Source organism: Triticum urartu, chromosome 3A (assembly GCF_056163025.1).
Source record: "Triticum urartu cultivar PI428250 chromosome 3A, HENAU_Tu73, whole genome shotgun sequence".
Taxonomy (NCBI): Eukaryota; Viridiplantae; Streptophyta; class Magnoliopsida; order Poales; family Poaceae; genus Triticum; species Triticum urartu.
This window is the reverse complement of record NC_141875.1, coordinates 633,182,822-633,254,910: the sequence shown is the minus strand read 5'-3', so window position 1 is coordinate 633,254,910 and position 72,089 is coordinate 633,182,822. Positions and strand designations below refer to the sequence as shown.

Genomic DNA, 72,089 nt, shown 5'->3' with positions numbered 1-72,089 from the left:
CACCAGAAAATATCCTTCAAATCCAAATACATCTTGGTATTTCCTGGGTGAATTGAATACGGTGAATCGTGTGCCTCTTGCAAAATCAACTTCCTGATCTCCGGGTCATTGGGCACGTAAACACGGTCTTCAAACCATAGGGTGTCGTGCTCATCCTCACAAAATCCTTTAGCTTTTCCTTTGCTCAGTTTTTGCTTTATAGCGGCAATCTCCTTGTCAGCTTTCTGAGCTTCTCTGATTTTATCCATCAAAGTTGACTGAATCTCCAATGCTGCTACATAGCCTCTCAGAACTATTTCCAAACATAGTTCACGAAGATTTACTGCTAACTCCTTGGGTATTTCTCCTGTCATTAATGTATTGACATGGCTCTTACGGCTTAATGCGTCAGCTACTACATTAGCCTTTCCAGGATGATAGTGCAATTTCATATCATAATCCTTGATAAGCTCCAACCATCTCCTTTGTCTGAGGTTTAATTCCTTCTGTGTGAAAATGTACTTCAAACTCTTATGATCCGTGTACACCTCACAATGATTTCCAATGAGGAAATGTCTCCATGTCTTCAATGCATGCACTACGGCTGCTAACTCCAAATCATGCGTAGCATAATTCAACTCATGAGGCTTCAGTTGTCTTGAGGCATATGAAACAACTCTCCCTTCCTGCATAAGCACTGCTCCAAGTCCTCGACGTGAAGCGTCGCAATACACCTCATAATCCTTGGTCTGGTCTGGAAAAATCAACACTGGTGAGGTAACCAAGCGTTTCTTCAACTCTTGGAAACTAGCCTCACACTCCTCCGTCCATATGAACTTGGTATCCTTCTTTAACAACTCCGTCATAGGCTTCGCAATCTTTGAGAAATTCTCAATAAATCTCCGGTAGTACCCTGCGAGTCCAAGAAAACTCCGGATCTCTCCAACTGTTGTTGGGGCTTCCCACTTGGTCACGGTGTCAACTTTAGCGGGATCTACTGCTATACCTTCTCCAGATATAACGTGTCCGAGGAATCCTACTTCTTTCAACCAAAACTCACATTTGCTGAACTTGGCATATAACTGATGTTCTCTGAGCTTTCCAAGTACCAAACGTAAATGCTCCTTATGTTCCTCTTCATTCTTCGAATAAACCAGGATATCATCAATGAACACTACGACGAACTTATCCAAAAACTCCATAAACACTTTGTTCATCATGTTCATAAAATAGGCAGGTGCGTTAGTCAGACCAAATGACATAACGGTGTAATCATACAGCCCATACCTGGTAGTAAAAGTTGTCTTCGGAATATCCTGTTCTCGAATCTTCAACTGGTGGTATCCTGATCGCAGATCGATCTTGGAAAATACCTTAGCTCCTTGCAATCGATCAAACAGATCGTTGATCATAGGTAGTGGGTACTTGTTCTTGATTGTTACTTCATTCAATCCTCGATAATCAACAACCATCCTTAACGATCCATCTTTCTTCTCCACCAGAAGTACCGGCGATCCCCAAGGTGAAGAACTTGGGCGAATATATCCTTTATCCAGTAACTCCTTAATCTGCTTCTTAATTTCCACCAAATCCTTTGCTGGCATCCTATATGGTCTCTTTGATATTGGCTCTGTGCCTGGCAATAGCTCAATCAAAAACTCAATATCTCTATCCGGTGGCGTGCCTGGCAACTCCTCTGGAAATACATCAGGGAAATCCCTTACCACTGGTACTTCCTCCTGCACAACTCCTGTTAAGCAATTTACTTGAGTCCTCTTTGGTACATGCCGGGATACATACTTGATCCTTCTCCCTTCTGGGGTGGTAAGCAAAATTGACTTACTAGCACATTCAATATTCCCTTCATACTTTGATAACCAATCCATGCCTAATATCACATCCAATCCTTGAGATTTCAATACTATTAGGTCTGAGGGAAAAACATAGTTACCAATCCTTAATGGTAACCGATCACACCATAGACTAGCCACATACTCTGCTCCAGGCGAGGTTACTAACATGGGTGACCTAAGGGCTTGGGTTGGTAGGTTATACTTATCCACAAATCCCCTTGAGATGTATGAATGCGATGCACCAGTATCAAAAAGAACGAGTGCAGTAAATGACTTAACCAAAAACTTACCTATTACTGCATCAGGCTGAGCTTCAACCTCCTCCACGCTAACGTGGTTCACCTGTCCCCTGTTGAAAGGGTTCAGCTTCTTCCCAGAACTTCCATTACCATTTTGGCCTTCAGGACATTCATTGGCATAATGTCCGGTCTTCTGACACTTAAAACAAGTGACTTGGCTTAGGTCCTTCTCGGCTGGGGTTGATGGGTTGGTGCGGTTCTGGCCGTTGCTTCCTCCATTGCTATTACCATTCTTGGTGCCATTGTGATTGTGCGAGCTATCTCCTCCATGGGTATGCTGAAAATGTCCTCCCGGTCTAGGGGTAAAACGTGGCTTCTGCTGAGCTCCTGAATTGTACTTTCCTTGTCCATACTTCCTCTTGCGATTCTCAATTTGTTGCTACTTCCCTTCAATCATAAGAGCACGATCTACCAACTCCTGGTAGTTGTTGAAGGTTGCTACCATCAACTGCATGCTCAACTCATCATTCAGTCCTTCCAGAAACTTCTCCTGCTTAGCTGCATTCATAGCGACGTCATCTGGGGCATAACGTGCTAACTTACTAAATTCCTCCACATACTGGCCAACTGTCCGTCCTCCTTGGCGCAAGTTGTGAAACTCACGCTTCTTCATGGCCATAGCTCCTGCTGAAACATGGGCAGTACGAAAAGCCTGCTGAAACTGGTCCCATGTGACAGTGTCAACTAGGAAAGTGGCTGTGAAATTCTCCCACCATGATGCTGTGGGTCCTTCTAACTGATGTGTGGCAAACTTCACCTTCTCCGCATATGTGCATCCTGTTGTGGTCAACTCCCTAGCTGTCTTGCGGAGCCAATTATCTGCTACTATCGGCTCGGTGCTACTGGAAAACACCGGCGGATTCAGCCTGAGAAAATGGGCTAAGTGGTCAACAGGTGGTGGTGGTGGTGGTGGTGGTGGGTTGTTGTTGTTCCCCTGATTCTGGACTAGCAACTGCATCAATGTGTTTTGCTGCTGGATCAACTGGGTGAGCTCCGGTGGAAAGGTAAATCCGGGGTCACGTCTCGGAGGCATCTGAGGGTTTAGAAAAGATGAGATATAAGAATAGAGGGGGTCTAAAGAGAAAACACTACCCATATGCACATGAGTCAAAACAAACAATTCACTTCAATCAATCAAACAAGGGCATACAATCGATCTATCTATCGCAAAAGTGCTCGGGCTACTATATTTACATGGTGGACTACTACTACTAATGAGGTGGTCTACTAGAAATATTCTTCGGTTGCAGACTCCATGATATCTGCTCCAGCTTCATCAACATAGTCATCATCGCTACTATCTGTTTCCGAGTCGGTGCCGTCGATGATGATGTAGTCTTCCGGGCTAATTTCCTGGGGTTCTTCATCTTCATATACTGGCGTAGGGCCTCCCATAAATATTACAATCTTCTTGATCAAGTCGTCATTCTTCTCCACCAATACTTCAATTTCCTCTTCATAATCTTCACGTGTAGCCTTGAGTTCTTCCTCCAGTTCCTTGATTCTAGTCTTAGCCTTCTTCAGATCTATCATGTCGGCGCACATCTGGTTCTCCTGTCGTCGAATGTGCTGGTTTAACTCCTGGATAAAAGCTGCAATTGATCTATCCTTCCGGGTGCTGATCGTCTCCCAGTGTTCATCTCGGCGCCCACAAATCTGGTAGATAGTATCCTTGAGGTCCTTGCGGTAGACTTCTCCAATGCGTCCCATGGCGATGTGAGCTGCCATGCTCTTTCCTAGACTCCAAGTTGGTGCATCAAAAGAAAACTCTATGGGCTCAGTGACTGGCATGAACATCCTTCCTGGAACTTGAACTTGAATCATCCAGCGCTCTTCTTCAGGTAAAGTGGCGTTGTAGGTTCCTATGAAGCTTGGTACTCCTATATTCAGGTATCTAGTGACTTCCTTCAAGTGTCGTCCAAAGGGTGTATCTTCATCCGGTTGTGTGAACTTGTTCCTTGCATCCACCATCCTAAAGAGTAGAAAAGATGAGAGGTCAGAAGAGAAGAGAATGGATAGTGATCTAGATCTTGTGCTTAGTGGTCATGTCCTACAGTCAGCGTGTGCTCTGATACCATCTCTGTAGCGACCAGACCTCAAACAGACTGATCTCTATGCTCCGGTGTCATCCCTGGATCAGTAATGCTGACATCACATAGTACTCGGAGGATTTATAGCAGAGTAGCAATCACACACTTATTACATCGAGTGTCTCAAACGAGAACTTATTACAATAAATATGGCTTAAGGCCATCTAATAACGATAACAGCGGAATGCTTGGAGGATAAGTGAGTCCATCAACTCCAACGGCATCACTGAGTATAGAACCACGACCTAAAAACTCCTTAATCGTCGTCTGAAAAGTCTGCAATATTAACGTTGCAGCCCGAAATGGGTCAGCACATGGAATATGCTGGCAAGGTAACACATAGAGAGTAATGGAATGAAATAGCTATACTATATGCATATTTGGCTGGTGAAAAGCTCTATGGTTACAGTTTTGCGTAAAGCCAATTTTTCTCTACTTCAAAGGAATAAATTTAATTACTATCATGGTGGTTGTTAAACATTGAGAATGGTTGACAGCATTCTCAATCCCAATTAAGCATCATCATTATACATAACCCAACAAAATTAATTTAGAGTAACATGTTGAGATTCACATGATAATCCAAGTACTAGATACTCAAGATGTCCATAACCGGGGACACGGCTAACCATGATTAGTTTATTACACTCTGCAGAGGTTTGCGCACTTTTCCCCACAAGACTCGATCGCCTCCGTTTGGTTTCTCGCACTACACGGTGCTTGAGAAGACGGATGACCGAGACATAGTCTTTCAGAAGCGCTAGCACCTTACGATCGGGTAGACCGTACCACCTACATCCGCTACATCTGCTAGTCTACCACTGTAAGAGTTCACACAACTTAGTCAACTATGCTAGAGCCCATAATAGCTTGTGGCTGCACACGGAAGTTTCTAGTATGAATAGTCTCATGATCCCTTTGAGCCTGGGTGGCGGTCCAAAAGAAAACAGGCAAGTCCTGGAATACCCAGGTGCCTCAATCCACCCAGATGTGTGTTTAAGTTGTCACCTTAGATAAACCATTAATTAACAATCTCACATCTGTCATGGATATCACTCACCCAATCCACGTCTACTAGCATAGCATGGCATAATAAGCAAACGTAGAAGTAACTCCCAAAGGTTTGATAATAACAGGTAGTAGGTACTACCTCATCTACTTCTCATCCCACAATTTAATTAGATCCTAATCATGCAATGTGTGAGGATTGATCTAATGCGATAAAACTGGGTAGTAGAAAAGGTATGATCAAAGTGTTACTTGCCTTGCTGATGATCCGGGAAACCTAACGATTCGAAGTAACAGGCGGCGCACTCCGGGTACTCTATCGCAAACAAACAAACAAGCATACAATAATTACTCATCTAATGCATAGGTAAAACTCAAATAAGAGATCTAACCAGAAGGTTCAACTTAAGAACTCCGGTTGGCAAAAAGAATCAAATCGAACGAAGCAACGAAAGTCAAACGGCGAAAGAAAACAACTTCGTTCTAGTAATCTGAATCTAGGGAAAATTTTACACTGGCAAAAACTTGTTTAAGTTGGTTATTCGGATAGAGGGTTTCGAGACGAAACTCTAGGCGCTTGAATCGCCTGATTTCGATAAACGAGCGAAAAGTTATACTAAAACGAAAATCGGATTAGGAATCGCGATCAGAAAAATCACGGATTTAATCCGAGAAAAAGAAAAACGACGAACGCCGATTTTTTTTAACGATGGCACGGAAAACGAGGCGGTGGCGAACCTCGGGCAATGTGCGGCGGCGGGCGCTGGGGGCGGCGAGCGGCGCTAGGGTTTGGGCGCGGGTGCCTGGCTTCGGCTGGGCCTCCCCCCCCCCCGGCTTATATAGCCTAGTGGGCCGGGAGTCCGGGTCGGACACGGCCCCTAGGTCGATTTGTACTTTTTTTTATTCCGCTCGGAAGAAAAATAAAAAGAAATACTAAACGGACTCCAAAAATTTCGAAATAAATTTTCACGGGCTTCTAAAATCAAGCCGCACAAGGTGAACATTTATTTGGGACCTAAATGCAATTTTGAAAAACGCACATTTTTCCTAAATTCAAATAAAACTCCGCAATAAAATCTTATTTGATTTTATTATTAAATCCTCAATATTTCTTTATTTTGGGAAAGTCATTTTATTCCCTCTCTCAATTTTTTGTAATAGAAATAATTGATGATAAAATAAATAGAATCAAATGATCCTATTCCCAAAATTTGAGAAAACTCAAATATGAAAATAACGAAATCCCCAACTCTCTCCGTGGGTCATTGAGTTGCGTAGAATTTCTAGGATCAACCAAAATGCAAAATAAAATATGATATGCATTGATGATCTAAAGTATAACATTCCAAATTGAAAATTTGGGATGTTACAGTTACCAACACATTAGGCAGGCGGAACAAACCAAAAACACACAAATAGATAGCATATAAACTAGTTTTAAACAAAATCAAGCAGTTTTCAACATAGAACGACACTTACACCAAGCAGTTTTCAACCAAACTGAAAGTGCTAGTTATCGACTAGAGGAGGGTGAATAGACGATTTTTCTGGAAGTCTTCAAAACAGGCAATATCTTCGAAGACGTAAGCTACCTCTTGAGCACTGCGTTGGTTTTTCCCGAAGAGGAAGGGGTGATGCAGCAAAGTAGCATAAGTATTTCCCTCAGTTTTTGAGAACCAATGTATCAATCCAGTAGGAGGCTACGCGCAAGTCCCTCGTACCTGCACAAAACAAATAAATCCTCGCAACCAACACGAATAGGGGTTGTCAACCCTACACGGCCACTTACGAGAGTGAGATCTGATAGATATGATAAGATAATATTTTTGGTATTTTTGTGATAAAGATGCAAAGTAAAAAAGCAAAGAAAATAACTTAGTAGTAGGAGATTAATATGATAAAGATAGAGCCGGGGGCCATAGGTTTCACTAGTGGCTTCTCTCGAGAGCATAAGTATTCTACGGTGGGTGAACAAATTACTGTTGAGCAATTGACAGAATTGAGCATAGTTACGAGAATATCTAGGTATGATCATGTATATAGGCATCACGTCCGAGACAAGTAGACCGACTCCTGCCTGCATCTACTACTATTACTCCACTCATCGACCGCTATCCAGCATGCATCTAGAGTATTAAGTTAAAAACAGAGTAACGCCTTAAGCAAGATGACATGATGTAGAGGGTTAGACTCATGCAATATGAAGAAAACCCCATCTTGTTATCCTCGATGGCAACAATACAATGCGTGCCTTGCTGCCCCTACTGTCACTGGGAAAGGACACCGCAAGATTGAACCCAAAGCTAAGCACTTCTCCCATTGCAAGAAAGATCAATCTAGTAGGCCAAACCAAACTGATAATTCAAAGAGACTTGCAAAGATAACCAATCATACATAAAAGAATTTAGAGAAGATTCAAATATTATTCATAGATAGACTTGATCATAAACCCACAATTCATCGGTCTCAACAAGCACACCGCAAAAAGAAGATTACATCAAATAGTTCTCCACAAGAGAGGGGGAGAACATTGTATTGAGATCCAAAAAGAGAGAAGAAGCCATCTAGCTACTAACTATGGACTCGTAGGTCTGAGGTAAACTACTCACACTTCATCGGAGAGGCTATGGTGTTGATGTAGAAGCCCTCCGTAATCGATGCCCCCTCCGGCAGAGCTCCGGAACAGGCCCCAAGATGGGATCTCATGGATACAGAAAGTTGCGGTGGTGGAATTAGGTTTTTGGCTCTGTGTCTGATCGTTTGGGGGTACGTAGGTATATATAGGAGGAAGGAGTACGTCGGTGGAGCAACAGGGGGCCCATGAGGGTGGAGGGCGCGCCTGGTGGGGGTGGGCGCGCCCCCTACCTCGTGGCCTCCTCTTTTGTGTCTTGACGTAGGGTCCAAGTCTCCCGGGTTTTGTTTGTTGAGAAAATCACATTCCCAAAGGTTTCATTCCGTTTGGACTCCGTTTGATATTCCTTTTCTTCGAAACCCTAAAACAGGCAAAAAACAGCAATTCTGGGCCGGGCCTCTGGTTAATAGGTTAGTCCCAAAAATAATATAAAAGTGGATAATAAAGCCCAATAATTTCCAAAACAGTAGATAATATAGCATGAAGCAATCAAAAATTATAGATACGTTGGAGACGTATCAAGCATCCCCAAGCTTAATTCCTGCTCATCCTCGAGTAGGTAAATGATAAAAACAGAATTTTTGATGCGGAGTGCTACTTGGCATAATTTTAATGTAATTCTTCTTAATTGTGGTATGAATATTCAGATCCGAAAGATTCAAGACAAAAGTTCATATTGACATAAAAATAATAATACTTCAAGCATACTAACAAAGCAATTATGTCTTCTCAAAATAACATGGCCAAAGAAAGTTATCCCTACAAAATCATATAGTCTGGCTATGCTCTATCTTCACCACACAAAATATTTAAATCATGCACAACCCCGATGACAAGCCAAGCAATTGTTTCATACTTTTGACATTCTCTAACTTTTTCAATTTTCACGCAATACATGAGCGTGAGCCATGGATATAGCACTATATGTGGAATAGAATGGTGGTTGTGGAGAAGACAAAAAGGGAGAAGATAGTCTCACATCAACTAGGCGTATCAACGGGCTATGGAGATGCCCATCAATAGATATCAATGTGAGTGAGTAGGGATTGCCATGCAACGGATGCACTAGAGCTATAAGTATATGAAAGCTCAAAAAGAAACTAAGTGGGTGTGCATCCAACTTGCTTGCTCATGAAGACCTAGGGCATTTTGAGGAAGCCCATCATTGGAATATACAAGCCAAGTTCTATAATGAAAAATTCCCACTAGTATATGAAAGTGATAACATGAGAGACTCTCTACTATGAATATCATGGTGCTATTTTGAAACACAAGTGTGGTAAAAGGATAGTAACATTGTCCCTTCTCTCTTTTTATCTCATTTTTTATTTGGGCATTTTCTCTTTCTTTTTATGGCCTCTTTTCTTTCTCTTTTTTTTCGTCTGTAGTCTCATCCCGACTTGTGGGGGAATCATAGTCTTCATCATCCTTTCCTCACTGGGACAATGCTCTAATAATGATGATCATCACACTTTTATTTTTCTTACAACTCAACAATTACAACTCGATACTTAGAACAAAATATGACTCTATGTGAATGCCTCCGGCGGTGTACCTGGATATGCAATGATGCATGAGTGACATGTATGAAAGAATTATGAATGGTGGCTTTGCCACAAATACGATGTCAACTACATGATCATGCTAAGCAATATGATAATGATGAAATGTGTCATAAACGAAACGGTGGAAAGTTGCATGGCAATATATCTCGGAATGGCTATGGAAATGCCATAATAGGTAGGTACGGTGGCTGTTTTGAGGAAGGTATATGGTGGATGTATGATACCGGCGAAAGGTGCGTGGTATTAGAGAGGCTAGCAAAGGTGGAAGGGTGAGAGTGCGTATAATCCATGGACTCAACATTAGTCATAAAGAACTCATATACTTATTGCAAAAATCTACAAGTTATCAAAGCAAAGTATTACGCGCATGCTCCTAGGGATAGATTGGTAGGAAAAGACCATCGCTCGTCCCCGACCGCCACTCATAAGGAAGACAATCAAAAAATAAATCATGCTCCGACTTCATCACATAACGGTTCACCATACGTGCATGCTACGGGAATCACAAACTTTAACACAAGTATTTCTCAAATTCACAACTACTCAACTAGCACAACTTTAATACCACCATATTTATATCTCAAAACAATTATCAAGTATCAACCTTCTCATAGTATTCAACACACTCATAAGAAAGTTTTATTATTAATCTTGTATACCAAGCATATTAAGACTTTAAGCAAATTACCATGCTATTTAATACTCTCGAAATAATCTAAGTGAAGCATGAGAGATCAATAGTTTCTATAAAACAAATCCACCACCGTGCTCTAAAAGATATAAGTGAAGTACTAGAGCAAAACTACATAACTCAAAAGATATAAGCGAAGCACATAGAGTATTCTAACAAATTATAAATCATGTATGGCTCTCTCAAAAGGTGTGTACAGCAAGGATGATTGTGGTAAACTAACAAATAAAGACTCAAATAATACAAGACGCTCCAAGCAAAACACATATCATGTGGTGAATAAAAATATAACTCCAAGTAAAGTTACCGATAGAAGTAGACGGAAGAGGGGATGCCTTTCGGGGCATCCCCAAGCTTTGGCTTTTAGGTGTCCTTACATTATCTTGGAGGTGCCATGGGCATCCCCAATCTTAGGCTCTTGCCACTCCTTGTTCCATAATCCATCAAATCTTTACCTAAAACTTGAAAATTTCACAACACAAAACTTAAAGTAGAAAATCTCGTGAGCTTCGTTAGCGAAAGAAAATAAAAGACCACTTCAAGGTACTGTAATGAACTCATTATTTATTTATATTGGTGTTATACCTACTTTATTCCAACTTCTCTATGGTTTATAAACTATTTTACTAGCCATAGATTCATCAAAATAAGCAAACAACACACGAAAAACAGAATCTGTCAAAAACAGAACAGTCTGTAGTAATCTGTAGCTAGCGCAAGATCTGGAACCCCAAAAATTCTAAAATAAATTGCTGGACATTAGGAATTTATCTAGTAATAATCTGCCAAAATAATTAACTAAATATCACGCTCCAAATAAAAATTACAGCAGTTCTTGTGAGCGCTAAAGTTTCTGTTTTTTACAGCAAGTGTAACAAGACTTTCCCCAAGTCTTCCCAACGGTTTTACTTGGCACAAACACTAATTAAACACAAAAAACATGAAAAAACAGAGGCTAGATAAATTATTTATTATTAAACAGGATCAAAAAGCAAGGAATAAAAATAAAATTGGGTTGCCTCCCAACAAGCGCTATCGTTTAACGCCCCTAGCTAGGCATAACAAGCAAGAATAGATCTAGGTATTGCCATCTTTGGTAGGCAATCCATAAGTGGCTCTCATAATAGATTCATAAGGTAATTTAATTTTCTTTCTAGGAAAGTGTTCCATGCCTTTCCTTAATGGAAATTGGAATATAATATTTCCTTCCTTCATATCAATAATTGCACCAATCGTTCTAAGGAAAGGTCTACCAAGAATAATAGGACATGAAGGATTGCAATCTATGTCAAGAACAATAAAATCTACGGGCACATAATTACTATTTGCAACAATAAGAACATCATTAATTATTCCCATAGGTTTCTTAATAGTGGAATTTGCAAGGTGCAAGTTTAGAGAGCAATCATCAAAATCACGGAAACCAAACAAATCACACAGAGTCTTTGGAATCATGGAAACACTAGCACCCAAATCACATAAAACATAGCATTCATGATCTTTAATTTTAATTTTAATAGTTGGTTCCCACTCATCATAAAGTTTTCTAGGGATAGAAACTTCCAATTCAAGTTTTTCTTCATAAGATTGCATCTAGGCATCAACGATATGTTTAGTAAACGCTTTATTTTGACTGTAAGCGTGAGGAGAATTTAGCACGGATTGCAACAAGGAAATACAATCAATCAAAGAGAAATTTTCATAGTTAAATTTCTTGAAATCCATAATAGTGGGTTTAGCAACATCTAGGGTTTTAATTTCTTCAATCCCACTTTTATCAATTTTAGCATCAAGATCAACAAATTCTGAATTATTGGGTAAAGGTGGATCATATTCAGTCCCATCATTATCAAGATTCATATTGCAAAACAAAGATTTAATAGGGGACACATCAATAACTTTTAGATCTTCATCTTTATTTTCATAGGAACTAGAAGAACACACTCTTATAAAGGCATCTTTCTTAGCACGCATCCTAGCGGTTCTTTCTTTGCACTCATCAATGGAAATTCTCATGGCTTTGAGAGACTCGTTGATATCATGCTTAGGTGGAATAGATCTAAGTTTCAAAGAATCATTATCCACATCTTTCTTCTTTTGCATACCACACAAATCAATGAAGCTATTAAGATGGGTAGCGGCATCTTCACTAGGAAGGCCGGAAAACGGATCTTTCATGACAAGATTCAGCAAAGCAGTATTAATTTCACAAGATTCAACATCGGTAAGAGGAGCAATCGGAGTGCTAATAAAATCATTGTTGTTGGTATTGGTGAAGTCACACAATTTAGTATTATCTTGAGCCATCATGACAAGCAAGCAAACTAACACACAAGCAAACAAAAAGCAAGCGGGCAAAAAGAGGCAAATAGAGAAAGAGAGGGATGATAGAGAGAGAGGGTGAATAAAACGGCAAGGGTGAAGTGGGGGGAGAGGAAAACGAGAGGCAAACGGCAAATAATGTAATGCGGGAGATAAGGGTATGTGATGGGTACTTGGTATGTTGAGTTTTGCGAAGACCTCCCCGACAACGGCGCCAAAAATCATTCTTGCTACCTCTTGAGCATTGTGTTGGTTTTCCCCGAAGAGGAAGGGATGATGCAGCAAAGTAGCGTAAGTATTTCCCTCAGTTTTTGAGAACCAAGGTATCAATCCAGTAGGAGGCTACGCGCGAGTCCCTCGTACCTGCACAAAACAAATAAATCCTCGCAACCAACGCGAATAGGGGTTGTCAATCCCTACACGACCACTTACGAGAGTGAGATCTGATAGATATGGTAAGATAATATTTTTGGTATTTTTGTGATAAAGATGCAAAGTAAAATAAAGGCAAAGTAAAAAAGCAAACGAAATAACTAAGTAGTAGGAGATTAATATGATAAAGATAGACCCGGGGGCCATAGGTTTCACTAGTGGCTTCTCTCGAGAGCATAAGTATTCTATGGTGGGTGAACAAATTACTGTTGAGCAATTGATAGAATTGAGCATAGTTATGAGAATATCTAGGTATGATCATGTATATAGGCATCATGTCCGAGACAAGTAGACCGACTCCTGCCTGCATCTACTACTATTACTCCACTCATCGACCGCTATCCAGCATGCATCTAGAGTATTAAGTTAAAAACAGAGTAACGCCTTAAGCAAGATGACATGATGTAGAGGGTTAGACTCATGCAATATGAAGAAAACCCCATCTTGTTATCCTCGATGGCAACAATACAATACGTGCCTTGCTGCCCCTACTGTCACTGGGAAAGGACACCGCAAGATTGAACCGAAAGCTAAGCACTTCTCCCATTGCAAGAAAGATCAATCTAGTAGGCCAAACCAAACTGATAATTCGAAGAGACTTGGAAAGATAACCAATCATACATAAAAGAATTTAGAGAAGATTCAAATATTATTCATAGATAGACTTGATCATAAACCCACAATTCATCGGTCTCAACAAACACACCGCAAAAAGAAGATTACATCGAATAGTTCTCCACAAGAGAGGGGGAGAACATTGTATTGAGATCCAAAAAGAGAGAAGAAGCCATCTAGCTACTAACTATGGACCCGTAGGTCTGAGGTAAACTACTCACACTTCATCGGAGAGGCTATGGTGTTGATGTAGAAGCCCTCCGTGATCGATGCCCCCTCTACAGGAGCTCCGGAACATGCCCCAAGATGGGATCTCGTGGATACAGAAAGTTGCGGTGGTGGAATTAGGTTTTTGGCTCCGTGTCTGATCGTTTGGGGGTACGTAGGTATATATAGGAGGAAGGAGTACGTCGGTGGAGCAACAGGGGGCCCACGAGGGTGGAGGGAACACCTGGTGGGGGTGGGCGCGCCCCCCTACCTCGTGGCCTCCTCTTTTGTGTCTTGACATAGGGTCCAAGTCTCCCGGGTCTTGTTTGTTGAGAAAATCACGTTCCCGAAGGTTTCATTCCATTTGGACTCCGTTTGATATTCCTTTTCTTCGAAACTCTAAAACAGGCAAAAACAGCAATTCTGGGCTGGGCCTCCGGTTAATAGGTTAGTCCCAAAAATAATATAAAAGTGGATAATAAAGCCCAATAATGTCCAAAACAGTAGATAATATAGCATGGACCAATCAAAAATTATAGATACGTTGGAGACGTATCAACGTAGAAGCAAAAAGTAACTAAACAAAGTATGGCGGAAGATAAGCTACACTATACATGCTATCAGTGCAACACAAATGAAGTGATAAGTGAATACAGTGAGCAAATTAGGTAGCAATGAACAGTAGTAACGGCTAACGTGAAGACATGGATGGATCAGAAGGAATGTCTTCACACAATGTCTTCGCACAAAGATGAGCAAGCAAAGGCTTCGCGATACAAAACAACAAGTGAAGGAGTGAAGGGATAGGACCAGTTGCTCGAAGAAGACAAGTGATTTGTTTGATTAGTTTCATCTGTTGTGATAGTTGTACGTCTAGTTAGAGAGGCTGAGATTGAACTCAGAAGACTCGGTCTTCACCTTATTCTCCTTGTGCTAAGATCACTTAGACCTTGCCCAGTCACTCAGGTAATTCTTCAAGGTAGACTTTTGTTGGGTAACGTAGTAATTTCAAAAATTTCCTACACACACGCAAGATCATGGTGATGCATAGCAACGAGAGGGGAGAGTGTGTCCACGTACCCTCGTAGACCGAAAGCGGAAGCGTTAGCACAACGCGGTTGATGTAGTCGTACGTCTTCATGATCCGACCGATCAAGTACCGAACGTATGGCACCTCCGAGTTCAGCACACGTTCAGCTCGATGACGTCCCTCGAAGTCCGATGCAGCCGAGCTGTGAGGGAGAGTTCCGTCAGCACGATGATGTGGTGACGATGATGATGTTCTATAGACGCAGGGCTTCGTTTAAGCACCGCTACGATATTATCGAGGTGGACTATGGTGGAGGGGGGCACCGCACACGGTTAAGAGATCCAAGAGATCAATTGTTGTGTCTAGAGGTGCCCCCTGCCCCCGTATACAAAGGAGGGAGGGAGAGGCCGGCCCTAGAGGGGGCGCGCCAAGTGTGGGGAGTCCTACTATGACTCCCAAGTCCTAGTAGGATTCCCCTTTCCTTTCCGGAGTAGGAGAGAAGGAAAAAGAGGTTGCACCCCTTGTCCAATTCAGACCAGAGGGGGGGCGCGCCTCCTTCGTTTTGCCCTCTCTCCTCTATTCCCGTATGGCCCAATAAGGCCTAATACTTCTCCCGGTGAATTCCCGTAACTCCCCGGTACTCCGAAAATACCCGAATCACTCGGAACCTTTCCGATGTCCGAATATAGTCGTCCAATATATCGATATTTACGTCTCAACCATTTCAAGACTCCTCGTCATGCCCCCGATCTCATCCGGGACTCCGAACTACCTTTAGTACATCAAAACACATAAACTCATAATATAACCGTCATCGAACTTTAAGCGTGCGGACCCTACGGGTTCGAGAACTATGTAGACATGACCGAGACACGTCTTCAGTCAAAAACCAATAGCGGAACCTCGTGAAGGAAATATGCCCTAGAGGCAATAATAAAGTTATTATTTATTTCCTTATTTCATGATAAATGTTTATTATTCATGCTACAATTGTATTAACCGGAAACATAATACATGTGTGAATACATAGACAAACAGAGTGTCACTAGTATGCCTCTACTTGACTAGCTCGTTGAATCAAAGATGGTTAAGTTTCCTAGCCATAGACATGAGTTGTTATTTGATTAACGGTGTCACATCATTAGAGAATAATGTGATTGACTTGACCCATTCCGTTAGCATAGCACTTGATCGTTTAGTTTGTTGCTATTGCTTTCTTCATGACTTATACATGTTCCTATGACTATGAGATTATGCAACTCCCGTTTACCAGAGGAACACTTTGTGTGCTACCAAACGTCACGTAACTGGGTGATTATAAAGGTGCTCTACAGGTGTCTCCAAAGGTACTTGTTGGGTTGGCGTATTTCGAGATTAGGATTTGTCTCTCCGATTGTCAGAGAGGTATCTCTGGGCCCTCTTGGTAATGCACATCACTTAAAGCCTTGCAAGCATTGCAACTAATGAGTTAGTTGCGGGATGATGTATTACGGAACGAGTAAAGAGACTTGCCGGTAACGAGATTGAACTAGGTATTGAGATACCGACGATCGAATCTCGGGCAAGTAACATACCGATGAGAAAGGGAACAACGTATGTTGTTATGTGGTCTGACCGATAAAGATCTTCGTAGAAAATGTAGGAGCCAATATGAGCATCCAGGTTCCGCTATTGGTTATTGACCAGAGACATGTCTCGGTCATGTCTACATTGTTCTCGAACCCGCAGGGTCCGCACGCTTAACGTTATGATGACAGTTTCATTATGAGTTTATATATATTGATGTACTGAAGGTTGTTTGGAGTCCCGGATATGATCACGGACATGACGAGGAGTCTCGAAATGGTCGAGACATGAAGATTGATATATTGGAAGCTTATGTTTGGACATCGGAAGTGTTCCGGGTGAAATCGGCATTTTACCGGAGTACCGGGAGGTTACCGGAACCCCCCCCCCCCCCCGGTAACCTAATGGGCCTTAATGGGCCTAGTGGAGGAAGTGGAGAGGAGGCCAAGGGGCAGCCGCGTGCCCCTTTCCCCCCCCCCTCAGTCTGAATTGGACAAGGAGGGGGGTCGGGCGCCCCCCCCCCCCCGTTCCTTTTCCCTCTCTCTCCTTTCCCCCCAAGTCCTAGTCCAACATGGAAAGGGGGGAGTCCTACTCCCAGGAGGAGTAGGACTCCTCCTGGCGCGCCCCTTGCCTGGCCGCACCTCCTCCCCCTTGCTCCTTTATATACAGGAGCAGGGGGGCACCCCAGACACAACAGTTTATCATTGATCTCTTAGCCGTGTGTGGTGCCCCCCTCCACCATAGTCCCCGATAATATTGTAGTGGTGCTTAGGCGAAGCCCTGCGACAGTAGAACATCAAGATCATCACCATGCCTTCGTGCTGACGGAACTCTTCCCCGACATTCTGCTGGATCGGAGTCCGGGGATCGTCATCGAGCTGAACGTGTGCTAGAACTCGGAGGTGCCGTAGTTTCGGTGCTTGATGGTTCGGGCCGTGAAGACGTACGACTACATCAATCACGTTGTGCTAACGCTTCCGCTTTCGGTCTACGAGGGTACGTGGACAACACTCTCCCCTCTCGTTGCTATGCATCACCATGATCTTGCGTGTGCGTAGGAATTTTTTTGAAATTACTATGTTCCCCAACAGTGGCATCCGAGCCAAGTTTTATGCGTAGATGTCATATGCACGAGTAGAACACAAGTGAGTTGTGGGCGATATAAGTCATACTGCTTACCAGCATGTCATACTTTGGTTCGGCGGTATTGTTGGTTGAAGCGGCCCGGACCGACATTGCGTGTACGCTTACGCGAGACTGGTTCTACCGACGTGCTTTGCACACAGGTGGCTGGCGGGTGTCAGTTTCTCCAACTTTATTTGAACCGAGTGTGGCTACGCCCGGTCCTTGCGAAGGTTAAAACAGCACCAACTTGACAAACTATCATTGTGGTTTTGATGCATAGGTAAGAACGGTTCTTGCTAAGCCCAGTAGCAGCCACGTAAAACTTGCAACAACAAAGTAGAGGACGTCTAACTTGTTTTTGCAGGGCATGTTGTGATGTGATATGGTCAAGACATGATGCTAAATTTTATTGTATGAGATGATCATGTTTTGTAACCGAGTTATCGGCAACTGGCAGGAGCCATATGGTTGTCGCTTTATTGTATGCAATGCAATTGCGCTGTAATGCTTTACTTTATCACTAAGTGGTAGCGATAGTCGTGGAAGCATAAGATTGGCGAGACGACAACGATGCTACGATGGTGATCAAGGTGTCACGCCGGTGACGATGGTGATCATGACGGTGCTTCGGAGATGGAGATCACAAGCACAAGATGATGATGGCCATATCATATCACTTATATTGATTGCATGTGATGTTTATCTTTTATGCATCTTATCTTGCTTTGATTGACGGTAGCATTATAAGATGATCTCTCACTAAATTTCAAGATAAAAGTGTTCTCCCTGAGTATGCACCATTGCCAAAGTTCGTCGTGCCCAGACACCACGTGATGATCGGGTGTGATAAGCTCTACGTCCATCTACAACGGGTGCAAGCCAGTTTTGTACACGCAGAATACTCAGGTTAAACTTGACGAGCCTAGCATATGCAGATATGGCCTCGGAACACTGAGAGCGTGAATCATATAGTAGATATGATCAACATAATGATGTTCACCATTGAAAGCTATTCCATTTCACGTGATGATCGGTTATGGTTTAGTTGATTTGGATCACGTGGTCACTTAGATGATTAGAGGGATGTCTATCTAAGTGGGAGTTCTTAAGTAATATGATTAATTGAACTTTAATTTATCATGAACTTAGTCCTGGTAGTATTAGCATATCTATGTTGTAGATCAATAGCTCGCGATGTTGCTCCCCGTTTAATTTTTATATGTTCCTAGAGAAAACTAAGTTGAAAAATGTTAGTAGCAATAATGCGGATTGGATCCGTGATCTGGGGATTATCCTCATTGCTGCACAGAAAAATTATGTCCTTGATGCACCGCTAGGTGACTGACCTATTGCAGGAGCAGATGCAGACATTATGAACGTTTGGCTAGCTCAATATGATGACTACTTGATAGTTTAGTGCACTATGCTTAACAGCTTAGAATCGGGATTTCAAAGACGTTTTGAACGTCATGGACCATATGAGATGTTCCAGGAGTTGAAATTAATATTTCAAGAAAATACCCGAGTTGAGAGATATGAAGTCTCCAACAAGTTCTATAGCTAAAAGATGGAGGAGAATAGCTCAAGCAGTAAGCATGTGCTCAGATTGTCTGGGTACTACAATCGCTTGAATCAAGTGGGAGTTAATCTTCCAGATAAAATAGTGATTGACAGAATTCTCTAGTCACCATCACCAAGTTAGTAGAACTTAGCGATGAACTATAATATGCAGGGATGACAAAAACAATTCCCAAGCTCTTCGCGATGCAAAAATCGGCGAAGGTAGAAATCAAGAAAAACATCAAGTGTTGATGGTTGACAAGACCACTAGTTTCAAGAGAAAGGGCAAAGGGAATGTCGTGGAATTGTCACGGCAGATGTCCTTAGTGTCAGGACTTAGTCGCGAGGCCAACGCATCTATGTGGTAGCTTGAGAGGGGTTGAGTGGGACGAGAGACGCGAGGCTTTTACCCAGGTTCGGCCCCTCACGGTGGAGGTAAAAGCCTACATCCTGCTTCATTGATATTGATGATGATGATCACGGTTACAAGAGTGCTCTATCTTGAGAGCTATTGTCTAAACCTAACTTGTCCAACTTGTGGAACTTGTGAATCTTGCCCCCTTTTGAGGAGCCCTGCCCCTCCTTATATATGTTGAAGGGGCGGCTTACATGTGGAGTCCTATTAGGATTAGGACTCGTCTATCTCTAATACAAACCAGATATAAGTCCAGGTCTTAGCTCCTTGTAAGATAATGTTCCTCATGCCTTTCCTCTTAAACCGGCCCACCGTTAAACGTGAACCGACCTTCTGGGCTTTAGGCCTTGTCATCCGTCGATCCCGCACGCCGGATCACCAGTGAGTCATAATGACCAAGGTGGGTTGCTTGTAAACCGCCAGGTCAGGGCGGGTCGCTAGTAACTCGCCAAGTGTCAGCGGGGTCTTCAGATAAACCGCCAAGTTCGGCCGGGTTAACTTCCGGCCGGTTTACACCGCGGGGTATATCCCCGACATTAGCCCCCAAGTTTAGCTTGGATTTATTCATGGTAAACTTATACTGCAAAATAAACACAAGAACAAATTTGACAGGTTATGCTCCGGGTTAAGAATTTTTGTAAACCGGTACCTGATCATCCTTAAGTCCTTGTTATTTCCTCCTTCTGAGAAATCCGGGTCAACAGACCAGCTTCATAATCAATTTGCCGACCTTGATTTGTCACCGAGAAATATCGTGAAGAATAACTCCTTTGACTCAGCTCCCAAAGCGCCGGTTTAAGAAACATGGGTCTGAAAATACTTATCTGATATTCAACCGGTTTGAAGACTTAAAACTTGCCGGTTTAATATTACCAAAATAGCCGGTTTATAAATATTGATGGCGCCGGGTCATAATTGTTGTCGACACCGGGTCATGTAATTGATCTTTCTGATTTGCTCAAAACTGATAAAATGAAGATGTTCCTCCTTTATATGCATAATACCTGTAGCCCCCAAGTCTTAAGAGGAGAACATAGTGATAACTTAAGACTTGCTCCAGTAAGTGTTTCAACCTTGAAGAAATCCGGTTTGTTCATCTCAATCATATAAACTGAATACTCCATATATGTAGCCCCCAAGTGCCGGGTTGTCATGCTTGCAGCAACCTGGGACTTGTAATTGCTTGAATTGTTGACAGGAGCAATTGGTAGTCCCCAAGGGCCGGCTCATTATAATATGATGAGTCGGGTCTTCAGTAAGACTAAAAATGACTTGGCATTAGCCCCCAAGTGTCATGATGCATGCTTGAAGCGACATGAGACTTGCATGTAATCTCGATTTGAATAATGTAGCCCCCAAGTGCCGGGTTGTAAGCCTGCAGCGACTCGGGACTATTCCTTCCATTGTAGAATAAATCATATCCTTTGATAAAAGAGTAGACATTGCGCTATAGCGACTTTGAAAACCTTAATAATAAAAATCCAGCCATGTTGGCTATTCAAGATAATATAATCCGGTGAAAACCTTATTCATTCAATATCATAATGAAAATTCAGCCAAGTTTGGCTATTTGAATAATATAACCCAATGATTTATAAGCGCATAATTCCAATGGCGCAATCCAAAAATATATATACTGGCGACTTATAGTCCAAAGCCAGGCAGGTTTAACAAACTTGTTTCTGCATACAACAAGTTTAAAGTGTCCTGGAGGTTTACCGCCGGACGGGTCATAATGCCCAACATATAACACGGGTTTATAACCAAGGCTACACTTAAGAATATACCTGTGACATTGAATCACATTGTTGGTTTTACCAACTTTTTGTAGCAAAGGTGATAACCCCAATCTTGAGTACTGATAACTCCTTCCATATTGTGCCGGTTTATGATAAAACCGTGCCGGGTTGTGATAAACACCGTGTTACTCCATAAGAGGATGTTAACAATAAGGATCAAACCGGGCAAATAGTCTCCGGATTGACGTGAAGTGTGTTCCGTCAATTGATTGGTTGAAAACTTTGTTGGTTTTAAAAAAACACAATAAAAAAGAAAAAAGTATCTTGCAAAGAAAAGTGCGAAGCAAAAGCAATGACAAAACCATTTGGAAAAAAGGTTTATTTGAGCTGATCAAATGGCGTTACCATGGCCGAACACGACCAAGCTCCCATTAGGTGTAACTATGGTTCTAGTCAGCCAGGTCCCCAAATGAAACCGTGGCATTTATGCCGACCAAGTGGCATGGCGATGGTTCGGGTTCGACCAAGCCCCCAAGTGATTCTGTGGCCTTAGGCCGATCAAGAGGCATGAGTGGTTCAGACGTGACCAAGTCCCCAAGTGATCTGGTGGCTCTCGCCTATCAAGAGGTATGGTATTGGTTCGGACACGACCAATCCTCCAAGTGATATAACACAATGCTTTTAAAAAGCAAACTCAAGGGGTAAACCGGAGGCCGCTTTAGAACAACTCCATGTAACCACACATGATGTAAAAGAACAGAGACCCCGCTTTATGAAGCAGAAGCCCCCATGTGATCAATAATATGTCAGGCCAGTAAGGCGGGATACCCATGTTTGAACCGTGCATCATGGCAGCAGGTCCTCTTTGGCAATTTTTTAACTTTTTGCAAGAGATAAATTCTTCTTGAACCGGATGTTAAACCGGATATTGAGAGCTTCAAAGCTTTGTGATTTAATTTGTCCTACATTGAAGAACTTGCAAGACAAAGTAATGGCTCCTCTTTTTTAAAAGAAAGCAATATATAATATAAAAATATACCGGATGGATTTCACCTGATTTGTTTGGACGACGGATGATCCGTTTATCGCGATAGAGGTGGCTCAAGCAGACCAGCGACTCAATATAGTTCTGGTGGCTTAGGCTGACCGGCGACTTAATATAACCCTGGCGGCTCAAAGCGGCAAGGGCGGCTCAACGTGGCTCCGGCGGGTTGATGTAGATTAAATTGTACGGGCGGCGGCTTGCGCACACCTATTCCATCAATAAGCGGGCGCAGACGCGAGCGTGATGGTGCTGACGTACACTTCATAGGTACAACATGGCACTACCTTTGCTGTACATAAAAATATACAAACCAAAGTAATTGTTCTTTGATAAAAACAATATGTTTAATAAAATAAATTTGGATGGATATCACCTGGTATTTTTGTCGGTTGAACGCAAATGCAATGTATGAGGAGCAATACCCTCATAATAGCTCCTCCTCCATACTTGAAGCGAGCAATGGTCTTTTTTTAGCCACAATCTGATGGTCAAACCGGACATTTTCCTCCTGAACCGGCGAGGCAGGGGCAACACGACCCGGGCGGGGGTGACTTGGAAGCACCGTGAAGCGGGGCCGGGTCAAGACCGTCGCCGTGCAGACTGAAGATGAGGCGGCGACTCGGCAAAGAGCGATGATGACTTGACGCGGCCATATGTTGACAGCCGTTTTAAACAGGCGGCTCGGCGAGGGCTTAGGCAGCTCGGGGCCTCTGATCCCCGGCCGGTTTGTGAGAGGGGCGCCGGCGACTTGGCAAGGCGGCGACGGCGGTTTTGACATGGAGTTGCAGCCCACAGCAGCGAAGGTGAAGACGGAGACAAGTGGTTCAGCCACACCGGTTTAGTGCAGCTGCAGGTGAGGAGGCCCCCAGTGACTCAGGACGTACGCGGGGGGTGCAGGCGGCTCGAGATACGGCGGTTCAAAACACCAGAGTCACCACAAGCGGAAGACTGCTTAAAGCGATCTGAGGCGACCGAGCGGATCAACGAGGGCGGCCCAACCGGCAACAACAGCAAGGGCACTGCGGAGGCCGTAACTGCGGCGGCGGGTTGGTGGAATAGAAGTCTAGCCGCGGTGAACCGGCGAAGAACGGCCAGTAACAGAGCAGCAGTGGGCGAGGCCAGCAGCCGACGAGTTGAAGGCGCGAACTTGCAACAGCAGAGGCGAATCCAAGGTGCGGCGGCGCGGGTCACTGCCTATGTGGACAGAGCGAGGCGGTGACTCGATGCGAGAACAGTAGCGGTGGAGGCGGCCTGCTCCAGGGCCAGCGACCGCGAAGACCACGGCGACAGCGGAGGCGACCGCTGGTTGACACGAGGCTCGGGGTCCAGTTCAACGAAAGAGTCTAAGCCCGTGGATGACTCGCTCCTGGGTCACGGACTCATGGCTGTTTTTTTTTTCTTTGAAAATTCCCCTGACGATGATACAACAGCCGCTCCTTGAATCTTCTGACTCGGACAGAGGTATTGATCCGGTCTATGAGTACTCTAGTAGGAGTAGTACTAGTCTTGGTCACGTGCTAGTGTAAGTACTAGTTGATTTTTCCGCTTTGACTATTCTTCACATCGGGGAAAAAGAGGGTGGACGATTGGATCCCCACAGCCCGGGACTTGTGAACGTGGAACAATAGTGGAACTCGGCGGATTAAGCTGTAGTCTCGGGTGACTCGCGGCGCATCTCTTTTTTTCTGTAAACCGGAGTTAGCGGATTATCACGGCGCACATGGCAGATGTTGAACATGCAACCCTAACTTTTCTTGATCTGGTTTGTACTGCTCGTGGATGACGTGATTTATTGAACCGACTCCTTTCTCATCCGGAAAATTGCAACCTTTCCGATCCCTAGGACTTGCAGCGGCAGCGGAAATTAATACGGTCTCAATAGATCATCTGGTCGTGTGCGCTGGCTTCAAATTTGATCATGTTCCTGATCAAAAAACAATTTACTTGCCAGCTTTTCCTTATCTGACGGAATCGCGAGCTCCTCGATCCTTAGGAGAGATCCCTTCAAGAACTCAACACCACCGTGCACAGGCCCCACGGTGGGCGCCAACTGTCGTGTAATTGTCACGGCGGATGTCCTTAGTGTCAGGACTTAATCGTGAGGCCAACGCATCTATGTGGTAGCTTGAGAGGGGTTGAGCGGGACGAGAGACGCGAGGCTTTTACCCAGGTTCGACCCCTCACGGTGGAGGTAAAAGCCTACATCCTGCTTCATTGATATTGATGATGATGATCACGGTTACAAGAGTGCTCTATCTTGAGAGCTATTGTCTAAACCTAACTTGTCCAACTTGTGGAACCTGTGAATCTTGCCCCCTTTTGGGGAGCGCTGCCCCTCCTTATATATGTTGAAGGGGCGGCTTACATGTGGAGTCCTATTAGGATTAGGACTCGTCCATCTCTAATACAAACCGGGTATAAGTCCAGGTCTTAGCTCCTTGTAAGATAATGTTCCTCATGCCTTTCCTCTTAAACCGGCCCACCGTTAAACGTGAACCGACCTTCTGGACATTGGGCCTTGTCATCCGTCGATCCCGCACGCCGGATAACCAGTGAGTCATAATGACCAAGGTGGGTTGCTTGTAAACCGTCAGGTCAGGGCGGGTCGCTAGTAACTCGCCAAGTGTCAGCGGGGTCTTCAGATAAACCGCCAAGTTCGGCCGGGTTAACTTCCGGCCGGTTTACACCGCGGGGTATATCCCCGACATTAGCCCCCAAGTTTAGCTTGGATTTATTCATGGTAAACTTATACTGCAAAATAAACACAAGAACAAATTTGACAGGTTATGCTCCGGGTTAAGAATTTTTGTAAACCGGTACCTGATCATCCTTAAGTCCTTGTTATTTCCTCCTTCCGAGAAATCCGGGTCAAACAAGTTGCTGCTCAAGTTGCTGCTCAAGTGAAGAAACCCAAGTCTGGACCTAAGCCTGAAACTAAGTGCTTCTACTGCAAAGGGACTGGTCACTAGAAGCGGAACTACCCCAAGTACTTGGTGGTTAAGAAGGATGGCAAAGTGAACAAATCTATATTTGATATACATGTTATTGATGTGTACTTTACTAGTGTTTATAGCAACCCTTCGATATTTGATACTGGTTCAGTTGCTAAGAGTAGTAACTCAAAATGGGAGTTGCAAAATAAACAGAGACTAGTTAAGGGTGAAGTGAGGATGTGTGTTGGAAGTGGTTCCAAGATTGATATGATCATCATCGCACACTCCCTATACTTTCGGGATTAGTGTTGAACCTAAATAAATGTTATTTGGTGTTTGCGTTGAGCATAAATATGATTGGATCATGTTTATTGCAATACGGTTATTCATGTAAGTTAGAGAATAATTATTGTTCTGTTTACATGAATAAAACCTTCTATGGTCATACACCCAATGAAAATGGTTTGTTGGATCTCGATCGTGGTGATACACATTTTCATAATATTGAAGCCAAAAGATGCAAAGTTAATAATGATAGTGCAACTTATTTGTGGCACTACCGTTTAGGTCATATTGGTGTAAAGCGCATGAAGAAAATCCATGCTGATGGGCTTTTGGAATCACTTGATTATGAATCAGTTGATGATTGCGAACCATGCCTCATGGGCAAGATGACTAAGACCCCATTCTCCGGAACAATGGAGCGAGCAACAGATTTGTTGGAAATCATACATACTGATGTATGTGGTCCGATGAATATTGAGGCTCGCGACAGGTATCATTATTTTCTGATCTTCACAGATGATTTGAGCAGATATGAGTATATCTACTTTGTTGAAAATATGCCCTAGAGGCAATAATAAATTGGTTATTATTATATTTCCTTGTTCATGATAATCGTTTATTATCCATGCTAGAATTGTATTGATAGGAAACTCAGATACATGTGTGGATACATAGACAACACCATGTCCCTAGTAAGCCTCTAGTTGACTAGCTCGTTGATCAATAGATGGTTACGGTTTCCTGACCATGGACATTGGATGTCGTTGATAACGGGATCACATCATTAGGAGAATGATGTGATGGACAAGACCCAATCCTAAGCCTAGCACAAAGATCGTGTAGTTCGTATGCTAAAGCTTTTCTAATGTCAAGTATCATTTCCTTAGACCATGAGATTGTGCAACTCCCGGATACCGTAGGAGTGCTTTGGGTGTGCCAAACGTCACAACGTAACTGGGTGGCTATAAAGGTACACTACAGGTATCTCCGAAAGTGTCTGTTGGGTTGGCACGAATCGAGACTGGGATTTGTCACTTCGTGTAAACGGAGAGGTATCTCTGGGCCCACTCGGTAGGACATCATCATAATGTGCACAATGTGACCAAGGAGTTGATCACGGGATGATGTGTTACGAAACGAGTAAAGAGACTTGCCGGTAACGAGATTGAACAAGGTATCGGGATACCGACGATCGAATCTCGGGCAAGTATCGTACCACTAGACAAAGGGAATTGTATACGGGATTGATCGAATCCTCGACATCGTGGTTCATCCGATGAGATCATCGTGGAACATGTGGGAACCAACATGGGTATCCAGATCTCGCTGTTGGTTATTAACCGGAGAACGTCTCGGTCATGTCTGCATGGTTCCCGAACCCGTAGGGTCTACACACTTAAGGTTCGATGACGCTAGGGTTATAAGGAATAGATATACGTGGTTACCGAATGTTGTTCGGAGTCCCGGATGATATCCCGGACGTCACGAGGAGTTCCGGAATGGTCCGGAGGTAAATATTTATATATGGGAAGTCCTGTTTTGGTCACCGGAAAGGTTTCGGGTTTTATCGGTAACGTACCGGGACCACCGGGAGGGTCCCGGGGGTCCACCAAGTGGGGCCACAAGCCCCGGAGGGCTGCATGGGCCAAGTGTGGGAGGGGACCAGCCCCAGGTGGGCTGGTGCGCCCCCCCACAAGGGCCCAAGGCGCCTAAGGGGAGGAGGGGGGGCAAACCCTAAGGGCAGATGGGCCTTAGGGCCCATGCCTGGTGCGCCTCCCTCTCCCCCTCCCCTGGCTGCCCCACCAGATGGGATCTGGGCTGGCCGCCGCCCCTAGGGTGGAACCCTAGGTGGGGGGCGCAGCCCCCTCCCTCTCCCCTATATATAGTTGAGGTCTTTGGGGCTGCCAACACATGAGTTTCTGACCTCTCCCTGGCGCAGCCCTACCTCTCTTTCTCCTCATATCTCGCGGTGCTTGGCGAAGCCCTGCTGGATCACCATGCTCCTCCACCACCACCACGCCGTTGTGCTGCTGCTGGATGGAGTCTTCCTCAACCTCTTCCTCTCTCCTTGCTGGATCAAGGCATGGGAGACATCACCGGGCTGTACGTGTGTTGAACGCGGAGGTCCCGTCCGTTCGGCACTAGGATCTCCGGTGATTTGGATCACGACGAGTACGACTCCTTCAACCCCGTTCTCTTGAACGCTTCCGCTTAGCGATCTACAAGGGTATGTAGATGCACTCTCCTTCCCCTCGTTGTTGGTTTCTCCATAGATAGATCTTGGTGACACGTAAGAAAATTTTGAATTTCTGCTACATTACCCAACATACTTGATGAAACACAAGTCTGAAACATTTGAAAAGTTCAAAAAATTTCAGAGTGAAGTGGAGAATCATCGTAACAAAATAAAAGTTTCTACGATATGATCGCAAAAGTAAAATATTTGAGTTACGAGTTTGGCCTTCAGTTAAAACAATGTGAAATAGTTTCACTACTCACGCCACCTGGAAAACCACAGTGTAATGGTGTGTCCGAACGTCGTAACCGTGCTTTATTAGATATGGTGCGATCTATGATGTATCTTACCGATTACCACTATCATTTTGGGGTTATGCATTAGAGACAACTACATTCACGTTAAATAGGGCACCATCTAAATCCGTTGAGACGACACCGTATGAACTGTGGTTTGGCGAGAAACCTAAGCTGTCGTTTCTTAAAGTTTGGGACTGCGATGCTTATGTGAAAAAGTTTCAACATGATAAGCTCAAACCCAAATCGGAGAAGTAAATCTTCATAGGATACCCAAAAGAAAATGTTGGGTACACCTTCTATCACAGATCCGAAGGCAAGTTATTCATTGCTGAGAATGGATCCTTTCTAGAGAAGGAGTTTCTCTCGAAAGAAGTGAGTGGGAGGAAAGTAGAACTTGATGAGGTAACTGTACCTGCTCCCTTATTGGAAAGTAGTTCAACACAGAAATCTGTTCCTGTGACTACTACACCAATTAGTGAGGAAGCTAATGATGATGATCATGTAACTTCAGATCAAGTTACTACCAAACCTCGTAGGTAAACCAGAGTGAGATCCGCACCAGAGTGGTACGGTAATCCTATTCTGGAGGTCATGTTACTTGACCATGACGAGCCTATGAACTATGAGGAAGCGATGATGAGCCCAGATTCCGCGAAATGGCTTGAGGCCATGAAATCTGAGATGAGATCCATGTATGAGAACAAAGTATGGACTTTGATTGACTTGCCCATTGATCGGCGAGCCATTGAGATTAAATGGATCTTCAAGAGGAAGATGGACGCTGATAGTAGTGTTACTATCTACAAAGCTAGAATTGTCGCAAAAAGGTTTTCGACAAGTGCAAGGTGTTGACTACGATGAGAGTTTCTCACTCGTATCTATGCTTAAGTTTGTCCGAATCATGTTAGCAATTGTCGCATTTTATGAAAACTGGCAAATGGATAAACAAAACTGCATTCCTTAATGAATTTATTAAAGAAGAGTTGTATATGATGCAACCAGAAGGTTTTGTCAATCCTAAAGGTACTAACAAAATATGCAAGCTCCAGCGATCCATCTATGCACTGGTGCAAGCATCTCGGAGTTGGAATATACGCTTTGATAAGTTGATCAAAGCATATAGTTTTATACAGACTTGCGGTGAAGCCTGTATTTACAAGAAAGTGAGTGGGAGCACTACAACATTTCTGATAAGTATATGTGAATGACATATTGTTGATCAGAGATAATGTAGAATTATTCTGTAAAGCATAAAGGAGTTTTTGAAAGGAGTTTTTTCAAAGAAAAACCTCGGTAAAGCTGCTTACATATTGAGCATCAAGAGATAGATCAAGACGCTTGATAAGTTTTTCAATGAGTACATACCTTGACAAGATTTTGAAGTAATTCAAAATGGAACAGTCAAAGAAAGAGTTCTTGCCTGTGTTACAAGGTGTGAAACTGAGTAAGACTCAAAGCCCGACCACGACAGAAGATATAAAGAGAATGAAAGTCATTCCCTATGCCTTGGCCATAGGTTCTATAAAGTATGCCATGCTGTGTACCAGATCTATTGTGTACCTCACCATAAGTTTGGCACGTGAGATGGAGTAGTTTTCAATGGTGAACAACACTGTGTTGATCATATCTACTATATGATTCACGCTCAACCTTTCGGTCTTAGTGTTCCAAGGCCATATCTGCATATGCTAGGCTCGTCAAGTTTAACCTGAGTATTCCGCGTGTGCAACTGTTTTGCACCCGTTGTATTTGAACGTAGAGCCTATCAAACCCGATCATCACGTGGTGTCTCAGCACGAAGAACTTTCACAACGGTGCATACTCAGGGAGAACACTTATACCTTGATAATTTAGTGAGAGATCATCTTATAATGCTACCATCAATCAAAGCAAGATAAGATGCATAAAAGATAAACATCACATGCAATCAATATAAGTGATATGATATGGCCATCATTGTGTGCTTGTGATCTTCATCTCCGAAGCACCGTCATGATCACCATTGTCACCGGCGCGACACTTTGATCTCCATCATAGCATCGTTGTCGTCTCGCCAACTTATGCTACTACGACTATCGCTGCCACTAAGTGATAAAGTAAAGCATTACAGGGCGATTGCATTGCATACAATAAAGCGACAACCATATAGCTCCTGCCAGTTGCCGATAACTCGGTTACAAAACATGATCATCTCATACAATAGCATCATGCCTTGACCATATCACATCACAACATGCCCTGCAAAAACAAGTTCGATGTCTTCTACTTTGTTGTTGCAAGTTTTACGTGGCTGCTACGGGCTGAGTAAGAACCGTTCTTACGTAGCATCAAAACCACAACGATAGTTCGTCAAGTTAGTGTTGTTTTAACCTTCTCAAGGACCGGGCATAGCCATACTCAGTTCAACTAAACTTGGAGAAACTGACACCTGCCAGCCACCTGTGTGCAAATCACGTCGGTAGAACCAGTCTCGTGTAAGCATACACGTAATGTCAGTCCGGGCCGCTTCATCCAACAATACCGCCGAACCAAAGTATGACATGCTGGTAAGCAGTATGACTTGTATCGCCCATAACTCACTTGTGTTCTACTCGTGCATATAACATCAATGCATAAAACCAGGCTCTGATACCACTGTTGGGTAACGTGGTAATTTCAAAAAATTCCTACGCACACGCAATATCATGGTGAAGCATAGCAACAAGAGGGGAGAGTGTGTCCACGTATCCTCGTAGACCGAAAGCGGAAGCGTTAGCACAACGCGGTTGATGTAGTTGTACGTATTCACGATCCGACCGATCAAGTACCGAACGTACGTCACCTCCGAGTTCAGCACACGTTTAGCTCGATGACGTCCCTCGAACTCCGATCCAGCCGAGCTTTGAGGGAGAGTTGTCAGCACGACGGTGTGGTGACGATGATGATGTTCTACCGATGCAGGGCTTCGCTTAAGCACCGCTACGATATCATTGAGGTGGACTATGGTGGAGGGGGGCACCGCACACGGCTAAAAGATCCAAGAGATCAATTGTTGTGTCTAGAGGTGCCCCCTTCCCCCGTATATAAAGGAGGGAGGGAGAGGCCGGCCCTAGAGGGGGCGTGCCAAGTGTGGGGAGTCCTACTAGGACTCCCAAGTCCTAGTAGGATTCCCCTTTCCTTTCCGGAGTAGGAGAGAAGGAAAGAGGGGGGAGGGAGAAGGAAAAAGGGGTTGCACCCCTTGTCCAATTCGGACCAGAGGGGGGCGCCTCCTTCCTTTTGGCCTCCCTCCTCTATTCCCGTATGGCCCAATAAGGCCCAATACTTCTCCCGGTGAATTCCCGTAACTCCCCGGTACTCCAATATATCGATCTTTATGTCTCAACCATTTCGAGACTCCTCGTCATGTCCCCGATCTCATCCGGGACTCCGAACTACCTTTGGTACATCAAAACACATAAACTCATAATATAACCGTCATCGAACTTTAAGCGTGCGGACCCTACGGGTTCGAGAACTATGTAGACATGACTGAGACACGTCTCCAGTCAATAACCAATAGCACAACCTGGATGCTCATATTGGCTCCTACATATTCTACAAAGATCTTTATCGGTCAAACCGCATAACAACATACGTTGTTCCCCTTTGTCATCGGTATGTTACTTGCCCAAGATTCGATCGTCGGTATCTCAATACCTAGTTCAATCTTGTTACCGGCAAGTCTCTTTACTCGTTCCATAATACATCATCCCGCAACTAACTCATTAGTTGCAATGCTTCAAGGCTTAAGTGATGTGTATTACCGAGTGGGCCTAGAGATACCTCTCCGACAATCGGAGTGACAAATCCTAATCTCGAAATATGCCAACCCAACAAGTACCTTCGAAGACACCTATAGAGCACCTTTATAATCACCTAGTTACGTTGTGATGTTTGGTAGCACACAAAGTGTTCCTTCGGTAAACGGGAGTTGCATAATCTCATAGTCATAGGAACATGTATAAGTCATGAAGAAAGTAATAGCAACAAACTAAACGATCAACTGTTAAGCTAACGGAATGGGTCAAGTCAATCACATCATTCTCCTAATGATGTGATCTCATTAATCAAATGACAGCTCTTTGTCTATGGCTAGGAAACATAACCATCTTTGATCAACGAGCTAGTCAAGTAGAGGCATACTAGTGACACTCTGTTTGTCTATGTATTCACACATGTATCATGTTTCCGGTTAATACAATTCTAGCATGAATAATAAACATTTATCATGATATAAGGAAATAAATAATAACTTCATTATTGCCTCTAGGGCATATTTCCTTCAGACTTCCCAAACCTTCACAAACTTGTTCACCGTCAATCCACAATGACTCTTGGATGCCCAAAACATGATGCCTAACCGTCTGGAAGATCACAGTCTTCAAGTGTAATAAGTCTTCAATTCACCCAAAACATAATATCTTCAATGATGCTCAATCACTTTGGGCTCTGGATGTTTGGGTTTTTCCTCGCAAAAAATCTCTTTCAAAGGCTTCGGAGGTGGGTTACTCTCAAACGACAAAAGTCGTGCAATATCTTGAAGCAGCCACCAACTTATGGTGGAAGGGGTGGCTATTTATAGCCAAAGGCAATGACATGATTTGACTGAAATGACCATGTGCCATCAATCAACTGACATGTGTCCCAGCGGTCGGATTTCAAATATACGCGGCAACATTACTTGGGCTACAAGCAATGTTGACTCATCCAACTCCAGAAGAGATTTTTCTCTCATTGTCTTCAGAAGAAGACCTAGGGGTTTTGGTTGAGCAAACACTTCAACAACTGTCTTCGTATTACCTCGACCCCACTTAATAGTACGGTGGTTCCCATGACTCAATAAACAGAAAATGAAAAAAACAAATCAGCTAAATCTTCATGTTCCATTGTCTTCAATCATTATCTTCATAGGTCACCAATGGTTTCAATGTCTTAAGAAATTTTTAAGGGTCGTCTTCGACAGCTAAACCGAATCTCCAGGGACTTCTATCTGTGTTATCCTGTGTATCTCACAAACACATTAGTCCCTCAACCAAGTTCGTCGTCAATACTCTAAAACCAACAAATGGGGTGGCACTAAATGCACTTACAAGAACAAATATGGCATATTACAAACTACACCAGCAAGCGCAAAAGAGAGCTCTCCTAGACGTTCACATCGAAGGTGTCGTCATGCTTCCCGCACTTGATCACCACTTCAATGCCGTCGTTGTTGAAGACGATCACCTTCATGGTGTCGGGAGTCAGGAGTTTGAAGGTGACCATGTACTCGATCCTGATCTGGAGGAAAACGGTGAAGGGGGCCCAACCCTGATCATTGTGTGACCCTGTTATTCATCAGCGGTACCGTAACCCTCCATGCACAACTTGTGTTCATCTTCAGCTTGAACTCCTGAGGCACAGTCGGGAAGTGCTTCGTGAAGTCTAGAGGCATAGGAAGGCACTCCAGCTTTGGGGCAAGGATCACCTTCTAGAAGTGAGTTGGCCCTGCCTCCTCATGGTAGTGCCCATAGTTTCGGCACTTGCCGCTGGGGGGTTCCTCCACCAACATGTCCTCAGCCATGGATGGCACGTCCTCCAAGGCCGGCACCACCTCCTTACCCTTGTTCTCCATCTCGATCCGCATTATGAACAACACAAAGTTCAAAGTTTGATCAGAATTAAATCCTACCATTCAACGCCCCTATATTTACCCACCCAAACACTCTACTACTTACCCACCACCACACTTAATTAACCCTCAAGGTCTCTCACTCTCACACCTCTTCCACCTCTCCATCACCATGAATCCCATCCCCAACCCATTCCCTTGGGGCATTGGTTGGAGAGCTTTCTTCCTAGGGGTGCTCGCACCAAGTTCGAGAACACCATGGAAGTGTGCTCGAACTTCACAAGCATCAAGGACATGCACAAGGAGGCTAACGTTTTGGTCAAGAAGGCGATGATGGAGAAGTTGAATACGTTGATTCATGACCTAGTGAAGAGTGCTATGCGGTGGACATCTTGCTTTGGGCCATGAATCAGGCTAACTCCGGCAACGTTGGTCGGAGAGCAAGATGGGCCAAGTACAGGGGGTAAAAAGCTCCTCAAGACTAGTGTGCCACGGCGTTCTGGGCTAAGACAGAGGTGGCGCCGGAGGTCATCGCTCCAGAGCTGGAGGAGGAAGATGGAGCGGTGGAGGTGGTGGTCAGGGCCCCGGAGCCAGGCCACCATAGTATGTCAATCGATCTGGACGATGACGAGGATGGCGAGAGGGTGCATGCTATGGTCGAGCCAGGAGAGAACTACAAGGCCAAGGGGGACGCTGCTCCAAGCACCTCCAGGGCCGTTGCGGCTAGGATTTACCGCTACTATGTAAGATTAACCCCAAATCCCCATTCCCCTTGTAGTCAATCCTGGTTGGAACCCTAAAATCCATCACTACTTAGTACTCGTGAAGAAGTGTTGATCAATACTATGGCTATTTATCCCGATTCCCGATTCCCCATTCCCCTAGAACGCAGGTCGAACCTAAACGCGGACCGGATACAAAAATCATAAGCTAGAAGGTGAAAATAGGGCTTATCGCCTTTGACGAAGTGCTACGGGAGATGTTGGTGATGCCCGTGATGGAGGTCGGTGGTCGTCTTGCTGTTCTCCGATCCACTGACCATCGCTGCCGGTGTGAAGGTGGGGGAATGGAGAGAGCGCGGTGAGGGTAATTATTGCTAGTGTTGTAGGAAACATCGTGACGTCTCAAAACGTGTCTCCCCACGTCCAACAGTCGCCGCCCGCGTGCATATCGCGAGCCTGGCTATGGAAAAACTTTTGATTCGGCGGTTCCCATCTGGCCTGGCCCCAAGGTGCTTTAAGCTTTGTGCAGTGCAGGCCAAACAGTGAATGCAGGTAACCAAACACCCCATTTTTTTCCTGCGCGGGCCTGGTTGGTCCTCATGCGGGTAACCAAAGACATCCCAAGTTGCAACATTGAGCAAAGCAATGAAATGATTACCCGTAGAGCAACAAGAAGCAAAACTTATGGGTTCTTCTGATGACGCGCCCCTTGGTCACCTTATTTGCAATTGTGCATACACACAACACAATACATGTCGGCGGTTTTCTGAATGGCATGCCATTGATAGAGTACCGAGTTCGCACCGCAATCATGGTTCACTTTCACATTGTAGGGCATGTAGTGCTTGTGCTCATTGAACCAAACATGCATGTACAAGTTGGCAAAATGTCACGGCAGTTTGCTTCATGCCTTGAAACTCCACACTTATGCCCAACCATGCCTCGCACACCAAGTGGTCATCTTGGTAAGCTATCAACAAAAAATTGCAACCATGCCTCACACAACAGATCACCCTCCCCCTTCCACCGAGTACATTGCCACTGTGTTTGTTTCAAAGTAAACAATGATAACATCAAGAATATTAGAAACGACATTTGACTGAACACTTGCCGGGCGTAGTGTCTGCCATGGCCGACATCCACAAAGGGCGGAGGATACCTGGGCTGCGGCCCGATCCGGGGTGGAACGGCGGCTTAGTCCAAGGTGGGCAAGTGCGTAGGTGGGGTGGGGAAGGTCCGGCAAGGCTTGAACTGTGGCCGGGGTGGTACAACGGTGGCGGCAGTCTATGAGGGTGCAGATACGGAGCACATGGGGAGGGACGGAGTGGGGGTGAAAAAGGCTCCGGATAGGGTATTTTGGTTGGCCGGGGGTATCGGAATCCGACGTGATGAATATCCTGACTCCCCCAAACCTCCCTAGGTTTGGTTCTGATTTGTGGGATTTCGGACGTAAGTCCAAACAATTTTGATGATCATCGTTGGATGGTAAAAATGTCCAGGCTACCAGATCCGAATATTTGGAGACTATTTAATTATCCGCATTGGTGTCTGCATTGGACTAACGACGCTCACTACTTCATAAATCTTGGTACAACACTGTCAAGGTCTTGGGGGTTGAACTGGCGTCGTGGAGGGGACTACAACACCCGCCGAGGTGTTGACAAATCAGAAGAGACCATTGTTGAAATAGATTTCGCCTCCCATTATAAATGAAGCCACAATGCCAAACAATACAAGGCAGTGGTGAATCTCTTCTACAAGCAGATCAAGGAATGAACCGAATAGGGTAAACCGCATTGAAAAAAAACACGAGTCCACTACAAATGGCAAGGCCTCGCTGTCGGGCATGAGCCTGAAGACGACGCCGACCTAAGGCACATGAGCTCAACACGACATCTCAAAATTGAGTAACAGCAAAGCATCGCCGCCGCCGAACCCAAAGGGACAGACATTGGTCCTGGTGGGTCGCCTCTGCTCCAGTTGCCCTCTTTTCACAAGCCTTATGCATAAGGTCCTTGCATGGCCAGATCCATGGCGAGACCACCAGTCCGGGAAGGACTTCATGCCCACCGTTTGGTGGATTTGGAGGTATAGAAATGCCGCAGTCTTCAGCATCACACAATCCATCATCATGAGTTTACTTCAACAAACGCCCGGAATTTGCTCCTTAGAAAGTTGGGAGTTGTAGATTGGGAGTATTAGCCATGTCAGCAATGCATGGAGACAACTTCTGCATTTCCTCATCAGGAGAGAAAAATGTGCAAATGCCAGGTGTTACCAGACAGTATCAGGAACCATAATTCTTATAACAAGGTAATATATACTCCCTCCGTTCTAAATTACTCGTCACAGAAATGAATGTATCTAAAACTAAAATACATCTAGACACATCCATACCCGCGCCAAGTAATTCAGAACGGAGGGAGTAGATGCCATCACTCATAATTCTTACGTACTAGCTATATATCAACAACCATAATAAATAAGGTAATAAAGGTGTCATCACTCGTCAGTTCTCACCATACATGGGCAGATGCCCCAAAAGTCGGCATATAAATCAGCCACATAATTCTACTTACGCAGTTATATAGATAATCCTATACAAAAGGAATGGACGACTAGCCTGAGTTTCTGCATCAACTGTCAGGTGCTACAACAGACTTAACCTCTTCGGTTTCATCATCCTAGGAAGAGCCGCCAGACTCTGACTCTGAGGAAGAGCTACCGGACTCCAAGGAAGAGCTGCCGGACGCTTGAGACTTCACGCCTGCTACAATAGGCTTAACCTCTTCCGTTTCATCTGAGGAAGAGCTGCCGGACTCTGACTCTGAGGAAGAGGGGCTGGAACGGGAGCTACTTCTGGCTTCACAACGCTCACTGTTTCAGCTTCCATGTCTACTTCAGTTCTAGCGCGTGCTACTTCAGGAATTTCTTCATCTGTTTCATCATCAGAGGAAGAGCTACTGGACTCGGAGGAAGCCTCTGGAGCGTACATGTCATCACTGTCTTCATTGTCCGTCTCCTCGAAATACTTCACGAGGTTCCTCTGCCTTCTCCCGCGGCCAAGATCCACCTTGGGAGTGGCAGGCTTGAATACTTTTAAATCGTCAACCTTGGGGGAGGGAGGTACTACGTCCTCGGAACCATGAGGAAAGCTCTCGATGCCGCCAAGATAGCCGTTGCACTCTGAAGTGCACATCTCATCGCTCGAAGGATCTAGCTTGAGGAGATTCTCAATGGCCTCGTCGTCATAATGGATTGATACAGCTTTAATCTCCTTTTTGTCCTGAATTATCTTGGCTCCATGTAGTAGAATGGACTTCAGCTCATCTGCACTTGGCGGCTTCTTGGAAGAGTTCATTAAAATATTTTCAATGGCCAACTTCTGCTTAGACTTCTGCAATATCTTCGCTTCAACAGAACATTTTGTAATAAGCTGGTAAACAACCACCGGTCGGGTCTGGCCAATCCGGTGAGCCCTGGACTGTGCTTGCAAGTCCATAAATGGATTGAAGTCTGGATCTGAACACACAAAGGAAAAATAAGTGCCAAGAGGATTTAAGGTGAATGAAGCAGATAACTAAAAACCACTCACCATATATAATTACTCTATCAGCACCAGGCTGCCATAATAGTGAATAATGTTAGTCCAGTTCCATAAAGTGGAAGAAATAAAAACAGATGAGGCTGTGAGTATTAGAATTCATACCAGGTCAATACCTATACCACCAGCACGAGTTGACATCAAGAAAATAAATGTTTCACTTTCAGTGTTGTTGTATTCTTTTATGCTCTCCTGCCTCTCAGAGAGTGCTGTCTATCCATCAATGCTGCACGCCAACACAGATATATTAAGTCAAAAGAAGAAAGAGAAAAAATGTCAGCTATACTCTGAAACGACTGAAGAAATATTGAGCATCACTGTAGGATAGGATAAATGGAACCATATATCCATCAGAAGATTGAATAGGTCTGATTAATGAAACATACCGTGCATATGTGTATCCCAGGAAAGAAAGGAAGTCCTCAAGAATATCAAGCATCTTCGTCATCTGGGAGAAAATCAATACACGGTTCCCTCTCTCTTTCAATTTTGGGAGCAACTGCAGATTAAGAATTGACGATTATTACATCCAAGAACAAAACATATGGAACAAATAAGCGAGCAACGCTAGATAGGATGCAGTAGTAGTAGGTCAAGGCACCTTCTGTAAGAGTTGAAGTTTCCCTGATGCAGAAACTAGTGATTGGAGAACATCTTCTCCTGCATGTTGTTTAACATCCGATCCTGTAAACAAATACTGGAGAAGGTGAAACAAATTAGCAGGAGAAGCGAGACTTGAAGTTAAAATCTATTAGTTTGCATCAAAACATACTACAGAATGCAGAATTCAAATGCATGACACACTGCACTAAATATGTTATATCGCCACCTCACACAAATCTTTGTCAAAATGTTCCTTATCATAAAATATCAAGACACATGGAATTCCACAAGTTTATGGCAAGAAAGATTCAAGGGAAGTAGATGTAGCCTTCAACAACTAAATGGATGCAAAATCTACCGGATGATTGCAGCATTTTCGCAGTTCCATTAGTACGTTGTTCAGAGAACGCTTCCTACCTGAAAAGGTGCACACAAATCTGTCAGCCCCAATGTAAATACTACTTGGCTAGCACAAGTACATAAGCCCAATTATAAGAACATTCTGTGAAGTTAGATAACTTGGTTCCCACCACTCAGAGATACTCCATGAGAAAATGGTAATACAGATAATACTTCAAGGCAAGCAAGTTCCACAAGTCAAAAATGCTGTCGGTGAGTGCCCTGAAATTTGTTCTTTGCCATTGTAATTTGCTGATCAGAAAATCTAAGCTTGAAGTGTATGTGCCATTTAAGTTTAGGCATAGATCAATCCAAGTATAGTTGGTGAGCTTCCAAGATTTTCGTGGGATGACCCCATTTTTCTAGTAGTGTTGCAATTAAGTGACTGGTGGTAAAAGCACGTACCACTAGAAGGCCATGCTAAATTGAAGGCCTAAAGAAGTTGCATTGGACAGATATCACTCGCTTTGCAAAAAATGCTCTCCTATATTTAAACTTCCCACGCATAATGCCATAATGTTAGCACAAACCAGCCACCTGGAGGCATTGCAACACCTGCGTATTTTACAGGTGGAGGCTGGACTACAAGTCGTCGACAGAGACAAACTTATGGCGGCTTCACTAGCACTAGGGATCACAGGAAGTGACTGTTGCATGCTAGACACCCAGAACTGACTAGCCAGGTTTTGCTGTTCTGTAGCCTAGTTTTTGCTTTCTTGTAGCCCTGTTTTTGTTGCTATAAGTTCTCTTTTGATTGTTTGTCGCTGACACTAGTGGCATTGTACTAAACAACTTCTCCGAGTGTTCTCTAATACAAAGTGGCACACATTTATATGCATGGTCGAGAATAACATTAGCAGAAACCAGCTTTATCAAGAGAATTTGATGCAGATTAAGACAAACTAGAAAAGTACATATAAACTAACGATAAATGCAAGTGAAAACTCTTTGACTGACCATCCTGAATAGCACTGTTCAACTTTGAGTAGTTCTTCTCTAGAATATTAATGTAAAGATCTCTCTGAGAATCTGTAAGTGCACACGGAACTTCTACCCACTTCTTTGTTGGCATAGAATCTTTTAGCACATCAGCTTTCAATCTCCTCAACATCCTAGCAAACCAAACATGAAAGAACTAAGAGCCACATCCAAGTTATGAAATAAACAAAGTATATAACTTCATCATTAGACAGAAAAATCACCTAGGCTTTAAAATCTCAGGAATGCGGGCGATTTTTTCATCTATTGTCAGACCACGCTCAGATTCAATTGGTGAGAACAACAGATCATCCTTTGGGTCAGAGAACTCATTTGGATCAATATAATGAAGCAATGAAAACAACTCCAGGACGTTATTTTGGAATGGTCCCTGTACGGCGAAGAGAAAGAGGAACAAGGTCCAACCACATGATCAGATCATTCCAGAAAAGGGCAATTAAAATGCATTTCAATGAGAAGTACTATAAGCTATATATGCCTCAAATAACATTTTATTTGGTCTATGGAATCATAGGACTGGGGAATAACTTTATAAAGCTTACTATTTAAGATAACTATTCCGAAATGCCTACGGGCTGTGTGGAGTTGAAATATTTGCTCCTAAACAACTACAGTAGGCAAATGATTCATTCCCTCAAAAGTCTATAGACCTCTTTCTGATGAAATTTTTTGACAGAGCTCTTTCTAAAAACAAGGAAGTCAATGGTACCAAGCTGGTATGCACACATCCAAATCAATGATATCACAAAATATGAGTGAGCCCTTATGGTACACAATATACATCACGGCTAAAGTACAAACTTCCAAGGATCTGAGGTAAACAGGGTGTAATAGTTTGCATGACACAGATGGAATTCCCAGAATTAGACCAGATGGGACAAATCATTACTTCTCAAATTAGGCAAAAGTACACCTAGGGCTAGGGTATGGAAGACTTACTGTAAGTAGCAACCGGAAATCTGAGCTATATTTCAATAGGCAGGATGCAAGATTACAATCAAGCGTCTTCAATCTGTGAGCCTCATCAACTGAAGCGAAAGGGAGGTGATGTACGACAGCAGAAATGTTAACTTTCAGGCTAATAACAGAGACAAATTAAGACTAGATAACCTCGATGCAGCTAAAAAAAACTTACTGACAATCGTTGACCACTTAATCTTTTTTAGAACTGCTTTATCAATTTGGACAATCTCATAACTTGTCACTAGAGCATCAAACAGAGTCTTCCTTTGGAAGAGTACAGTTCATGAGCTTGAATACACTTTCTGGAGTCCTTATCTCCTTGGTAAACAACAATACTAAGATCATGTGCCCAGCGATCAAATTCCTAATACAGAGAACATGCATCCAGAAATTACATTTGACACAGTATGAAGAGTTAAGGACAATGATTTGAGCTCCTTCACTACAAACGTTCAGGATACTATGGCAGAAGATCATGAAGGTTATACAAACCTTTTCCCATTGCAGTAGGATGCTCTTGGGAACAATGACCAATGCAGGAGATGTGGTCAGACTTCCTTTGATTATGCGGTTGAGAAAGCAAACAACTTGGACAGTTTTGCCAAGACCCATTTCATCTAAAAATAGAAAAAGAAAAGGAAAAATTTCCGTTATTGTCTTTACAATATAAATGAGAAAAGAACAATCAAGAATTACGCCAAGAAGCTTCTTCCAAGACATATGCATGCAGTAATTCACAAGTAACACCCTACATCGATGTCTTTGGTAAGAAAAGTAAAAGTATCTCTTCAGACCGGGTTATTACAGAAGGAACCAAAGTTAATACTGCCTCCGTCCGGAATTAGTTGATGCTCAAACTGATGAATCAGATACATCCGTTTGAGTGTCAACTAATTCCGGATGGACAGAGTGCCAGATTCCATCGCGATAAATTTGTACTCCCTCTGTCCCAAAATTCTTGTCTTAGATTTGTCTAAGTACGGATGTATCAAGTCATGTTTTAGTATTAGGTACATCCGTATCTACACAAATCTAAGACAAGAATTTTGAGACGGAGGCAGTACATAATAATCATTGTACATAAAAACTCCGTATGTATTAAAATGCATTAAGATGCAAAACTTTTGTTATCTCAAAAAAATATGTAAGAAGCCCTTGCAACAATATTTGAATAATACTTGGGTCATATATACTGAAATAATAGTATAACATACAATGCGTCGATTTTGACTTTACAGTTCATGAACATACCAGCAAGAATAACGCTCCTCCTAGATTTGAAATTGTCAAGAATCCATTGTAACCCCTGAACCTGGTAATTGTATAGTACATTTTCTGGGACCATCACATCAATGTTCATCGGGCTTCGTACAGTATTTTTATGCCTTTGGACAAGCATAGAAACAGCTGATGGCACGCCTTCCGTGAAATACGACTCCCATGTGGCATCACAATAGTCAAGTCCTTTCCATTTCACGAGGAACTCGTGTCCCTCAAAATCTTCATTATTATCAAAACTAGCCAGGACGTCACATAAACCATCATAACCAAACTTCCGGCGGCATGCAATGGCACGATCTACTTCAAGCCATTCAGGTTTCCTTTGATCCTCCGAGTATGCCTCTTTAGGTAAGCTGTTGCAATAAGTTTGTATAATCATAAGAAAGAATATGAGAGAGCATTCAAAAGAAGTGGTACCAGTTAAGAACACAGGGCAATTTTTTTTTAAATGGCAAGTGTGAGTTCATTACAGTTCGTTATTCATTCAGGTCTTATAGAGTAACCAGAAGGAGAAAACAAATCAGTAGATAGCAGACTTAAACTGCATGTAAAAGGAATACTTGTTTGACTGTTCAAAGATTACATAGATACATAGTTCATAACACGTCAATGAAGAAAACTTTGCCTACATGGACCAACTAGATAATTGGCATCAAAAGGACAGCTTCAGATCTGACGAAAGAATAATAGCAGCAATTATAGAAGGCAAGGGGCTTACGTATTCTTGCTTATGTAGGTTCGTGCTCGTTGAGGCTCAAAAACACGAAGCCAATCAAGTGGAACCTAGAGCATGTAAAATCCAGATGTTCAGTAAAATAATTACAAATTTCACATTGATTGTACTGACATCACATAGACGAAAACCATTCTAACAAAGGAAATATATGTAGCTAACGAGACATGCCGATACATAAGTATGTGGCAATAGGGGCCGACAGCAATGCCAAGGCAGCTACAATAAACAAGAATGTGGCAAGGAGAAAAACAAACCCAGCAGTCGTGATGATGAGAAAGTGATTGCCATTTCACGAGCATTTGATACTGGAAATCTGACTCCTGAAGAATTACCCGTCTGCAACCAACAAGTGTTTGGACCTTTTTTAAGGCATATACTTCCGTCCCCTTAGCCAAGGATGCTTGGTCGATTTTGCAGAGAGGACATTCCAAAGTGCCTCTACTATCCTGCATCAGAGGACTAAGACAGAAGGTGTGGAAGCTACGAGAACAGCTTGTGTTCTGGCACTGGATCAGAAGACAGCTGCCGGCTCCACTCTGTGCACAAAAAAATCACATAAGATTGACGGATACAAGGTGATGAAAAAAAACAGCTCAAGCAAACCTTACAAAATTCCTCACAGAAATAACATATACCTTACATATTGAGCAAGTAGGTCCACTAGAAGCGCTTTTGCAAAGTTTTACAGTGCTACGCAATAGCTCATCATCTGGTACAAAACAGAAAGTTCATGTTATATTAACCTCGCAACAAGCACACAGGTACCCGACAGGTCATTAAAAGGCAGAAAAAATGCATGAACGTGAGTCTGCACTGTCACAGCGGCAAGCTACAGCAAGCATAATTAAGTTGGTATGGCTGCAACATCCACTGTTTAGTTTTCACTGGAGAACATTAATTCATGAATGGTACATGCATATACAGACACATATAGTAATAGTTATACAAGAGTTTTAGAAATTTCAGTGATGAGTTGGCTGTCAAGTACCAACTGTGCATTTACTGGTGGCGCAGTGTAGGTCCTATATGACTCTACTGTTGTCAATATGTCCGATTTTTTTATCTTTTGTCAGTTTGTAAGTGTTTGGCTTTGTGCATCTTAGTTATGCAGAGGTTGGGTGTTGCTCATCATGCTTTGTATCCGCTTGATACTACGTTTTGAGTTAATAAAAATGCCCTTTATAAAAAAGATACTAATTGTGCATAATATTGGCACCGTAAAACCCACCGCAAGGGCAATAAACTGACGGTTTTCAACAAATCAATAACTTATTTATACCTGATCCTGAAGATTTAGACGTTGGCAACATGCACAGAGAAGCTTTAGTGCAATTCTCCTAAAAATGAACAGGAAAGATTTATTACTTCATGAAGAGCAGGAGTTAACAGACTATTTTTTGTGAATTTACATCTGAAACATGATCAGCCTTCTGTTTCTGCTGTAGGCGCTTTGACATTCTTCTGCATGGAATTGCCTTCCTATGATCTGTGGTGATTTCAAAAGTAAAATTTAATGTTGGAGAAAATTTTGTATGGCACATGATCACCTAATTGGCACAGAATAAATACAAATTACTATATGGGTGCACAGAATAAATACAAATTACATGATTTGAAAAGATGTGGTAGTGCTTAATCCACTATGTGGGTGTGTTCATAAGAACTTAAGTCTAATCAAGAGGGGGCATCTGATCAAATGATATGGGAAGTAAGTGAAGGTTACAAGTTTGAGCGAATTCAAAACCAAATCATGAAATTTATTGTGCAATGAAACAAAGACAATAAGCAAGCATGGTCCTCCATCGTATCATCTTATAAGGATCCTTGGTTATCCGACTTAGTTTTTTCAAAAGAAGAGAAATGCTTCCAAAAGGCTGCTCAATTTACTCCAGAAAAATGCATATGGAGAGTTTATGAAGCAAAACACACAGAAAAGGGAGAATCATGGTAACAAAATGTAAACAAAAATATTGATCACAAAGTATGCCCACTTACTATCTACAGTGTCACTATCAGAATCGCCGTTGTATGCATCTTTGCTAGTTCCCATTCTGTGCCAAAGACGCTTTGACCTTCGCTGGGGGGGCAAGTGATCATCATCTGCACAATGCAAACTTTAAATTATTTGCCACAGAACAATGGTTATATGGCTGTATCATTTTGTAGGGAGTATTTTGGTTGGTTAAGACAACATTTTGACAAATTTAGCACACAAAAAGTTAACACTTGAGCATACCATCATCAGAGCTGCTCCGCGATATATATTTGTCTTCATTCCATTCACCACTGAAATACTCGGATGTAAATCTCTTTCTGAGGTGGTTTGGCCTCCTTCGTCGAACCAACATTTTGGACTCTGACACACCATTTGGAATTTACATATCAAGACATACATGACAACTTCACTCTAATTCATACATCTTCAAGCTACAAAACTGAAAGCAACTCACTCTTACCATCCTCACTGTTCACAAATACATCATGCTGACTCTCCCTGCTACTCAATTCTTGCTTTTCAGTTCGTTCTCTCTGTAGGCGTTTGGACCTTCTACATGGAGGCGACAGTTGCCCACCTGCAGTGAAATAAGTTCAAACTAATATCGTGAGTCAAAATTGTAAAACAAATTGTAACCTTGTAATACATGTGAAACACCATTTCGAATTAACAAAAAGAAGGCATATGTAACAACTTCACTCTAATTTATACATTTTTAAGTTTCAGAACTGTAAATAGCTCACTCTCTTACCATCCTCGCTGTTTGCAAATACATCTAGCTATGTGTAATTATGATAAATATCTTATCTTATTAAAAATAGATTAAAGAAGTTTACAGTCACTTCAAGAGGCTAGAAAGTCTCTGCGTTAATAGGCAAAAAGAAGATCTTGGCTGCAGATTTTGGTGGGTTAAAATTTATAATGATGCAAAAATAAACAAATCTGGATAAGAATTGCTGCAGTTGCATAGAAAATTTAACTCCGTTTATGTATGTAGGCACATAATTCTACCAAATTATACATCAGTGAATCGAATGTCACTTGCAACAGAAATGCAAACATATGAAAAAGATTCAGCCTGTATTTGGGCATGTACAGGTGCAGCTGGTGCACAGGGGCCCGAAAATCTTGGAGGCCCCAATTTTTTCTTGACTAGTGGAAATACTACTTACTATTTTTAACTGAACAATTAATGAGCTATAAAAATACAAACTAGCAAAGCTTCGACATTAAAAGATCAAATAACTTGATGAGAAATATCTCATGTTAGATATAGTTTCTCCACCTCACATGTCTCTTTTACCCTACTTAAAACTCCCAATCCAGCCCATCAAGGAATAAATTAATCGCATAAACCTAACTCTAGGTGTTCCCTCTGCCAATGAATAGTGTAAAGAAGCCATATTGCTCTAATCTTAGAACCATGATGCTGGAAGGATGGGACATTTCATCCTCATGTGCCACTGCCTCGTGCTAAAAGGACGGCACATTTCAGTTAATAGTTCCAAGATGAACCTTTTGGCAGGTTATAATTTGTTGACAGAAAATGTGCAGTGGTAATAAGTAAAACCAATGTTTTCATTATTTCTACATTCATGGTCTAATTTTTAGTCTCGCACTGGGTCCCCATTAATTTCTCACACACTAGGGACATTTAACAAAATAACTCAAAAGAGATATGAGTGTTCCTCCCAACACTCGTACCTTCACCATTGCTCGGCATGACATCAGCAGCCTGCACCTCGTCCTCATGCAACTCAGAAGTTGCAGCACCACCGGCGGCTGTTCGCTTCCTGAGACGCCCGAGGTTCTTTGCGGAAACTACGATGCAGTCATCAGTTGTAAACAGAAACAGGGAGTTAGTTGATGTATAGAACGTGAATGGGGCTTCGTGTTCGCGCCTCAAGAGACGATCGATCAGGAGAGATTTGAACTTCTAGTCACACCTTCCGGTGGTTTTGTCTGCGTTGCTGACTTCACCTCATCTGTAAAATAAAATTGCAAAAAGAAAGTGATAATCCGAACGAAATTTCGCATCTGACACAGTGATCAACAGTTCGACGCTGCAAACTGACCGAAGAAAAAGATGTTGTCCCACAAAAAAAAGCGAAGAAAAATCCAACTCACAAGATTGGGGGGCAATTTGTTTCGGATCGGGAAAAATACCAATCGATGCGCTCTCGAAAACGAAATCGACCGGTGCGCGCATATGCATGGCAAATGCCGGTCATTTCCAACCCCGACCAAACGAGTTACTCGGAAGCTCGCCTAAAGTTCCGACCAACAACCTACAGCTACGTGAATCCGGCGAAACCTCAAGCTAAAATCGCCTGGACGCCCGATCTAAACCGAAATGCAGGAGAAATAAAAAGGCAAGAGTTCACGCACATGCGCCCCGTATCACTCACCATCGCTGAGTTCGATGACCTGGACGTCGGCGGCGCGCTCGTCCGGCGGCGGCCGAGCGGCGGCGGCGCCGCCTCCCCGCCGCACTTTCCCCGTCCCGCGCCTCCCCCCTCTCATCGGCGCCGATCGGCCGGGGTTCGCCGCCGCGCCGGCGTGTGGGGCTAGGCCGGTAGGGTTTTCTTCCCGGGTTCGAAGCGACGGCGGCTAGGAGGACTACTGGGATGTGTGTTGCGAATGGGGTGGGGGTGGGGCGTGGGTTTAGTAGCTCGCGCGCGGGTTGGGGGAGAGCACTGGCGGGAAGTTCCATGGCGCTGGTTTCGTAGGTGGAGCCGGTGTTCGAGGCTGGGGAGCGGCATGTGGGTCCCGTGTGGTGGGCTGGCTGTGGTTACCTGTGCGACGGGTCCATGGAGTTGGTTCATGGGCGGGAAGCAGAGGCGGCGCGGGCGACGTGCGAGCGGGGAGGAGACATTAATTGGGTGCGTGCGGAGATTTTCTGCGGCCAGTTGCGCTGTTTCTACTCTGGGAGATGGGAGATTTCTCGGTTGTCGTATGGGAGAAGATATCCGTGCGGATTGTGCGGCGTCCCCAAAATTAACATGTTCGTGTTGTGGTTTTGATAAGATCTTTTGTGGAGATGTTTGAATGTACTACTGGAAAATGTGACAAATTAATGTGGTTGGGTAAAGCAAAAGAGTGCATCACGTCATCATTTTTTGGTCTACTAAATAAACTTTAACTCGACATGTGTTATGATTATATACGAAAAAAAATCATTCCCAAACCTATATCATGTCCGCTCACCAAAAACATCTCGCGACACATCCCGTGCGTGGACATTCTGCTCACCTCACATCTTCTTCTGAGTACTCTCTTCTCTTTATCGTTCTGCCACCGGTGACAGCATCAACTTCTTCACGTGTCTCTTCGTCCGTTTGTCTCTTCTTCCAAGGGAAAAACGACTAGGGTTCCTGCCTTCTGTCGGCAACGCCGTCGATGTGCCTCGTCTCCTGTGGCCTTAGGGTCATGGGACGCGGTGGATCCCGGCCCGTACTGGCGGGAAGGCTCCGTTTTTAGGTGTTTCTTTGAATTTTGCTAGAGTTTGTGTCCTATTCTAGAAGGCGAGATGGTGTCGGCTCCCCGAAAATGGAATAAGGTTTTTCCCGCCTAGCCACCGTCCCGATGATGTGTCTAGCATCGTCAGAGGGCGTGTGGAGGTGTGTCTTCGATGGATCACGCGAGGATTCGGTCCGTGATCATCTTTGGTGGATCTGCTCAGATCTTGTCTTCCTTTGACTATGTACGTATATCTTCATGTTAAATCCTTTCGATCCATACTTCTCTTCATCGGCGGCGGTTGCTGTTCTGGTGCACTAGTTTTTTGGGGGCCTTAACACGATGACTTCCAACTCTCTATCACAACAAGTTTTGTCCGGCTTGGCGAGGGAGGGCGATGAAGGCGGTGCGTCTTCGACTCGCTTCAATGCTTTTAGTCGTCGCTAGGTGTTCTACGGATTTGGATGTATTTTTCGTTATTTCTGGTATTCGTTGTACTGTCATGATTGAAGATTAATAGGTTGAAAGTTTACCACAAAAAAGGAAGACAACTCAAGTTCCCCGCCTCATCGACCCCCTTTTGTTGTTGCATGTGCTACTACTTGACAATGCCATTATAGGGATCTACTCAAACTCCAAATATCACTTTGTGAATCATCCCCATCGAATGTCTCTGGACTATGCCGCCTCCTGCTTATCATCCCATTCGGACATTGCCCTTAGTGTTCATGGTTGATCAAACAAACAAGGAATGTCTATTTGCATGTGATGCATAGGGAGGTGCTGCGCCAAACCCGCCTCCTCGTATCCTTTCTCCCGATCCTCAACCACCTCATATGCTTTTCCTTATCGCCTAACACCTCTGAATTGTGGGGCCCATACCACGGCGCAACGGAATTTGTCCTCCCCATCATCCACAACTATATTCTCCTCTCTGCAACCACACTGTGATCCCTAGCTGAGTCGACTTGATTTGTTTGTTATGTGTTTGTGTGTTTTAGTTCTTATATAACTATTGCTTCATGTGCATGCGGATCTCCAAAATCCAATTGCAATCATCAAGATAAATAATAACACTCTCCAAAATGGTGGGGTCAACACTAGCTAAAGAACTGACCTCTCCAAACCCATTTTCATCTATTGCAACCATCGTCATCAATAAAAAATTCATCATTTGCACCATATAAATTTTGTATGCCATAAGGAGTATCATAATTGTCTCCCCAATCAAGAACAGTATAATAAGTAGCAGGCATAACATAATCATCCTCAATAGTGATAATAGACGTAGTGTCACCATAAAAAGCAATACTTTCATCAAGTGCGTCATTTTTTTGAATAGCAAGACCGAAGAAAATTTTCTCCCTGAGATTTTAGCTACCCACTCATCATAGGAATGACCATTAGCTTTATCATAGCACTCATTATCTAGAGCACGGGAATCGATGTCGATGATGACGGAGATGATCCCCCTCCGGGAGAGTACTAGATGAGGGTTGAAAACGAAGATTGCCTAGAAATGCGATGTGGTGGCGGCGAAAAAATGCTCGATAATTAGTGTGGAGGTTTCACTGAATATTTAGATCATCGAGCACCGGAGCCACCTACCCACAGGCCGTAAGCGCCCTTGTAAGGTGGTCGCTTAGGCCGTCCGGGCCCCATCATATTCTTCTGGCACAAAACTTCCCCACCTATTGTCGTTTTATTGTTTCTCAGACTTTTTCAATTTTATTGTCCGACGTCACATCTCCTTCCTCCAATAAAATAGAAAGTACATGGAAATAAAATATTCGACCAGGTGTCCTACCTAATCCATCACCGTATACTATTTGATAATACTAAATCTTCTTACAAGTGCTGCCAAGCCATATCGACCCATCAATATTGGGCGAAGACGAATGCTCTATGCAAAGGATGGTGTGAAATATAAACGTTGATAAAATATACTCAGGAAAGTTGGTTATTCGAGCATTTAACTACCGATTTGCTTAATATTGTTATTCATCATAAGTTGTTCAAGAGGCACACTTTCTTTTTTGATGTGATTTCTACTATATATTCAGCCTTCAGGTCCATTTTGTGAGCTTATGATTTCTCCACTTTTACTTTTTCTAGACCAATATTAGCTTTCTATGTCTTCGGTTTTTTCTTTTCGCCCCTACTGCCGTGCAAAGGCTAGATGGATATCGATAGCCTCTTACATACGGTTTTCTTTTTCTGTTTTGGAATCTTCACATATACACAGCTGCACAATTGTGTGCTTTAAATTCAAAGTGTGCCGGGGTGGCAGTAGAAGGGAGATTGTGACCGGATGAGCCATTGACATAGGTGGTAATACTAGATTAGGGAGACGAAGATAGTAGGCAGTGCGAGATACTCCCTCCGTTTGGAATTACTTGTCGCAGAAATAGATGTACCTAGACGTATTTTATTTGTAGATACATCCATATCCGAGGGGAAGTACAATTGACGTGCATTCTAAAATATGGATGCCCATCTCTGAACAGAGGAGGACACGGTCCTAGACACCAAGCAGGGCGCGATGACGAGCTCCCCGAATCGGCAACAAGGCCGAGCACACGGGAGGACGAGCGAGCGAGACATGACATGAGGGGAGCCTCACCGGCCGTAACGTAATGTTTATTCATTCCACCGGCAACATGCATGATTCCAAGTCAAAGTATCCTCTCTAGCTACTGCTACGTACTACTACTAACATAAAAAACTTGTTGCCGGCCGGACGGATCGGATCCCGGCTACTTGCCGGCGATCGAGAACTTGTAGAGCATGTAGTGCTTGTACACCTGGCCCGCGCGGTAGATCTCGGTGGGGAACTTGGGGTTGTGCACGGCGTCGGGGAAGTCCTGCGTCTCCAGGCACAGCCCGCCGTGCTTCTCGTACACGGCGCCGCCCTTGCCCTCGTCGCCCTTGAGGAAGTTTCCCGTGTAGAACTGCACGCCGGGCTGGTCGCCCCACAGCTCCATCACCCGCCCGGACGTGGCCTCGCTCACCACCGCCACCTTGCGCACCCCCTGCCCGTCCGCGTCGCGCCCGTCCAGCACGTAGTTGATGTCGTAGCCCCCCTCCACCTCCGCGATGCGCGCGCCGGGCGCCGCCGGGGCGCGGAAGTCGAAGGGCGTGCCGGCGACGGGCGTCACGGCGCCCGTGGGGATGAGGTCGCCGCCGACGGGGGTGACGGCGGACGCGAAGATCTGGACGGAGTGGTCGAGGACGGTGCCCCGCCCGTGCCCGCGCAGGTTCCAGTACGTGTGCTGCGCCAGGTTCACGGGCGTCGGCTTGTCGACCGGCCGGGCGTACATGGTGACGCTGTACGAGTAGTCGCCGTCGATCTTGTAGGTGACGAGCACGTCCAGCGCGCCCGGGAAGCCCTCCTCGCCGTCGCCGCTGCGGTAGTAGAAGGTGATGTAGGGGAAGGCGCCGGTGGCCCGCTCCCGCACCGACCAGAACACCTGGTTGAAGCCGCGGTGGCCGCCGTGGAGCGTGTTGTTGCCGTCGTTGGTGTAGGTGTGGTAGGGGTGGTTCTTGATCGTGAACCGCCCGCCGGCGATCCGGTTCGCCACCCGCCCCACCAGCGCGCCGAAGTAGGTGGTGTCATTCTACGGCAATCAAGAAAAAGGGAAGGATCAAACGAACTAATCAATCAATGTCGGCGGCACCACCACCACCGAGGTTAAGCAAAAGTTCAAGATCAAGCAACGCACCACGTAACCTCCGATGGTCTTGTACCCAAGAACGACGTCGTCGATGCGCCCTGCCAATTAACCATGGATGCATAGATCAGCATCTCCATCTTAACAAGAAACAAAATCAAGGGAATACGTACTAAGAGCAGCCAGTACCATTCTTGTCGGGGAGCCTGACGGAGAGGATGGTGGCGCCCCAGTTGGTGACGACCATGGAGAACTCGCCCCGGCGCAGCTCGTAGTACCCCAGGGTCTCCTTCCCCGGGTGCTTCCTCGCCTCCACGCCGCCCAGCGACGCGGCCACGGCCAGGCACAAGAGCGGCGCTAACGCCATCGTCGTCTTCATGCTCATCGCCGCCATGATTCTCTTTCCAAAGTTTCTAATCTCTAACCGATCGAAGCCGCCTTCCAGCTGCGTATACTCTTGTTTGCTCCGGTATTTATAGAGGAGCATGGTTAGCACTCGAGAGAGAGCAACGACTGTCCTGGTCAACAGGGGAGGATGGGATCGGATAACAGACGTCGCGTTAATCTGTGCAGGTTGAATCGAACCACCGTATTTGACTGTTACGTGAAAAACGGCAACTATCAGGAGCAAAACGTTCGCTCCTCTAGTCCATCGGCGCGACGCCTTCCTGTCCCTCGGACGTGGCTATCTCCGCCTCGACTACTTGAAAATCACTGAGTTTTCGTTTATACCTCACAGGTCACCAAACAGAGAATGTAAAGCCACTGCCCAAAGCGACTAATTGGTCTGAAAATCATGTACTTTGGCCAGAGGTGCGATTGTATTTTTAACAGGAGGTCAATGCTTGGTTTGCACTGTATTTTTGACTTGTGCAATATAATTCGACCTTACATAACATCCTCTTAGTGTGCAATATAGTTCGACCTTTTAACAGAAATTCAATTCTGAGCCTGAGCTCATGTGCTCCTGGATGGACAATACAATCAAGGAAAATGTCAAGCAAATAAAATAAAATGCTGTTTTTTTGGTTTCTAACGTGTGTGCTTGTTTTGACTGTACGAAAATTGGTCAAGAAATAACATTTGTGGTGGTCTGAGAAAAAAAAGGCGCTTTAAACAACTTTCAAAAATAAGCTTTTTTCGTACCACTATATTTTTTATGCAGCAACATCAATGTCATTTCTCCTTGAAAATTTGCACACAACTAGAACATGTGAACACGTTTATTGTTAATCCGTACTTTTGCATTTTGTTTATGCGGGTGCATGAGCTCAAGAACCAAAACTTCGCTGCACATCATACCTATGTTTCAAAATATAAGGGGTAGGAGTATTATTTTTCTGGAAAGTCTAACCTTTTAAGTTTGATCAATTTTATAGAGAAGTATATCAAAATCCATAATATCAACTCCATATGATTAGATTCATCATGAAATGAATTCCCATTTTTTTAATATTATGGATGCGATATTTTTTGTTCTGATCTTGCTCAAAGTTAAAGAAATTTGACTTTTCAAAAAACTAATACCCCTTATATTTTGGTGCTGATAAAAGGAATATTTAGTCTGGCTGGTGGGGGAGATGATGGAGTGTATTTTATTTATTTTTTATAATAAGGTGATTCCATGGGCCTTTTGGTGGTGTGGTTTTGTGCTATCTGCTAACCAACGTATATTTATGTGGGAAAATTTCTATGTGGCTAGCTGCATTTACTATATTGATGTACAATATCACATGGCGACACTTCTTTTTCTAGTGGTGGGAGGGTGTGTGGAATTGATGTGTTTTTATAGGCCGGTTGTTGCTAATTGATTTGAAAAATCATTGGCCCGGTCAAAATCGTATACCAAATCCAAAATTGAATACCGCAATTGCATGAAAAAGCTTCAAAATTAGGGAACATAGGACAATAAAAGAATTAAATGGAAGAGCTCCTTGAGAATTTGTTGATCTGATCAAAATTGGGTGACCCAATTATAAATTGAACAACTCAATTCGGGTGACCCAATTTTAATTGGAGAGTTCAATTGTATGTGGGCTCTTTAAAACTAAGGAGCATAGTGTTATAGAACGCATAGTGTATAATATAAAAGAATTGAATGAGAGTGCTTCGAGAAATTGTTAACCCGGTCAAAATTGGGTGACCCAATTTTAATTGAAGACTTCAATTAAATGTAGGCTCTTTAAAACTAGGGAGCATAGTGTTATAAAGGATTAAGCTATCTAATGGTGGTTCCCATATTCAAGCATAAAATGTGAAACCAACATAATCTTGTTTGGGCAAATAAAAAAACCTTCAGTGTGTATCATAAAATAGGAGGAAGGGGGGGGGGGGTAGATCACCCAATCAAACATGGCTTCCAGTAGTGTTGCAAATCATGGACCACATCAAGTTGTGAGCTTCAGTGTTATTCTCTCTCCGTTCATATGGCAAAAAGTCAAATACGCCAAAGCCAGTTGTCAGGGCGTTCAAGACAGGGTGTTCACCTCTCTCATGATCTGCCATACCTCTCATTGAAGTTTTCCTCCAAGTTCTATATAATTCATCCACTTTTTTAAAATGATAAAATTAATGTCTCTAAAAATGCTTTTATTTTTTAGAGAAATGTGTACAAAATGCTAAGGCAATGTCTTCTTCTGGGCCATCATGCCAGGCCCAGGCTTGGCATTTTCATTCAAGCGGGTCTTTGCCGATCCTCTAACATTGTGAAGGAAAGTCACCGCGCTACAGTGTTTGTCTAGTGTAAAATGAATAAGGAAAGTTATGGACTGTTAGTAGGTAATTAGTCGGTTGTTTACTGTTGGTATTTACTGCAGATATAAATAATTTAAAATTAATTTTATTTCACCATCAATTTGTTTGTATGTAACTATTATAACTGAACACAGTAGATCATCAATTTGCAAATTAATTTAAGTCATTTTAGCTATAATCATATGGATAAAAAGAAGGATCTGATTAATTTAAGTCATTTTAACTATTATAACTGAACACAGTAGATCATCAACTTTCCTTCACAATGTTAGAGGATCCGATTCCCGTATAAAGGTAGAACTTTTTGAAGCAGTGACTTCACTGCGTGATGCATGATGTCAAATAAAAAAAAAACACTGCGTGATGCACCGGCGCACACCGAGCGAGCCCGTGTGCCGTCCGATCTAGCGTGCACCGTCCAGATCGGGGCGGTGGAGAGGGCTCAGCCACTTTTGCGACAACGCCCCCGTTCCGCAGCCGATTCACCAAACAAACCTTGAAATCGACCCAAGCCGCTGTCCGAGCCGCGCCGCCAGTCTCCGGCGACCCCGAGCCCCAACCATCCCATCTCCGGCCACAGGAGCTCCAGGTACGCTTCCCCTCCACGTTCTCCTCTTTGCCTCGTCCATCGGTTCACAGGTTCTGAAATTCCAGGGTCTGCAACTCTAGGGTTCCTCTCTCCATCTGGTCCTCCGCTACGCCCCGAATCGATGGAGATCAGGGCCCCGCCGACGAGCCTCAGGCTCGCGACGCCGCCCGCCACCGCAAGCTTCCGCCCGGCCGCCCTCCGGACCTCCTTCCTCAACGGCAGCGGTGCGTTTCTCGAGCTCGTGCCCTGCGCCCTCGTCTTTCATGTGCTTTGTGGCAGAGATTGCTGTAATAAACTTGTAGCTGTGGATTCGGTTAGCTAGTTTATAGTTAGTACACCTATGCTAGCGTAGAGGTCCAAATTGGAAGGTTGATAGGCCGAAGGTTTGGGAGATTGTGATTATTGTTTCTTTATGGTTGTGGAACTTGCTCTGAAACGAGCCGGGTTGACCTCCAAATCTCCAATAGCATGTTCATTGAAGCCATTCCATGCTAATTTGCGGTTCCAACTACAAACTATAGCATGTACTATTAAAGCATGCCAGATATTTACATTTTATCATGTCTCTTAATCTTCTTAGCTTACATGCTCAGACAGTCACTGATGCTGGTAACATACATTAATATGGTTGCAGTAGAGAGCATATGGAAGTGCATATTGTAGTTATTTAACGATGAGCCAATGGCCATGTTGATGACCTCTAATTGGCTACATCCTCTGCAGTTTCTCTTCGAGCTGTGCAAGTACGCCAATCAAATGTCAACAGATTTAAGTGCAACGCCATACGGAGTAACCTCTTTGATAGACTAACTAGGGTTGTCAGGGTGAGTAAGGCCATTTCAGTCAATACTTCGTTACACAGTAGCATAGTTTTGTGTTTATTTAACTAAGTGCTTGTGCCTTGTTGGTTTTTCTAGTCCTATGCAAATGCAATTCTGAGTTCATTTGAAGACCCTGAGAAGATCCTAGATCAAGCGGTCTTGGAGATGAATGATGATTTAATAAAGATGCGGCAAGCCACTGCACAGGTTTGTTGTGTTTACTGTTAATCCTAAAATTTCACCAGTTACAGTTGGCTGCCTCTTGTATTGTCAGGTTGTTTGTTTGGATCTCTATGCATATAGATGTAAAATGGAAATACAAGCCTATTGTACAATATTCTTTTGCATTCAACCTGATAACATGTTTTTTTTTTGGGGGAAGGTCTTGGCATCTCAAAAGCGGCTCGAGAACAAGTACAAAGCTGCCGAACAAGCTGATGCTGATTGGTAATGTTAATGTCACGGGAAACTAAAAGCTTACATTTACCCCTGTCATCTGTTTGTTTTACACTCGATGCCATTTTTCTTAAATGTAGGTACCGGAGGGCTCAACTTGCTCTTCAAAAGGGCGAAGAGGAACTTGCTCGTGAAGCCCTTAAACGGCGTAAATCATATGCTGTAAGTATCATGTAGGTCTAGTGTGCTGGATCAAATGTCTGCCCAGTCACACCGTTACTAAAGTGTACATGCAACTTGCTATTAGAAACAAATCCTATTGAATGTTTGCATTATACATGTATGTGCTATATACATCTTATGTCAACTTGTGTTAATTCGTATGCTAAATTCATGTTACAGTCTTGTTACGTGTTTGTGTGCTTAGGAAAACGCAAGCTCCTTAAAGGCCCAGCTTGATCAGCAGAAGAGTGTCGTTGACAATCTTGTTTCAAATACCAGGGTGAGTTTGTTAGTTTTAACAGCAGGAATGCTCTTGTCCTGAATACAAATTTGTATTTTTCTGGGACCATGTGTGTCACAGGGCGAACACTATCTATTTGTATTTTTGGCTTTATTTTCAACTTTTTTTAAACATGTATATGTCATTCTGTAGCTTCTTGAGAGCAAGATAGCAGAGGCCAAGCAGAAAAAGGATACCCTAAAAGCCCGTGCTCAATCAGCGAAGTATGCATCATTCATTTGTTGGTTCTGTCTCGGCGCCCATTGCTTCATACTCCCTCCGTTCCAAATTACTCGTCGCAGAAATGGATGTAGCTAGAACTAAAATACATCTAGATATATCCATACCTGCGACAAGTAATTCGGAACGGAGGGAGTAGTTTCGTTAATGTGATAATTGGCCTTGATTTTTCTTTAGGACCGCAACAAAAGTGAGTGAAATGCTGGGGAATGTAAATACAAGTAGTGCCCTATCAGCATTTGAGAAGATGGAGGAGAAAGGTATTCCCTCGTTAGTGGTTTTCTCCTACTAGTGTTATTTATTTTGTTAAGTACCCTCTTATTTGCATAGTTAGTATGAACTGATATGGGCATAGGCCAGATGCAAGCTCAAAAGATGCTAGAGTACTCATGGAGAATATCTGGTGCACTGGTGCTTGTGGTGCTACCGGTGCACCGAACTCATATTGCACATTTTAAGATGTTCAAAAAATTATGAAAAAAATTCAGCACATTCACACAACATCAATGTAGATTGTCACAAAATTTCAAGTCAAAATTCGAAGCATGGCTAAAAAAGAGAGAGACAAATTCAGCACTGAATAGTAGATAACATAAGTTGGGCTTTAGATTTGGCCCATTATCACATTGATACCAAATTTGTCATTTTTGTATCTCAAGAAATGTTTTAAATTTGACATGAAATTTTGTGACAACATTCATTGATGTTGTATTAATTTGCTAGATTTTTTTTCTGATCTTTTAAAATGTTCTACGGCATCTGGTGCACCGGTAGCACCACAAGTGTTGGTGCACCGAATACATTCCCGGAGTACTCAATCAGCAACCTTAATGACTCGGTAGAGACTCGAACCTCAAAATATGTCAAACTATCAGTGGCCTAATATTCAAATGCATCAGGTAGCAATTAGAACTAGGTAGTGGTGTTTTTTTTCCCTCCATAAGTTGTCACAATTGCCAGCCGCTGTATCATCAAAATGCATCTGGAACTTTTTTTGCTGTTGCCAAAAATCATTTGTGGTTACATTACATATCTAGTTTTCAAGCAGTGGATAGTTTGGCCACTTGCACATAGGCTGATGATTTCAACAGAATCTAGCGTTTTATGATGAATATTTTGATTGACATGTTGTATCATCTCCTATTTGTGTTGTTATATGTATGACCTTTGTAAATTATGTTATAATCTTCTTGCTTGTGTAGTGAATGTTATGTGTCTTCTGTTGGTCGGGAAATTACATGTGCCACTAGTTTCTCTTACCGGGCGTGTTATCAGCGAGCCGACCAGTGATTTCTCGTGACAAATTATTTGTACATTTTATTCTTACCAATAGCTACATGTTTTGTGCTGTCAGTTATGACTATGGAATCCCAAGCTGAGGCACTTGGTCAATTAGGAGCTGATGATCTAGAAGGAAAGGTAAATCTGGAGCGTGCGTAGTAACTTCTAAAGATATTCATTGTGGTAATAAGATCTGACCCGCAGTAAATTTCTTTTTTGTCCACAGTTTGCGATGCTCGAGACTACATCGGTGGATGATGATCTTGCACAAATGCGAAAAGAACTGTCCGGGAGCTCTTTGGTATGTCTCGTCGTTTTGGACTCGGAATTATAGTGGTTTTAAAGTTGAAATTGAGATTATGTCTGCTTTTGATCATGTTCCCTTCCTGTTGGGATGTGCACCAAAACACATAGGAGTAGTTGGATATGCAAAAATTAGACCATAACCTGGCTAGCCAACTGTAAATACAAAAGTGAATGTGATATGCCTTTGTTATTCCGTCTGTTCCCTATATAAATACATGACTATGTTTCATGTCACCTACAGAAAGGCGAACTTCCTCCAGGTAGAACCACGGGCAGCAAATCAGGCAGCCCTTTCAAAGACATTGAGATTGAGAAGGAGCTAAGTGAGCTGCGGAAGAAGGCCAAAGAGTACTAGATTTTGCAGGCTTGATGAAATGAAACCACCTAACCGAAGAACCCCAGAAGTTATATAGCCTTGCAGATTTTCAGCAATGTGCATCCGGGGTTCTGAACCCATCAGAGTGCACTTCTTTTGGTAAAGGTATATACAGTTGTGCGAAGAGTTCTCTCGCAGTTTTCCTGTGAATGGCAGTGTACTTTGTACAGTTATATTTGTCACAATGTGCAAATCATCACACCCTTTTCGAGCTTAGCCAAGAGCCCCAGTTCCCCATCCTCGTGCGCCTGACTGTTGTCGATGCTGGGCTTTTCCCGTTGCTGCCCATTCTTTCTAACTGCATTCCAGGGACCATGCGTGCCCTTCTAGAAGGAGAGTGGCATGCCCACTAGAACCGGCCGCAGTTCTGAACCTGCACGGAGCCTCTCATCCATGGGGTTATTTTTTTTTTTGACTTGTCTGATACATGGTTTCTGCCTAGCTGTGAAGTGATCAGGATATATCCGTTTATCCGTCCCGCTGAAAAATGTGCGTTGCACACCAACCACAGCGTCAATTTTTGAAGTCACCAAACCAGGTTTAGGGGAAGATATCAGTTGATACCATGATATGGGCTTCTAGGAGCCGTTGGATCTCAGATCGGACGGCTCCCGGGAGTTCTTAAGCATTTTGCAAGAAAATCATCCGGGAGTCTCAAAATTTCGCGTAGGTACAATAAACTCTCGGGAGCCGTCGGATCCCAGGTTCAGATGAAGGAGAAAGAACGAAGGTTGCCCTTGCCACTGTCGGTCGTGATCAGACGGAAGCAGCAAAAGTGCAAAACGACAGGCAGAACGGCGTGTTGGGGAGCGCCGCTGTCGCCCAAGGACGCTACACTCCAGCCCATACGGTACGATCCACTGCCATCGCGTTGCGTCGCCGGTTGTTCATCTAGAAGCGGCGACGGCTCACAAGCAACAGCAAGCAGGTAAAAGGAAGCAGCGACAAGAAGGCACACCTCTCTCCTGGACGGCAACACGCTACGATCATTTGAGTGAGAATCAGGGTGCTGGTTTCCAGCACCGAGATGCGTTCGTTTCGGTGAACATTTTTTTAGTCTTTCAGCAGGTGCTAATATATCCGGGTCATGGCCACAACTCACAAATCGCCAAGTACTAGAAGCAGCCATGGCTTTTCTAGCTTTCCTTAATATTCAGCGTGCACGCATCGGCAATGGGGACATACGCCCGGAGGCTGGAGGTGAAGCCTGGCCTTCTCCCCGTAAAATGAGTCGCAGGTGAAAGCGTCAAGGTCCTTATGCAACGCTCACATACAATGATACAAAGGCAATAATTGACACCACAATTGTTTTCTTCAACAAAACCCTGCATTCTGCCGCCCACGTCGCTGTGCGTAGACCCGTCCAACTCTTGCAAAGTAGTACTCCGTATTGACCGGGGGACAAGAGAGATCAGGTGGTAAAGCTCGGGACGCCTTGCCGGAACCGACGACAGGAATTGGACCGGCACAAGCAACACGCCCGGCTCCATCAAACCAATAAGAGCACGTACAGGCAGACAGCACTGTGCCCCAAGACCTTCAGAAAAGGCGAACCGATTTCGTTGCGTTCTTTTTCATGTGCAGTCGTATGATTTAGCATCAATAGCAGGCAGTACTAGTAAGAAGGGCACATGCATCGGACCGGGAGATATGGCCATGTTTGGTTCAGCTTTTATTGACGGATTCCGCTGCCGCGCGGTAGAATCTGAACCAAAGGACGAACTCAGTAGAATTCGATTTCAGAAACCCGCTGTCAAAATCTAAACCAAAAGCGGAAGCAGTCCAGGACATGCTTTCCAAAATCTGATTCCGCTACAGGCCAAAATCTGAAAAAGCTGTATCTGCTGGTTTGCTAAATGATCTATATCTTTTTTACATCAGATTTTTCACAGCTGTTTTTCCACAACAAATTTTTCACAACTGCTTTTAGAAATCCACAGGTGAACCAAACAGGGCCTCTTTCACTCTGTTTTCTCTCTATTTCCAAACTGACGCATGTACACAAACCAGTGGTTGGACCGGAACCTACTACTATCATGTGTTTGGATACACACCGTGCATGCGAACATATTAATTGCAGTATACATGGATAGCTGGAATTACCCTGGAAGTCATTGACCGACTTTTAAAAGGACAAACAAACTCTTTCGATGCCATTGTATCCGTCGGGTCAACTTTTATGCTCTGGGCGGATAAACATTGCCACGTGACCCACCAATGCATCTACACTCTACGTGCCCTAGCCAACTATTCCTCGCTGCCGGCTGCCCTGTACATGTAGGAGTACTATGTATGGCATGATCAATAATACGCATCTACGTACATATACGTGTTGAATTATGGATGGGCTTAGGCCCATATAAGAATAAAACTCGATGCAAAAAAAAGAAAAGAATAAAACTTCCCAATTTGCCCGGTAAAAAAAATATAAGACACTAATCTCTGATTAATCTTGAGGCATGATCAATAATACGCATCTACGTACATATACATGTTGAATTATGGATGGGCTTAGGCCCATATAAGAATAAAACTCGATGCAAAAAAAAGAAAAGAATAAAACTTCCCAATTTGCCCGGTAAAAAAAATATAAGACACTAATCTCTGGTTAATCTTGAGGCCCATGTATGAGATGGTAGGTGGTGCCCATATATGAGATGGTAGGTGGCTGGAAGTTTAGTCTCACCTTGCTAGTTGAGGAGAGTTGAGACCCCTTTATAAGGGTTGCTCTACCATTTGCCATTGAAAACTTGGGAAGAGGAGTGGTACATACGTGCTCCTCCTCCACGCCTCGACGCGCGCGCGCCGCGGGAATGAGTCGAAGCTTATTTTTGCCGCTCAGGAATGAATTAATTAATCAGGGATTAATTAACGAGTCGCTAACATGTGGGCTGACTTGCGTTGCCGGGATTCGTCGACTCCCTTGCCGGGACCCACGTATTCGTTGACTCCCTTGCCGGGAGTGGGCCGACTCGGTCGTGGGCCTCGGCAAGGCCCACGACTTTCTTCCTTACGGACTATATAAGAAGGCTCTGGCCAGTGAAGTAACTAAGTTCGGTTCACTCACTCCCTTTCGCGTGACCTAGCCGTCATCTATTGTTCCTCACTCCGTGCTGCCTCCGGTGATCCCATCCCGACGACCGCGTGCACGGCTGGTCGGGAGAGCAAGTGCCTCCGGAACCCTGTCGTTCGAGATCCTGTCCGGGAGAACGGCAATAAGGTTTTTGGGAAGCGTCTCGACGCGACTGCTCCCGATCCGTCCCCAACTATGTTCGCCTATGCTTCCACTACTTCCTCTGCATCGACACCATGCCCGACGACGCCGCCGCTAAGAAGAAGGCCACAGACGACGCCGAGGTTGCTGCTGCAGCTGCCGCGTTGGCCTGGCCAACCGGAGGGTATGATCTGTTCATCCCTCGTTTACTCATATTTATGCTAGCCGTATATGTGCTGCTCATAGAAGTTTCGATTCTATGTTCTTTACATGCTAGTATGCTTAGGTATCGCTATGAGATGCATACTTTTTATGCCATGCTTACTGTTAACTCGTGGATAAGTCTAATCGGAGAAGTGCTAATATTTCCAACAATACGTAGAGGGTAGAGCCGAGACTTCCATGACACCGCCATCACTGCCCGGTCGACGCTCTACGTACACGTACGTCAATGAGAACATGCACGGCCGGCTTCAATGAGCCCGTCTACGTACATCAATGTATATCTTCTAGACCTCAAGGTATACATGTAGCGACGCGTATGTGTACACGCTGTACGTACGTCTGCGCGTGCTGATCTGTTCAGAAGCCGCATCCCGTCTCAGCTGACCGACGGTGGACGCGCGTGAGCCGTCGGCCACCCGATTGCGACGACGCGTATGGGTCTGATTATGTTTGACCACATCCGGCCAGGCCAGGACTAGGGGTAGGAGTAGGACTGTAGGTACGAGTTGGATAAGGACACACGACGAGCATAGCGACGCCGTGTAGTGCTGCGTGCACCTACAGGCTACAGTCCTACCGCTACGTAGCGTATGTACGTACGTACGTGCCGGTCTGCCATTCCCATGCATATTTTCCTGCCGGACGTACGTATGCACGTATGTACGGTCCATTCGCAGTTCAGCTTACACGTACGAAGACGATAGCACGCACGCATGCATGCCGAACAGCTACTTCCAGAACAGATCCAACTCGATCGTCTTTCATTGTAAGCACTACGTGTGTCCGCAGTTTGCTGACCCATGCAATCGACGTGATCCAATTCCGACGACCGTACCTTGTCCACGCTGTTGTTTTGGCAGGTCGTTGACGATTTGGATCTTGATTTGCATGGCCATGCATGACCCTCGGAGCCAGTCTAGGCAGCAGCTAGACCAGGGCGGTCGATCAACCCGCCACCTCACCACATGATATGTTGTGCACCCGAATCAATCAGCATTGCATGACCACAACCGGACCACAGATGAAGTTTCCGCAAAAAAAATGATAACAGGAAATCTATACAGCGATGGAAAGCAACTCCTTTCCAGAGGGGGAGAGGTCCCGTGTCCTTGATTTTCTTTTGCACGGTTCACCCGAATCAATCAAGGATCGTACGACGCTCACAACCGCCACACATTGCTGCCCCTGCACACAAGAAGAAATTGAATCAGTTGCTCCGATGAAAAGCACTTCATTATGTCCTCCCCCTCTCGCGAAGAGTATATATAAAGTTTTGTGGAAGACATTATATGCTCAGCGACCCAAACCTTTTCCAGAGAATATGTGCATATAAAATTGCCAGATCAAAAGGTTATCTGGACCCTTGAGACAATGAATGGCATGTGAAGGCACAGTTGAATGAGACCTCGAATCATTGGGCAGGCCAACTTGGCAAACCGTACCCCTGACCCCGACCCATGCATGCATGTATATCATGGATCGACCCATCAGCTCATGCATACCCCCATTCGAGCGTCCATGGTTTTGCCGGATGTAGCCAAAGACACAGGGCGGCATCAGACATCAAAGGGACACATGTTAGGGCGGACCACACGTAACACACACACGGTCGGTTCTTATCCGGAGTATGTAGTATAGATTATCATCAAGCATGATTCATGCGCCGTAGGCGGCACGCTGATTTGTCATTTCTGCATGCTCTCGAGTTGACACCCGATTGGTTCATCTACCAAGCATGTCCCCGCGGAGATTCGCAGGGGCACACACCTGCCAACCCCTGCCGTCCGCTTGATTTGCCTCGTGAGGTAGTTGAATCTCATATGAGGGCACAATAAAAAAAATCCTCAAAAAGTTTTAAGTTTCAACGATAAAACTTATCATCTTTGCATAAAAAATGCTTAGTTTTCAACAAGTTTCATAGATATAATTTTATGCAAATTTTTTTCTGTCGATCGTAGACACAAAATAATTAATTTTTATCGAACGCTCCTACTAAGTTTTAAACATTGAAACTTATCATTTTTCCCCCGCAAAAGAAAGAAACTTAACATTTTTTTCAAAAGTAGTCAAAATATATTTAAAATGGATCTTAGATGAAAGCGCTGGTCGTGAGAAGCATGAATATGAAAACATAACTTAATATAAAATTTTCATTTAAAACATATAGAACTTTCAAAATCGGAAACCAAAATAAAAACTGAATCCTCGTCCCATGTCCCCGGCCCAAAAATGACGACCAGCTTGACGTACTTTCGTCCCCCCAAACCGCCTGTACTGTAGGAGTATGATCGATCAACTACTAAATCAAGCGTCGCAACGGGCCTCCCCTGCTGTCGTTGGTCTAGGAAACCTTTATCACACCAGACGCCGAAGCAATTCTCAATATACCATTACGGCGGGGTGGTGGTGCAGATTTCCTAACATGGGCGCATGAGAAATCAGGAAACTACAGTGTGAAAACAGCGTACCAAACTCTTATGAACCGCAACGAGCAATTAGCTCTAGGTGAAGGGCAGGCTACAGGAGCTTCAGTAGATCAATAACACTTGTGGAAATCGCTATGGTCTCTCAAAGTTGTCCCAAAAGTGCGTGTTTTCTGGTGGCGAGTCCTACGGGGCATTCTACCTGATGAGAAAACGCTGCACTACAGGCATATCAGAGATGTCAGTTTATGCAAAGTATGTCAAGCCAAAGAGGAAGATCAGGAGCATGCATTGCTACACTGCTCACATGCCCGACGGTTCTGGGAAGAAGCTAGGTTGGTGTTGAACATCAAACTGCCAAGGTTTCATCCATCCTCTTGGGCGAGCGATATTTTATGCGGCTCAATGTTCAGTGGAAAGGAGCGCACAACAATAATCACCATCATGTGGTCTATTTGGAGCTCTCGTAACAGGTGCACGCATGACGGAGAGAAGTATGATCCGGTGACTTCTATTAGACTCACCAGAGAAGCTTTGGCCTTGCTTGACGTTCCTCAACAGCAGGCAGCTCTCTTGCCAGGTCATGGCTGGAGGCCACCAAAATTGGGTCAGGTCAAAATCAACACCGATGCCGCCGTTCGTCACTTGGCCGGAATGAGCGGAGCGGGAGGAGTTGTTCGCTCTAAGGATGCGCTTCTAGGCGTATGGTGTAAACCCTTGCAGGGGGTCACCGACCCGATGATTGCTGAGGCATTAGCTTTGCGGGATGGAGTTATCTATGCAAATCTACGGGGCTATGCACAAGTGATGATGGAAACCGACTGTCTAGAGATCGTTAATCTTTGGAACACTCGCCTCAACAGTCGCTCTGTTGTGGCACCAGTATTTTATGAAATAGAGGAGCTTGCTGCTAATTTTGATTCTTTTGTAATAAATCATGTAAGCAGATCAGCTAACGGTCCAGCACATCTGTGTGCGCAACGGGCATGTAACGTGTCTGTAACCGAGAGCTGGATTTCTGAAACTCCAAGTTTTCTGATCAGTAGCCTCATGGCTGATTGCCCAGCAAACACTTTTGTTTGAATAAAGCTCGAAGTTCTCTGAAAAAAAAAAAAAGGGCCTCCCCTGCTGTGTCTTAGCATATGCACGTGAGTACGTGACGGTGTACTGATGTGCTGCAGCGAGCATGCATGCAGCAAGCTGGGCACATACGCAGCGCCATGTCCTGTATCTTTCTCTCTCTCGCTACCGTATGGGAAATTCCATGGGAAATACGCAAATACTGTATCACTGCCACTCTGCTATGTTTGGACAACACTAGCTGCTGCGCATTGACTGGTCTCACATAGTCACATGCACTGGCGTCGAGGCATGGCCCTCTCTCGGTCTCGCCCGTCTCCGGCCGGCCAAGGTTCAAAAGCTAGCTACCGACGATCCCATGACTCCATGTCTCCATCCATCCCAACAATGTGGCAAATGCTAAGGGTCTCTTCTTATATGTGCTCTTTGTCCTGTAAAACTCACTTTTTTGCGGAAAGGCCATATGCTAAGGCTAACTCCACCGTGCGACCCTATCCTGTCCGGCTCCGTCCGTTTGGGGTAAAAGAAACAAAAAAAAAGGCGGCCCAGCACGCGGGAGCAAACGGACTTTTGTTCGCTTTGTGTCCGTTTTCGACCCATCTGTTGGAAATATGCCCTAGAGGCAATAATAAATTAGTTATTATTATATTTCCTTGTTTATGATAATCGTTTATTATCCATGCTAGAATTGTATTGATAGGAAACTCAGATACATGTGTGGATACATAGACAACACCATGTCCCTAGTAAGCCTCTAGTTGACTAGCTCGTTGATCAATAGATGGTTACGGTTTCCTGACCATGGACATTGGATGTCGTTGATAACGGGATCACATCATTAGGAGAATGATGTGATGGACAAGACCCAATCCTAAGCATAGCACTAGATCGTGTAGTTCGTATGCTAAAACTTTTTTCTAATGTCAACTATCATTTCCTTAGACCATGAGATTGTGCAACTCCCGGATACCGTAGGAGTGCTTTGGGTGTGCCAAACGTCATAACGTAACTGGGTGACTATAAAGGTGCACTACGGGTATCTCCGAAAGTGTCTGTTGAGTTGGCACGAATCGAGACTGGGATTTGTCACTCCGTGTGACGGAGAGGTATCTCTGGGCCCACTCGGTAGGACATCATCATAATGTGCACAATGTGATCAAGGAGTTGATCACGGGATGATGTGTTACGGAACGAGTAAAAGAGACTTGCCGGTAACGAGATTGAACAAGGTATTGGGATACCGGCGATCGAATCTCGGGCAAGTATCGTACCGCTAGACAAAGGGAATTGTATACGGGATTGATTAAGTCCTTGACATCGTGGTTCATCCGATGAGATCATCGTGGAACATGTGGGAGCCAACATGGGTATCCAGATCCCGCTGTTGGTTATTGACCGGAGAACGTCTCGGTCATGTCTGCATGTCTCCCGAACCCGTAGGGTCTACACACTTAAGGTTCGATGACGCTAGGGTTATAAAGGAAGTTTATATGTGGTTACCGAATGTTGTTCGGAGTCCCGGATGAGATCCCGGACGTCACGAGGAGTTCCGGAATGGTCCGGAGGTAAAGATTTATATATGGGAAATCCTGTTTTGGTCACCGGAAAGGTTTCGGGGTTTATCGGTAATGTACCGGGACCACCGGAGGGGTCCGGGGGTCCACCGGGGGGGGGGGGGGGATGGGCCCCAGAGGCATACATGGGCCAAGTGTGAGAAGGCACCAGCCCCTAGGTGGGCTAGGGCGCCTCCCACCATGGCCCATGCGCCTAGAAAGGGAGAGGGGGTTAACCCTAAGGGCAGATGGGCCCTAAGGCCCATGCTCCCTGCGCCTCCCTCTCCTCTCCCTCTTGGCCGCCACCCAAAACCCATCTAGGGCTGCCGCCCCCTCTAGGGGTGGGAACCCTAGAGGGGGCGCACCCTCCTCCCTCTCCCCTATATATAGTGAGGCCTAGGGGCTGCCCAGGACACGCGATTAGATCTCTCTCGTTGGTGCAGCCCTCCCTCTCTTTCTCCTCATATCTCGCAGTGCTTGGCGAAGCCCTGCAGGATCGCCACGCTCCTCCATCACCACCACGCCGTTGTGCTGCTGCTGGATGAAGTCTTCCTCAACCTCTCCCTCTCTCCTTGCTGGATCAAGGCATGGGAGACGTCACCGGGCTGTACGTGTGTTGAATGCGGAGGTGCCGTCCGTTCGGCACTAGGATCATCGGTGATTTGGATCACGACGAGTACGACTCCATCAACCCCGTTCTCTTGAACGCTTCCGCGCGCGATCTACAAGGGTATGTAGATCCACTCCTCCCTCGTTGCTAGATGACTCCATAGATAGATCTTGGTGACACGTAGGAAAATTTTGAATTATTGCTACGTTCCCCAACACCATCCGCGGCCCAAGTTTGCACCGCTTTTGAGGTGAAACGGACACCAGGCGGACGCGCGGGTCGTCTGCGCGTGTCCTTCCCTGGCCCGCCCGTCGGTGGCACAAAACGGGCCTTTTTCTATCCGCCCCCGCCCTCCCTCCGGCCGCACCCCCTCCACTCTTCCCCACTCTTCCCCTCGCTGCTGCCGCCGCTGCTGCCATTGCAGTCGTGCAGTTCGGACGCGAGCTCGCCCAACCCCTTCCCCTCGGCGCCGCCGAGCTTCCCAACCACGGCCACCTGGTTTGCGCACCCGCCGGCCGGTTTTGGGGTGGATCCGGTCGGTCTTGAGCTCGGCCGGCTGTGGGAGGCCGAGCCGCGCCATGGACTGGCCGGGCACCTCGCCGAAAGGCCCTGGCAGGGCCGCAAGGCCACATGTAGGCAGTGGCTCCTCCTCTAGCCGCTCGGATCTGCACCGTCGGTGGTCCGCCGATAGATACACGAATGGCGGTCGGCCGGGCTCGGTGCTTGCCCAAAAGCTCGCCGGCGCACCATTGCCACTCATTAAGTGCGACCACTGCCCAAGGATGGTCGTGCGACGCGTGTCTACAACGCCGGAACATCCCGGATGGGTGTTCATCAAGTGCTTAAACGATGGGGTATACGCTTTTTTTAGCTTCGGTTTGTGCTTGTTGGGGAACGTAGCAATAATTCAAAATTTTCCTACGTGTCACCAAGATCAATCTATGGAGTCATCTAGCAACGAGGGAGGAGTGGATCTACATACCCTTGTAGATCGCGCGCGGAAGCGTTCAAGAGAACGGGGTTGATGGAGTCGTACTCGTCGTGATCCAAATCACCGATGATCCTAGCGCCGAACGGACGGCACCTCCGCGTTCAACACACGTACGGAGCAGCGACGTCTCCTCCTTCTTGATCCAGCAAGGGGGAGGAGAGGTTGATGGAGATCCAGCAGCATGACGGCGTGGTGGTGGAAGTAGCGGGATTCCAACAGGGCTTTGCCAAGCGCTGCGGGAGGAGGGAGATGTGTCATGGGAGGGAGAGGGAGGCGCCAGGACTTAGGTATGGCTGCCCTCCCTTCCCCCCACTATATATAGGGCCAAGGGAGGGGGGGGCGCAGCCTTGGCCCTTCCTCCAAGGAAGGGTGCGGCCAGGGAGGAGTCCATCCTCCCCAAGGCACCTAGGAGGTGCCTTCCCCCTTTAGGACTCTTCCTTTCCCTTATCTCTTGGCGCATGGGCCTCTTGGGGCTGGTGCCCTTGGCCCATATAGGCCAAGGCGCACACCCCTATAGCCCATGTGCCCCCCCGGGGCAGGTGGACCCCCTTGGTAGACCCCCGGACCCCTTTTGGCACTCCCGGTACAATACCGATAATGCGCGAAACTTTTCCGGTGACCAAAACAAGACTTCCCATATATAAATCTTTACCTCCGGACCATTCCGGAACTCCTCGTGACGTCCGGGATCTCATCCGGGACTCCGAACAAATTTCGGGTTACCGCATACTAATATCTCTATAACCCTAGCGTCACCGAACTTTAAGTGTGTAGACCCTACGGGTTCGGGAGACACGTAGACATGACCGAGACGACTCTCCGGCCAATAACCAACAGCGGGATCTGGATACCCATGTTGGCTCCCACATGCTCCTCGATGATCTCATCGGATGAACCACGATGTCGAGGATTCAATCAATCCCGCATACAATTCCCTTTGTCTATCGGTATGTTACTTGCCCGAGATTCGATCGTCGGTATCCCGATACCTTGTTCAATCTCGTTACCGGCAAGTCTCTTTACTTGTTTCGTAACACATCATCCCGTGATCAACTCCTTGATCACATTGTGCACATTATGATGATGTCCTACCGAGTGGGCCCAGAGATACCTATCCGTTTACACGGAGTGACAAATCCCAGTCTCGATTCGTGACAACCCAACAGACACTTTCGGAGATACCTGTAGTGTACCTTTATAGCCACCCAGTTACGTTGTGACGTTTGGCACACCCAAAGCACTCCTACGGTATCCGGGAGTTGCACAATCTCATGGTCTAAGGAAACAATACTTGACATTAGAAAAAAGCTTTAGCATACGAACTACATGATCTTGTGCTAGGCTTAGGATTGGGTCTTTGTCCATCACATCATTCTCCTAATGATGTGATCCCGTTATCAATGACATCCAATGTCCATGGTCAGGAAACCGTAACCATCTATTGATCAACGAGCTAGTCAACTAGAGGCTTACTAGGGACATGGTGTTGTCTATGTATCCACACATGTATCTGAGTTTCCTATCAATACAATTCTAGCATGGATAATAAACGATTATCATGAACAAGGAAATATAATAATAACTAATTTATTATTGCCTCTAGGGCATATTTCCAACAGTCTCCCACTTGCACTAGAGTCAATAATCCAGTTCACATCGATATGTGATTAACACTCAAGGTCACATCCCCATGTGACTAACACCCAAAGAGTTTACTAGAGTCAAAAATCTAGTTCACATTACCATGTGATTAACACTTGATGAGTTCTGGGTTTGATCATGTTATGCTTGTGAGAGATGTTATAGTCAACGGGTCTGAATCTTTCAGATCCGTGTGTGCTTTACAAATCTCTATGTCATCTCCCAGATGCAGCTACCACGTTCTATTTGGAGCTATTCCAAATAACTGTTCTACTATACGAATCCAGTTTACTACTCAGAATAATCTGGATTAGTGTCAAAGGTTGCATCGGTGTAACCCTTTACGACGAACTCTTTTACCACCTCCATAATCGAGAAAATTCCTTAGTCCACTAGTTACTAAGGATAACTTTGACCGCTGTCCTGTGACCCATTCTTGGATCACTCTTGTACCCCTTGACTGACTCATGGCAAGGCACACTTCAGGTGCGGTACACAGCATAGCATACTGTAGAGCCTACATCTAAAGCATAGGGGACGACCTTCGTCCTTTCTCTCTATTCTGCCGCGGTCGAGCTTTAAGTCTTAACTTCATACCTTACAACTCAGGCAAGAACTCCTTCTTTGACTGATCCATCTTGAACACCTTCAAGATCATGTCAAGGTATGTGCTCATTTGAAAGTACCATTAAGCGTTTTGATCTTATCCTTATAGATCTTGATGCTCAATGTTCAAGTAGCTTAATCCAGGCTTTCCATTGAAAAACACTTTCCAAATAACCCTATATGCTTTCCAGAAATTCTACGTCATTTCTGATCAACAATATGTCAACAACATATATTCATCAGAAATTCTATAGTGCTCCCACTCACTTCTTTGGAAATACAAGTTTCTCATAAACTTTGTATACACCCAAAATTTTTGATCATCTCATCAAAGCATACATTCCAACTTCGAGATGCTTACTCCAGTCCTTAGAAGGATTGCTGGAGCTTTGCATACTTATTAGCATCTTTCAGGATTGACAAAACCTTTCGGTTGTATCACATACAACCTTTCCTCAAGAAAATCGTTGAGGAAACAATGTTTTGACATCCT

General features: G+C 44.5%; 2 protein-coding genes and 1 pseudogene across 4 annotated transcripts; 1 reads left to right on the top strand and 2 right to left on the bottom strand.

The window, feature by feature from the left end:
• Positions 1-36,737: 36,737 nt before the first annotated feature.
• On the bottom strand, positions 36,738-47,482 carry LOC125545604 (uncharacterized; annotated as a pseudogene). Its single transcript, XR_015598770.1, has 23 exons — positions 47,267-47,482; positions 46,805-46,843; positions 46,563-46,679; positions 45,319-45,435; positions 45,099-45,218; positions 44,858-44,962; positions 44,272-44,348; positions 44,142-44,199; positions 43,498-43,571; positions 43,117-43,398; positions 42,845-42,909; positions 42,097-42,479; positions 41,338-41,462; positions 41,018-41,209; positions 40,822-40,910; positions 40,086-40,252; positions 39,841-39,995; positions 38,843-38,901; positions 38,483-38,578; positions 38,268-38,380; positions 37,987-38,107; positions 37,873-37,900; positions 36,738-37,799 (listed from the first exon to the last, which is right to left on the bottom strand). The product of XR_015598770.1 is annotated as an uncharacterized LOC125545604 (transcript).
• Positions 47,483-50,925: 3,443 nt separating this feature from the next.
• LOC125548940 (uncharacterized) lies at positions 50,926-52,425 on the bottom strand. Its single transcript, XM_048712455.2, has 3 exons — positions 52,178-52,425; positions 52,040-52,089; positions 50,926-51,934 (listed from the first exon to the last, which is right to left on the bottom strand). Exons 1-3 carry the CDS (start codon positions 52,380-52,382, stop codon positions 51,074-51,076), a joined length of 1,116 nt encoding a protein of 371 aa, XP_048568412.1. The 5' UTR covers positions 52,383-52,425; the 3' UTR covers positions 50,926-51,073.
• A 2,762-nt stretch (positions 52,426-55,187) lies between these two features.
• On the top strand, positions 55,188-59,469 carry PTAC4 (plastid transcriptionally active 4). Of its 2 annotated transcripts, none has more exons than XM_048709619.1 (12): positions 55,188-55,331; positions 55,412-55,555; positions 56,055-56,155; positions 56,249-56,359; positions 56,535-56,599; positions 56,689-56,770; positions 56,976-57,050; positions 57,204-57,274; positions 57,468-57,550; positions 58,645-58,709; positions 58,798-58,872; positions 59,119-59,469. In XM_048709619.1, the coding sequence occupies exons 2-12, from the start codon at positions 55,453-55,455 to the stop codon at positions 59,230-59,232; spliced, it is 945 nt and encodes a 314-aa protein (XP_048565576.1). In that variant the 5' UTR covers positions 55,188-55,331; positions 55,412-55,452; the 3' UTR covers positions 59,233-59,469. The 2 variants fall into 2 exon arrangements, with proteins under 2 accessions (XP_048565576.1, XP_048565575.1); XM_048709618.1 differs by having other exon boundaries at positions 55,397-55,555.
• Positions 59,470-72,089: the final 12,620 nt, after the last annotated feature.

Coding starts and splice junctions, on each gene's coding strand:
- LOC125548940 (XM_048712455.2), bottom strand. CDS start 52,382: ATGGCGGCGATGAGCATGAAGACGACGATGGCGTTAGCGCCGCTCTTG. Junction 52,090..52,177: donor CAGGCTCCCCGACAAGAATG/GTACTGGCTGCT, acceptor GTTAATTGGCAG/GGCGCATCGACGACGTCGTT. Junction 51,935..52,039: donor AGACCATCGGAGGTTACGTG/GTGCGTTGCTTG, acceptor TGATTGCCGTAG/AATGACACCACCTACTTCGG.
- PTAC4 (XM_048709619.1), top strand. CDS start 55,453: ATGGAGATCAGGGCCCCGCCGACGAGCCTCAGGCTCGCGACGCCGCCC. Junction 57,051..57,203: donor ATCTTGTTTCAAATACCAGG/GTGAGTTTGTTA, acceptor GTCATTCTGTAG/CTTCTTGAGAGCAAGATAGC. Junction 58,873..59,118: donor AACTGTCCGGGAGCTCTTTG/GTATGTCTCGTC, acceptor TGTCACCTACAG/AAAGGCGAACTTCCTCCAGG.